The sequence below is a fragment of the Pelobates fuscus genome, chromosome 13 (assembly GCF_036172605.1).
Source record: "Pelobates fuscus isolate aPelFus1 chromosome 13, aPelFus1.pri, whole genome shotgun sequence".
Taxonomy (NCBI): domain Eukaryota; kingdom Metazoa; phylum Chordata; class Amphibia; order Anura; family Pelobatidae; genus Pelobates; species Pelobates fuscus.
In genome coordinates, this window is record NC_086329.1 from 99176563 (window position 1) to 99248651 (window position 72089).

The following is a 72089-nucleotide window of genomic DNA, read 5'->3' on the forward strand; positions in this document are numbered from 1 at the left end:
GGCTTTGTATTCTGACTTCGTTTTCGCTTTATCCTTGTCTGTACTGTTTGCCGGCTTGCTGATTCCTGTGTACCAGACCCCGGCTAGTTCTCGTTTACGCTGTCTCTTTGTGCCCTTGACCTCGGATCGCTCCTGACTCTGTACTTCTCCTTTACGTCGAGTCCGGCCACTCTAAGGTCCGGTAGACGTATCTCTCCTCTGTGCTGTCTTCTGTTTGGCTGGATCCTGCGTGTAGGGGTATATACTCGTTACAGGAGGTTTGCCTTGTCCCCTTATGAGATCCTGTTTGGATCAGCACCTAGACTCCAATGCTATTTCCCTAAAAACTTCAGCTCCATTCTGATGTATTGGATGACTATGTTACTGCTCTCTCTCGTGCGTTGACCAAAATCCATGCCCAAGTGTTCTCTTCCATTCCAGATCCTGAGTCTGATACAAGTACCCATCGATTACTGCCTGGTGATTGGGTTCTGGTCAAGAAATTTGTGAGGAAACACTCTTGAGCCAAAATATGATGGTCCCTTCCATGTCCTCCTAAGTACATCCACTTCTGTTAAATTGGCCGGGAAGAGCACCTGGATACACGCTTCTCACTGCAAGAAGGTTCCGGCTCCAGATGAGGTGAACTGTCCTAAGCCATAATCATCCTGTACATCCTTTTACTACTAGGCCTGACAAAGGCCCAACAAGTAGCCATTACTAAAGATGACAATGCATTTACATTTACAACTCATCCAACACACGTGTGGCTACCTTTGCATTTGACTATTGCGAAATTGTCAGTTGTCCATTCCCACACTCATTGAAGCCGTAAATGTATAAGGAAATACCCTGCATAAAAGACCCCTATATATGTGTTACGGACAAACACTGGGGACAAAACTGTGATTACTGGAAGGCGGTGGGTTGGAATGCAGGGCTAGATTGGGGCTATAAGCCGCAGAGTGCCTCAGATAAAAAAAATACAAACATGGAGTGTCCCTACTAGACAGAATCACTATTTAAACCAAGAGGGGGACACACCCATGAAACTCACCCTAAATATATTAAATCCTTGCCCCGGTGATGCTAGCCTATATATACTGGGAATGTATTGGAGAAGTGGGGGTACCTATAATAAATGGGGAAGTTTTTACCTCCAAGATATGTACAAATCACCCGAGTGGGTAGCTCCCCAACATGTGATCACCAATCCACTTAAACCCCACATCCAGAAAGGACATGATTGCCATAGCAGACCTTACGTTTGAAGATACTATGGCAGTAGAAACAGGAAAAAGGAGTATCCTATTATAACCAAGATCCCCAAACCACCTGAGGGTATCACCATATATCCATGGAACTACACATGCTTCGGCATATACAGTGGAAAAGACAGGTTTCTGGGAAATTTCACCAGCGGGTATTGTGCCACCTATAGCAAAGTTACCGCCACCTTGTTACAATATCAGACGATCACTGGGAGACATATATTGGTTATGTGGGGACATGAAGATTAGGACAAGGTTGGAAGGCCTATGGTGGGGGGGGGATGTGCCTTGGCTAAGGCTATTATGCCCCTACACATAATATTTGACGATCCCCAGAACACACACATATATTCGAACAAGGAAAAACACCCCTGTAAAAGAAAGGACGGACGGACGGACGGACCATTGGGGTGCCAGATGAATTTAAAGCAAGAGACAACATTGCTGCAGGGTTTGAATCCATTTTCCCTATCATCACTGCCAATAAGAACATGAATTAGATTATTTACATATATTATAGCCAGCAACGGTTCGTAAATTATACCAGAGATGCCCTTCAAGGGCTAGCTGAGCAACTACAGGCTACATCCCCGATGACCTTCCAGAATAGGATGGCCCTAGACAGGGGCGGGCTGGGCAGGGAGGCAATTGCCCCCCAGGCCACCCTAAATTCTTTTAAGACCGGTCGCTGCAGGGCCGGCATTTTAAATGCTGCAGCCGCCTGAGTGCTCTGTTAAGAGCCTCAGGCTGCTGCAGGACAGATTCTCCCCTCCTTTCCCCTGTAGCGTGGCCGAGCTCCTCTCTGGTCCGCGGTGCCCGGCCGTAGTGATAGGAAGGTGCACAAGGTGAAACTCCGCGCGGAACACGAGTTTCTGTTTCCTGTAACCGGCCGGACTGACAGGAAGTGCACACTCAGTGTGCACCTTCCTATCACTCCGGCTGGGCACCACGGACCGGAGAGGAGCTCGGCCACACTACAGGGGAGGGGAGAGGTGGGGTAAGAAGAAGGAGGGGAGGGAGGTGGGGTAAGAAGAAGGAGGGGAGGGAGGTGGGGTAAGAAGAAGGAGGGGAGGGAGGTGGGGTAAGAAGAAGGAGGGGAGGGGGGAGTAAGAAGAAGGGGAGGGAGGAGTAAGAATAAGGGGGTAGTAAGAAGAAGGGGGTAGTAAGAAGTAGAAGTAGGGGAGGGGAAGAAGGAGGGGTGGGAAAGAAGGGGTAAGAAGAAGGGGTAAGAAGAAGGGGAAAGAAGAAGGTGGGGGAGCAAGAAGAAGGTGGGGGAGCAAGAAGAAGGTGGGGGAGCAAGAAGAAGGTGGGGAGCAAGAAGAAGGTGGGGAGCAAGAAGAAGGTGGGGAGCAAGAAGTAGGTGGGGGAGTAAGAAGAAGTTGGGGGAGTAAGAAGAAGGTGGGGGAGTAAGAAGAAGGTGGGGGAGTAAGAAGAAATTACCCTTTTATTCTGTATTTCTTCATGTTTCCCTTCAGTAGATGGAGCTACCGAATAAAGACCACCCCTGGCTCATTTAACTTCAAAGCCTGCGTCAATTAAACTCTCTACGTGTGCGGCCAGCGTTCGTACTACCGCCACATGGCTGAGAAAATCGTGGCCATCTTTTTTTATACGAACAAAGGCAGCGGGACTTGGTCATCGAGTGTCTGTAACTAAAATTGGACACTCAACTTCCTGAACACCGGTCTCAAACACACGAACGCTGGATCTGTATGTACCGATTAGCTAGAAGAGCGCTATTCAGTACGGTAGTGCATACGAATGAGGGGAACAATCGCTGCTAAGAGCCAGGGGAATCCATTCTGTACTTTTGTTTGTTTTTCTCCTTTTTCTAAAGTGACCGGCAAAACCACCCAAACTTGTGGAACTATTTTGGGCAGCCCACTGTCACGGGTGGCGGTCCGGTGCCCGGAACCCAGACACAGTGTCCAGGCGGCAGCGCATGGACCGGGACCCATAATGCCTGATTATAAGTGGGAGTCTTCAGCGTGGAAATGGACTATCAGGGCCTGGTGCAGGGTAACCACACACCCTCTGGTGTTGAGCACCAGCGTTTGCACGGCTACATACCAAAACCCTGATGCAGCTACAGCGGATCCCAGGAACTAGGTAATATGGAAATTAAGCAGACCTCCCAGGAGCTTAATAGGGAGGCTCTGCAGCAAGATTGTATCCAGTTCTAGAAACAAGGCAAGACTAGAGATAGACACCAAACATGAAAACAAGACAAAACTAATAGAACCAAGAACCAGAGAAGGATAGTAAGCTAAACCCAGAACATATACACAAGACATGAGGAAAACATGAACATAACATTGGCATGACTGGACAGGGCTGTACATGGACTGGGTATACAAACTAAAACAAGACAGGATAACAAGGCAAAACAAGAGGAGAAATAACTAAGTACTACATATGGAAATCATGGGGATTTAGTCACACTATATGATCATACATTGCATAAGTCTGCCAACAACGCCAACGTACCCCATATCTGGCAGGTCCTACACTGCCTAATGTATGCTAAAATAACCACAGATTCAGAACACATATATAGCATTTACCTGCAAGAAAGGGCAGAAGCTTTGCGCAGCTGCCTGCAGGAACTCTGACACATAATGAATGACTGAAAACAAATGGGTGTTTCACATAAAACAAACATTTAAAGGAAACCTGGAGACTGGGAATCCCAGGGATGGATTACAGGAATGAACCCAGAAATCCCAGCTTAAAGAAAAAGAAAACCAAAAACCAAGAAAAACTAAACAAGAATTGTAACAAGAGTACTGGATACCAGAAGCCAAAGCCAGACATCTCCACAGAACATGGCACGATGTGACATTACTGTACGGGATTGGTTATATGTTGTCCCTCCATGTGTGACGTCCCCTTGCATGGGGACTTGCATAAAAGCCTGTGTGTGTTAATTTAAGGCAGTTCATCTTGTACCCTGCTTCTTGACTTCGGCTGTTATTTGGAATTCGTTTGCTTTACTAAGAGAATTATCTTGTAAAGCTATTGGTATTTCGTATGGATTTCGTCTATTGCAACTACCGAACGGAGAGCTATATATACTAGGCTCTGGCGGTTCGGGAGGAAACTACCGAAGGAGGTTTAAATATACTTGGTTTCCTTACAGGGAGTAAGAAGAACAAGAGGGGGGAGTAAGAAGAACAAGAGGGGGGAGTAAGAAGACAAGGGGGGGAGTAAGAAGACAAGGGGGGGAGTAAGAAGAACAAGGGGGGGAGTAAGAAGAACAAGGGGGGGGGAGTAAGAAGAACACAGGGAGGAGGGGGGGTAAGAAGAACACAGGGAGGGTGAGAAGAACACAGGGAGGGTGGAGGGGGGATGAGAAGAGCACAGGGAGGGTGGTGAGTGTGAGAAGAGACCGCAAGGGGAGGGTGGGGGAGAGGAGAGACCACTAAGGGGCAGGGGAAAGCTCTAAGGGACAGCTCTATAGGACAGGGGGCAAGACAGGGATCTCTTTCACACTACGCGCACACACACACACAATGCATCCCTATACATACACAGAAACACACAATGCATCCCTGCACACACAGAAACTCAACATGCTACCCTTACACACAGAGAAACACACAATGCATCCATTACACACACACAATGCATCCTTTGCACAGATACACAGACACACACAATGCAAACCCTCACACATACATGCAAACACACACTGCTTTTCTTACATACACACAGAAACACAATGAATCTCTTACACTCAATGCACACACATACAGACACCCATCTTGCATCCCTTATGCATACAAACAGATTCACACAATGCATCCCTTACACACAACCAGAAACACACAATACATCCCTTATACACAAATACACACTGCTTCCACTACACACAAACACTGCATCACCTACACAAACTGGTATCCCTATACACTACATACCAAAAGCATATTAGATCCTCTACAATAACACATAACACATCCCGTACACACTCCACTCCCTGTGAGCGACCTCATGGGTGGGTAGAGCATGTAAGTGGACTTATGAGTGGGCCTTATGGGCATACTCACCGTCAGGCCCTGGGGCCCAGACCTTGAGCTGTGTAAGAGGCCCCCAAAAAACTGGAGCTGCTTCCAATTCTCCCAGAACATTGGATTTTGTGACCACAGTTGCAAACAGCTTCCAGATATCCTGTTCTACACCAGACCAGTGGAGCCAAACTGCAGCCCATCATCATCCTCATCTGGTTGCAAGTAGGCAATCTAGTATATTATTAGTGACACTAATCTATAATTTACCTCTATAGCTTAATGAAGTGGTTCTGGTGTCTATAGCCGGTAAACACGCACTGTGTGCAGCACTGGCATTAGTTCATATGGCAGATCATATGGGTGGGGCATTGTGATGTCACATGGGGGGGCGGCAAATTTTTCTTTTGTCTAGGGCGGCAAAAATCCTTGCACTGGCTCTGATCCTGGGTAGGTGCACCAGTCTACTGGTGACCCACAGGAGGGGAGTGCACTGATTGCACAGCACTCTCCTCCTGCCCAGATCCGTCTTTACCGCAGTGCAAGTACCCTCTGCCCCTAATTTACAGTGGCTCACACTCACAGCAAGCAGTGCCTGGAGCCCTTTGCAGAGACGGGAACAAAGGTTCTGCGGCAGCTTGCCGTCCTGCAAGCATTACATTAACCAGCTGTTCCCCATGCAGCCACAGGTGGCGCTGTGCTGGGAGAATGTGATTACTCTTCACTTCCTCCCAGCCTACAGAGCAGCGCATGGGAGAGAGAGAGGAGGAGGCATAATTTAATCTTACAACAAATCCAGTAAGCAAATCTTTATAAAAAAATTTTTTGGGGGGATCAGCTCTGTTTCCACAGTTTATTGGTGTTTACTCTGATGTCTGTATTAATATTGAGTGATGTCTAAGTAGTAACGTCAGTGAGTGTCAGCAGGGCCAGCCGTTGGGGTGTGCACGCTGTGCGGTCACGCAGGGTGCAATCACAACAGAGGCGCCCGGCGGCCAACACAGCTCACAAGTTGGGGACACCAGCATATTCAATTTAAACGATTCGCTGGTGGTCCACTGGTGCGCACCAGCAGTAGGTGCAATCAGATTATATCCTCTCCCTTGTGGTTCCGGCGCTCAGTTAGTGAGTCAGAGCACAGGCTCCGAGATTCTCAGCCTGCGCTCTTACAACATAGAAAGTCAGAGCAGTGAAGGAGCGGGTATGGCAAAGAGCTACTGATTAGCATAACATCAATATCCGTTATAAAACCAGGAAAAGGTGGGCATGGATGGTGAACTGATTTGGTGGTGCAATGGGCCACTTGACCGGTTTTGCCCCCCCCAAGCCTAAGACTGCCAGCCCTCCCTTGGCCCTAGACATGATCCTAGCAGAAAAAGGAGGAGTGTGTAAAATGCTCCCAGACACTGACATGTTGCACCTTCATCCCAGATAACACAGGCCCTAATGGTAAAGTGACCCTGGCAATACAGAAATTAGAGAGTCTCTCAGAAGAGTTGAAAAGGAACCCTGGGATCACTGACCCGTGGGATAGATGGTTTGGATAGATGAGTGATTGGCATGAAGTTCTGGCCCAAATAAGTGTAGCGGTCTTGGTGATTTTGATTATCCTTGCTTTTATTGTCTGTTGTGTTCTCCCCTGCATTAGAAAATGTCTCCAGAAAACAGCGGACCATATGACACCAACTTTCGTTCATCAAGAAAGATGAGGAGGATTATGATAAACCCTACACTCCGTTGTAGTCCCTCCCCGCCTCTTACAAGACTACAATATTTTAGGGACAGTAGGGACAGCATCTGACTTCCCTCTAGGCACAGTCTGTAGTGAGGGGGGTGGTGGACAAGCCACCACTCGTCTTATGCGCAGCACGGAAAGAGTTCCGAGGCCGTTGGGACAGATGAGTTAGGCCATTAGGGACAGATATTAGGGACAGATATAGCTGCTAGAAATAGATGTAAATAGTCATTTTAAGGGGGGACTGTGATGGATAGAAATTAATGTTGGTAAAATGTCTATTTACTATGTGCTCATTCACTACTCAAAATGGCTGCCAGGACACCCCCTCCCATCGACCAAGAAACCTCATGTAACAAGATGTCGTCTCCTTCCGGAGCTGCACCCAGGATGATGATGACCTCACACCCTGTAGGGAGTCCATCAAGATAAAACACTTAAGCAATTACCAATAAAATGTACATTCCATATATTGTACACTCCTGCATTCTTTTGCCTTTCTAAGGGGCTTGCCGCCCCCAAGTAAACAAGCTTTCATTTAACTGAACTTGTTGTCAGTGTGCGATTTCATCAGCGTGCACGCATTATCACTTTAAAATCAGGACAGTGGCAGATACTCAAGCAAACACTTGGTTTGGTCTAAAACAATATTATAAAATAATTAAAGCATATAGTATATTATACATAAATAATGCATATATATGATTTCATTATAAGTGTACTTTAAGATATATACACATATCTCAAAATACACTTATAATGAAATCATATACATGCATTATATAAGTATAATATATTATAAAATGCTTTAATTATAATACATTATACATATATAGGAAATAAAAGTGTGTATGTACAGTAAAATAAATAAAAACGCTAACTTTGACCAGTGTTTGTGACTACTACAAAAGACTGGACACACCCCATTTTGAATACCGTGGGTTGTCTACTTTTACAAATGGTATGCCAAGATGGGGTTAATTTTCATTCCTGGGCTGCTATACGGTCTCAAAGGCAACATAGGCCCAGCAAACCAATCTGGCAAATTTCAATGTGCAAACATGGAAAAGGGGAAAGCCCTACATTTGACCACTGTCAAAAACCCATAAAACCTGCACATTTGACCCCTTGCAAAAACCCATAAAACCTGTACATTGGGAGTACTGTTGTACTCGGGAGATATTGCTGAACACAATTTTACATTGACTGGCTTCAAAAATGACCCAAATAAGGCATGGGTGTGTGATGACCAGCTGTTTAAATGCCAAGTTGGAAAACTGGATTGCGCACCCACCAAATAAGGTCTTTTAGCCCCCAGAGAACCCGACACATATACATGGGGGCTATCACTGTACTCAGGAGATGTTGCTGAACACATATTGGGGAGTCCTATGGCAGTAACTCTTAAAGTTCTCCGTGCATGTATTCTTAAATTGCTATGTGTGTCAAAAAAATTACAATATTACAAATTATTATATATATATATATTTTTTACATTTAGCATAGATTGGTGGTAAAATGATTACATGAAAATAGTCAAAATACCCCACATTTAATACCTTAGGTTGTGTTATTTTTTAAAAAAAAAAAAATATACATGTGAGGTGTTATTCAGGGATTCCTGACATACAGGGAGTGCAGAATTATTAGGCAAGTTGTATTTTTGAGGATTAATTTTATTATTGAACAACAACCATGTTCTCAATGAACCCAAAAACTCATTAATATCAAAGCTGAATATTTTTGGAAGTAGTTTTTAGTTTGTTTTTAGTTATAGCTATTTTAGAGGGATATCTGTGTGTGCAGGTGACTATTACTGTGCATAATTATTAGGCAACTTAACAAAAAACAAATATATACCCATTTCAATTATTTATTTTTACCAGTGAAACCAATATAACATCTCAACATTCACAAATATACATTTCTGACATTCAAAAACAAATCAGTGACCAATATAGCCACCTTTCTTTGCAAGGACACTCAAAAGCCTGCCATCCATGGATTCTGTCAGTGTTTTGATCTGTTCACCATCAACATTGCGTGCAGCAGCAACCACAGCCTCCCAGACACTGTTCAGAGAGGTGTACTGTTTTCCCTCCTTGTAAATCTCACATTTGATGATGGACCACAGGTTCTCAATGGGGTTCAGATCAGGTGAACAAGGAGGCCATGTCATTAGATTTTCTTCTTTTATACCCTTTCTTGCCAGCCACGCTGTGGAGTACTTGGACGCGTGTGATGGAGCATTGTCCTGCATGAAAATCATGTTTTTCTTGAAGGATGCAGACTTCTTCCTGTACCACTGCTTGAAGAAGGTGTCTTCCAGAAACTGGCAGTAGGACTGGGAGTTGAGCTTGACTCCATCCTCAACCCGAAAAGGCCCCACAAGCTCATCTTTGATGATACCAGCCCAAACCAGTACTCCACCTCCACCTTGCTGGCGTCTGAGTCGGACTGGAGCTCTCTGCCCTTTACCAATCCATCCATCTGGCCCATCAAGACTCACTCTCATTTCATCAGTCCATAAAACCTTAGAAAAATCAGTCTTGAGATATTTCTTGGCCCAGTCTTGACGTTTCAGCTTGTGTGTCTTGTTCAGTGGTGGTCGTCTTTAAGCCTTTCTTACCTTGGCCATGTCTCTGAGTATTGCACACCTTGTGCTTTTGGGCACTCCAGTGATGTTGCAGCTCTGAAATATGGCCAAACTGGTGGCAAGTGGCATCTTGGCAGCTGCACGCTTGACTTTTCTCAGTTCATGGGCAGTTATTTTGCGCCTTGGTTTCTCCACACGCTTCTTGCGACCCTGTTGACTATTTTGAATGAAACGCTTGATTGTTCGATGATCACGCTTCAGAAGCTTTGCAATTTTAAGAGTGCTGCATCCCTCTGCAAGATATCTCACTATTTTTGACTTTTCTGAGCCTGTCAAGTCCTTCTTTTGACCCATTTTGCCAAAGGAAAGGAAGTTGCCTAATAATTATGCACACCTGATATAGGGTGTTGATGTCATTAGACCACACCCCTTCTCATTACAGAGATGCACATCACCTAATATGATTAATTGGTAGTAGGCTTTCGAGCCTATACAGCTTGGAGTAAGACAACATGCATAAAGAGGATGATGTGGTCAAAATACTCATTTTCCTAATAATTCTGCACTCCCTGTATATCAGTGTTACAATGTAACTTAACCCCTTAAGGACCAAACTTCTGGAATAAAAGGAAATCATGACATGTCACACACGTCATGTGTCCTTAAGGGGTTAAAAAACTGTAAAAAATGGTTTGGAAATAGCAAAGTGCTACTTGTACTTATAGCCCTATAACTTTCCAAAAAAAGCTAGGAACATTTGGCATTTCTAAACTCAGGACAAAATTTAGAAACTATTAATCACGGGTGTTTTTTGGCAGTTGTAGATGCGTAACAGATTTTAGGGGGTCAAAGGTTGAAAAAGTGGGTTTTTAAAAAAATATATATATATTTTTCAGCATACCGTATATACTCGAGTATAAGCCGAGTTTTTCAGCACATTTTTTGTGCTGAAAAACCCAAACTCGGCTTATACTCGAGTCAATAGTCTGTATTATGGCAATTTGCATTGCCATAATACAGACTGGGGTCTGTGGGGGCTGTCAGAGCTGTAACTTACCTGTCCTGCAGCTCCTGTCAGCTCTCTCCTCCTCCGCGCCGTCCGGTCAGCTCTTCTGTCAGCTCACAGTGTAAGTCTCGCGAGAGCCGCGGCTCTCGCGAGACTTACACTGTGAGCTGACAGAAGAGCTGACCGGACGGCGCGGAGGAGGAGAGAGCTGACAGGAGCTGCAGGACAGGTAAGTTACAGCTCTGACAGCCCCCCTTTCCCCCCCACTGAACTGCCATTGCTGGACTACCAGGGAAGGAGAGCCCCCCTCCCTGCCATGTATCAAGCAGGGAGGGGGGACGAAAAATATAGTAATAATACAAAATAATAATTAAATAAAATAATAAATCATAATAAAAAAATAATAATAATTAAATTAAATAAAATAATAATAATAATAATAAAAAAAATTAAAATAATAAAAAATAAATGAAAAAAATTGCCCACCCCCCACCAGGGCTCTGCAACACACACACACACGCGCTGCACTCATACACACACGCGCTGCACTCATACACACACGCGCTGCACTCATACACACACGCGCTGCACTCATACACACACGCGCTGCACTCATACACACACGCGCTGCACTCATACACACGCGCTGCACTCATACACACGCGCTGCACTCATACACACCCGCTGCACTCATACACACCCGCTGCACTCATACACACACGCTGCACTCATACACACACGCTGCACTCATACACACACGCTGCACTCATACACACACGCTGCACTCATACACACACGCTGCACTCATACACACACGCTGCACTCATACACACACGCTGCACTCATACACACACGCTGCACTCATACACACACGCTGCACTCACACACACACGCTGCACTCATACACGCTGCACTCATACACGCGCTGCACTCATACACGCGCTGCACTCATACACGCGCTGCACTCATACACGCGCTGCACTCATACACACGCGCTGCACTCATACACACACGCTGCACTCATACACACACGCTGCACTCATACACACGCTGCACTCATACACACACGCTGCACTCATACACACGCTGCACTCATACACACACGCTGCACTCATACACACGCTGCACTCATACACACACGCTGCACTCATACACACACGCTGCACTCATACACACACGCTGCACTCATACACACACGCTGCACTCATACACACACGCTGCACTCATACACACACGCTGCACTCATACACACACGCTGCACTCATACACACACGCTGCACTCCTACACACACGCTGCACTCCTACACACACGCTGCACTCCTACACACACGCTGCACTCATACACACACGCTGCACTCATACACACACGCTGCACTCATACACACACGCTGCATTCCTACACACACGCTGCACTCCTACACACACGCTGCACTCATACACACTGCATTCATACACTCACACTGCATTCATTATACACACACTGTAAATAAATATTCCATCAATATATTTTTTTTAGGATCTAATTTTATTTAGAAATTTAACAGTAGCTGCTGCATTTCCCACCCTAGTCTTATACTCGAGTCAATATGTTTTCCCAGTTTTTTGGGGTAAAATTAGGGGCCTCGGCTTATATTCGGGTCGGCTTATACTTGAGTATATACGGTAAGTTATATTTTTTTTTTTATAGTAAATTATATATGATATGATGAAAATAATGGTATCTTTAGAAAGACCATTTATTGGTGAGAAAAAAACGGTATATAATGGGGGCGTGTCCTGACATCCGATGTGAGCGGTCGCAAGTGCTGTGAGCTCCCGGTCGGCGGCAATAATACTGGCATAAACAACTGAAAATATCTAATTAATGGGCAACAAAAGGAAACAGACTCAGCCCTTATACACCCAAGAATCGGGCACGCCAAGAAACTCGAACGGTCTCGATAAGTATTTCCGAGATACAGTGAAAGTACTCGGAGAAGGCCTAACTGACAACATGGCGACGCCATCTTGCCCGCGCAAAATGCCCGATCCCAGCACGACAGGAGAAGAGATCTCCCCAACAACCAGCATTGCAGATGGGCTAGCAAACATAAGAGAAACCCTCGCACATCTACCTTCCAGGGATGAACTGGCTAGCATGATAGCGAAGCTAGAATCCTCCGTGCAAGATCAAGTCTCCGCCATTTCTGCAGTCATCAGGCAAGTAAACACGAGGGTGGGAGACCTGGAAGAGGACAGAGATCAAATTTTAGACAGACTCCTCATCCTAGAACATCAACAAAAAAACAGAGACACCAGAACCCTTTACATTATGAGAAACACTGAAGACCTCGACAATAGAGGCAGAAGGAACAACATTAGGATAAGAGGGATCCCAGAATCACAGGAGAATCCTGAAAACCTACATAATATACTACAGTCTCTGTTTAACAAGATCCTACAGAGGCCAGAAGACACCCCAATTCTATTAGATAGAGCACACAGGGCTTTAAGACCCAAAGGCCTACCACAAGACTCCCCCAGGGACATAATATGCAGAGTTCACTATTATACTGAAAAAGAGGACATTATGAGAAACGCCAGAGACTCTTCAGACATAATGTTTAACAATGCGAAAATACTGATTCTCCCTGACTTGGCATGGCTAACCCTGAGGGGCAGACGAGCGCTGAGACCATTAACGCTAGCCCTGCAACAAGCCAATATAAAATATAGATGGGGATTCCCCTTTGCTCTCACGGCCTCCCACCAAGGAATACAAGCCACCTTAACTTCAGCAGCAGAAGTAGAAGCTTTCACCCAACGCCTAGGCATACCTAACATAGAGATACCGGACTGGTACGACATATCAGAACCTGAAAAGACCAAACCACAAAACATAAGACAGACGGGACAAGCGATGGACACGCGGAAAAGAACGTCATGGAAGACCCCGCCAGCCTCACCATTCCTAAGATCAAGGAAAAACCCAATGACTCCTAAGAAAATAAATTGAAACAAGGCCTAGAAGCAAAAGGGACACAACTTCTAAAGCTAAAAGAGACATATAATTGCCTAAAGTAATATTGAACTTACACACCCGCCTAATCATCGACTAAGGGAAGGGTAATTATACTCAGTTAATGCCGAATAGTAATGTGATAAATAACTGTAAATAATAATTATACCTACCAGTTAATTAAGAATACATTTGTAACTGCATTATGATAAAATAGATAGCTGCTGATCTACATGTATAAGGATTATAGCATATGCAATTGACATGATGTTATTACGTAGAAGACTTGTTGAATACTATCAACCAGAGGGGTCAAAACACCATACTATTCTTAGTAGTTGTCACATTGATACCTGTCTAAGACATCCACCTAAACTACACCTGTTCAAAGCCAGTTAAGGACGACAAGCGTCAAATGGCCGCCTTCCGGAGAGTTAACTCAGTAACGGAGGCAAAGAATTAGAAGCACTGTACACAGTAATATAGTGCTCCAGTTCACTTAGGACATAACCCACGGCCCTGAAGGCCAAGAGCGGTACCAACACCTACTTCACTCCTTTACCACACATCTAAGCATCATCTGGACTTGCCCCTAGTGCTAGACTAACCCAGAGGAGAGTACCGTCTCCTATTTAGAGATTTACCCATAATTATACCTCTCATTTTACCACAACTCATCTAAAGGTAGATCTCTATAACCACACGAAGAGCCCAAAGTTCTTCCAGAACTCCCCTTCATAGTACTCCATACCTGCATCTTCATTGAAAGATACCTGTAAATAGTTAATGTTATATTGTTTAATCGTTTATGTACTTAATTTGTATGCCTGTATACTAGCAGTGTTACATACACACAAGCATCCCCGAACAATTACTCCACTATTCGACTATACCCAACGTATTTACACAGTGCTAGACTCCCATAAAGTCATCCCAATTATCAAATAGACAAAATATCAATACAACACTCAACAATGGGCTCGCTGAAAATATGCTCCATTAATGTAAGAGGGCTGAACACGCCAGAGAAGAGGAAGATGGTCCTAACGGACTTAGCAAAAAACAAAGCAGACATAGTGTTTTTGGAAGAAACACATCTGAAAGGTGCAGAAGCCCCAAAACTCAAGCATCATCAATTCCCCCATGTATATTACAATAACTATAACCAGAGTAAGTCACGAGGCGTAGCAATACTAATTGGGAAACAAGTCCCATTCACGTACTCAACACATGTCACAGACGAATCAGGTAGATTCATTATCCTACAGGGCACAGTGGGGTTGGAACCTATAACCCTAGTGGCAATATACTTACCCAATAAACATCAATGCGGGGCAATGAGGAAGATAATGGCAAAAATAAAGCAAAATACTAAGGGCATTCTCATAATAGGAGGAGATTTTAATATATCACTAGATGCCAATAGAGACAGCACCTCAACACATAGTACCCACCTTAACGCCACCAGAACTCAAATGCAACACATCATCAAAACCCACCAACTATCAGACTGCTGGAGGGTATTCCACCCGACGACAAAAGATTATACCCACTACTCCATCCCAAACAAATCATATTCCAGAATAGACTTTTTCCTCATAGAACACAGAGACTTAGGTCTGATATCAGACACTTCGATAGGCCCAATGACCTGGTCCGACCACTCGCCAATATATCTCACAATATCTATCCCTTCACTCCCACGCCCTAAAGGAACGTGGAAATTAAACCCCTTTTTATTACAGACACCAAAAGTGAAGGACTCAATAGAAAAGTCGATAAAACATTACTTCCACGAAAATAAAACCCCAGACACCTCCGCTTTTACACAATGGGAAGCTCACAAAGCAGTAATTAGAGGGGAACTGATCAAGTGGGGCGCTCAACTCAAAAGGGAAAAAAACAAAAAAATTAATGACCTACATAAAGAAATCTCACAACTAGAGGAAGAGCACAAACTATACATAACAGACAAGGCCTATTGCAAACTTCTAGCCCTTAGAGCCGATCTAAAATCACTCCTCCAAGATAAAGCGAAAAAAGCGATTCTCTGGACAAAACAGCTCCATTACGCTCATGGAGACAGAAGTGGAAAATTTCTAGCACAAGCCTTAAAACAAAAACAAATGCTCACATACATACCTAAAATCAAACGCTCAGATGAGACCTACGCACACACCACAGAAGAAATAGCAGACACCTTTCATACCTATTATACGTCTCTATATAACCTAAAAGACAAGGAAGGCAATACAGAGGGAATTAAATCATACCTAGAAACCAAATTCGACACTATCCTCCCAGCAGCTGCTACAAGGTCCTTGGAAGAACCATTCACTATAGACGAAATTAACATAGCTATAAAACAGACCCCACATAATAAAAGTCCAGGCCCCGATGGGTTCTCAGCCTCATATTATAAATTGTTCCAAACAGAACTAACCCCACACCTATTAGAGGCAATTAACTCTATCCCACAAAAAGAACACATTCCAAGACAGGCCTTAGAGGCAACAATAACCCTCATACCCAAACCAGGGAAAGACATTGAGAAATGCACCAGCTATAGACCAATATCCCTAATCAACGTGGATATAAAAATTTTCACCAAAATGCTAGCAACTAGACTCAAACCATTCCTACAAAACCTCATCCACCCAGACCAAGCAGGCTTCGTCCCAGCCAGAGAAGCAAAAGATAATACATCAAAAATTATAAACTTAATACATAACACGAAGTACACCAAAAATCCAACCCTGCTCCTAGCAATCGATGCTGAAAAAGCATTCGATAGAGTTGATTGGTCCTTCATGTTCAATACTCTAGAAATGCTGGGATTTGGACAAAGATGGATAAAATGGATCAAGGCAATTTATTCCATCCCAACAGCCAGACTTAAGGTGAATGGACAACTTTCTAGACCATTCACGATAAGCAATGGCACACGTCAGGGGTGCCCGTTATCCCCACTACTATTCATCCTGACATTAGAACCTCTTCTACAAGCAGTAAGAAACCACCCCGACATTAAAGGTATCACAGTCCAACAAACAGAATATAAAGTATCTGCGTTTGCAGATGACTTACTCTTCACCATAGAACACCCCATTCTCAGCCTACCCAAATTAATCCAAATTATAGAAGACTACAGTACACACTCAAATTTCAAAATTAACACAGACAAGTGCGAAATCCTCAATATCACCACTCCTCTAGATCAAATAAAGAAATTAAAACAAAGATTCCCCTTCCAATGGGCCAACCACTCCATTAAATACCTAGGGATCAAAGTTACCAATACACATAAAACCCTATATAAAGAAAATTTCCCGGACCTATTAGCAGCAATCCAAAAAGACTTAAATAGATGGGACAAACCACATTTCAGATGGATGGGTAGGATTAACATTATTTCAATGAATGTCCTCCCACGCATTCTATACCTACTGAACACCATCCCTATACACATCCCGGGGATTTTCTTCAGGAATGTACAATCGCTGCTCACCAAATTCATATGGGCCCATAAACGTCCGAGAATTGCCTTCAATTTATTGACCAAACCTAAAGAGGGGGGAGGGCTGGGATGCCCCAATATACAAAGATACCACAAAGCAATTCACCTGGGAAGGATTCTGGAGTGGTCACGAGAGGGGAAATCTAGGAAGGCTTGGGTGCACATTGAACAAGCACAAGTACAAATTCCATTAAGATCACTCCCCTGGTCTCTACCCATAGACAAAGAGAACTCAGCAAAAGACCTACCGACCATCACAACAACCCTTCAAGTATGGAAAACCATATGCACGAACAAAGACTTTGTCCCGACACCTTCACCCTACTTCCCAATATCCCACAATCCCAGATTCCCCCCAGGCAGGAATAATACACTATTAACTAAACTTCAAATTAGACCTGCAAACAGGGAAGTTATGCTACAAGATATAGTCACAACAGAAGGACTCATACCACTGACTGACATTACCGGATTAAATCAGCCTACGCTATCACAATCGTTTCAATATCACCAAATTACTCACTTTCTATCCAAGGAAGGCCTGCTACACTGGCAACCCAGAGAGGCCACTAGATTTGAGAAGCTGTTCACACGCCCGCCAAAAACTAAAACTATTTCCATATGCTACAAAATACTACAAGATAACACAAATGGCTCACTCCCTTGGTACACAATCAGAAACAATTCATGGTTTCCCTCCCCAGTGGAGGAAAAGACTTGGAGGGCGATCTTTATGAAAATGATAAAAGCCCACCCTAGCGTAACAATCCAAGAAATAAATTATAAATTTCTATCTCAATGGTACACCACTCCAATAGACATCAACAAATATGATTCAAATGCACCAACAATCTGCTGGAGATGTATGAAGGCGCTAGGCAACTACCGCCATTTATGGTGGGATTGCAGCAGAATAAAGGGATTCTGGAAAGAAGTACAGAGAATCACAGATCTAATAAGCAAAGTCCCAATACCACTCACCCCAGAAGCACTCCTTTTCTTCCACATCCCAATCTCCTTGAAACCATTCAAAAACTCAATAATACTCTATCTTTTAACCGCGGCCAAACTTGTAATAGCAGGGCTATGGAAAACTGATGTTAGACCCTCAAGGCGGGAGTGGTTTCAAAAAATTGAACACATTCATAAAATGGAGGAATTGAGATTGTCAGCACTAGACAAATACCTCACTTATTACACAATATGGGATCCATGGAACTCCTATCTAAGGAACCCCAGTTAATTTAATTTAATTTAATTTAATTTAAGACAGCAGCAAGTAGTGAAAACAGACATATTGTTGGGTATTACTTGTTCAAGAAAAGCTCAATTTCACTCTCCTTCATGAGCTCACACATATACACATGTCGATAGGAACTACCTTGTTTTGTCTTTAACAGTTCTATTTCTTTGTTTATTCCACAACTGTTGGGAATTGTCTCACAACACCATTATTTTACATTGAAAGACTTTTGTATTATTGTTACATCTAAGCATCTTGTTTGTACACTGCTAAACCTTTATATGCATACCAATACTGAAATGTGAAATAGAATATTGTATATGTAAAACCAAATAAAAAGAAATTACATTAAAAAAAAAACAAAAAAAAAACGGTATATAATATGTGTGGGTACAGTAAATGAGTAAAAGGAAAATAACAGCTAAACACAAACATCGCAGAAATGTAAAAAGAGCCCTGGTCCTTAGCGGAACGAAAATGTAAAAATGATCTGTCACTAAGGGGTTCCACTATTTTTTCTGTCATACTTCCTTGATTGCATAATGATTTATTTAAGTGACAATTTTTGTGTGAAAAGTAATCTATATTCCCTTTAATCTTTAGAAATATAGGCACGTGGTCTGACCATGCTGTTGAGCTGATCTCTGAGGAAGAGACACATCAATCCTAGAACACTAGTAATGAACCTTCGGAAAAAAACACACCCTGGGGTGGTGTACTCTCCATATATGGTATAAGGATTTTTTTGCCAAAAGATCTTGAAATAATTTAGCAGTTTGATACTGTATCAAAGTACGTGAACAATATTAAAAACTATATGTCCAAGGAAGGCAAGGAGGAGGGAGGTAACACAGAGAAAAAAAAAATATATATATATATATATATAATATTAAAGAAAACACACTAAGTCAAAATCAAAATTCAGCCCCCTGGGCTTTGATGTTTGAACTTGCCTTGAAGAAGGTTTGTGTTTTGAGGAAGGTTTGTGTTTTGAGGAAAATCTGTGTGTGTGTGTGTGTGTGTGACTGTCTGCCTGTGTGTGTATGTGTGTCTGTGACTGTCTGCCTGTGTGTATCTGTGTGTATGACTGTCTGCCTCTGTGTGTGTCTGCATGTATGACTGCCTGTGTGTGTGTGTGCGCACGTGACTGTCTGCCTGTGTGTGCATGACTGTCTGCCTGTGTGTGTTTGTGTGGCTGTCTGCCTGTTTGTGTGCATGTCTTCCTGTGTGTGTGGATGGCCGCCTGCCTTTGTGTGTGTGGCTGTCTGCCTGTATGTGTGTGGCTGTCTGTGTGTGTGTGTTTGTGGCTTTCTGCCTGTGTGTGTGTGGCTGTCTGCCTGTGTGTGTGTATGTGTGTGGCTGCCTGTGTGTGTGTCTGTCTGCATGTAAGTATGTGTGTGTAAGACTGTATGTGTGGATGTGTGTGTAAGACTGTATGTGTGGCTGTGTGTGTGTGTGTGTGTAAAACTGTATGTGTGGCTGTGTGTGTGTGGCTGTCTGCCTGTAATTGTGTGTGATTGTGTTTATCTACCTGTAATTGTGTATCTGTGTTACTGCCTGTACCTGTGTGTTTCTGCCTGATCCTGTGTATGTGACTATCTGCCTGTGACTATGTGCATGTCGTGGATTTGACAGTGTATATGTATAACTGTGAGCATCTGACTGTGGGAATGTGTGCACATAACTCTGCAAAAATATACACCTGCATTCACACACAGGTCTAAATGCATGTTTTTATCTGAATTAAATAACCATCACACACAGCCAATAAACCCAGCACAAATATCACATACAATCAATACACGCATATCACACACTGTTAATACACATTACAAATATCACACACAGCCAACACACTGCATACATACCATGCATGTATCCCCTCTCACTTTGGAATCTAATTTTAGGCATCCAAGACAACGTAGAGGACACACAGATCATTTGGATTTGAGAGGATTTCAGGTTGTGATGGATTGTAACAGTTTGTGTCAAACAATCTTTGAGCACGTATAAGCAGGTTTTAGTCTGTTTGTGAACTTAAAGGAGTACTCCAAGCACCATAACAACTACATCCATTGATAGTTTGACAATAACTGCAGCACCTCTCAGCTAAAGATTAGACTCTCTTCTGTGGCTTAGACAAGTTGAACATCTGCATTATGTGTCTGACCTTATGTAGCTAAGGTAGGCTGAGAGTGCTGTATTTGGTTAGCCCATTGCACAGACCCATCTTACAGTCTCAGGTCAAGCGTTGTATAGATATTCCACAGAGCTGAAATTGTAATCATAACATATTTGCTAAACCCCAAAAAACAAGGATTTGGCACTTTAAGTAACACAAAGTTGTATGCCATGATGGGTTCATTTGTATTCCTGATATATGGTCTCAAAGGAAAAATTGGTCTAGCAAAACCAATCTGGCAAATTTCAATGTGAAAAAAATTAAAAGCAGGCTCTTTATTTGACCCTGTAACTTTTCAAAACATCATGAAACCTGTACACAGGGGGCATCGTTGTACCCAAGGGACATCACAGCTTACAAATATGTGTGTTTTATTGCAGTAAAAGCTAACGGTATTATGACATTCGATGTTAAAATACAGACAGAACTTGAAAAATAACCAAATATCTTAATTTCCAAAACATTTTTAGGTTGTATTTATATTAAATTATGTTTCCTACATAAACATATTTGACATGAAATGAAAGTCCTGTTTCTCCAGAACAAGATTATATTTAATCAGTGCGGGGGCACTTATTATGAAAGCAGTAAATTATGGTTGAACAGACATAGCACAAACTCTTGGTTTTGTTTATATTTTGTTTTGATCAGAACATGTACAATTGCCTACGTCCGTAAGGTTTTAATTTGCTAAAATTTAGAGCTTTGTAAATAGTGATAGTATGACTAGCAGAGCAGTACATGATGTATGCCATTATTGTCACTAAGTAGATACACAGACCCAACCTGTCACATCCTTGAGATAACAAGTCAGGTTATTAATTTAACAGCCTGGTGGTGAATGACGCAAGAAGAAAATGTAGGTACTTTCACACACAAAGTATGGAGAGCAGCAACCATAAGCATACACGATCTTTCTCATGTATTAGTTCATGTTAATTCTACCACCTTCTAACACTTTCCAACCGCTTAGTGCTGTGTGTGTGACCATAAAAGACTAACTGGTCCAAACACATGAGACAAAGTCTATAGTCACTAAAAAAATATAAAAAGTTTTCTGACCAAATGGAACCACAAGAAAATGTTTGAACCAATTTATAAGCAGCAGCAATACTTTTTTTCACCTGCAAAATATATTTTTCAGAATGAGAACTAAGGAACTGTAAGATGGTATATACAGAATTATTAGAATAACATCACGTTCTGCAGGGTGCTTTAGGGTTAAAGTCAGGGCCAGATCTAAACCAATTTACACTTAGCAGTGCATAAATTGTGGAAGTCCATTGAGAGTTTCCAGATAAACAGGCTACTCTGTGGTATGCTATGGATGAACCATGATGTCAATCAGAAAATTACAGTCTACCAGTCGTTTGTCCGCTCCACTCTACATATCTGGATAGATTAGCACTCAAATTGGGTCTTTCTTCATTTTCCTGTACCCACTGACTTCCAATCCTGACTTACCTCTGGCACTGATGTGCAGGCGTTCTCCTGAAATGTTGAATTTAAAATGCCAAAGTTGAGACATGCAGTCACTGACAGCACAATAAAATCCCTTCTAACCTTTTTTGACTGGAATAGTGTCCATGTTCATGCAGCGACTTAGATATGGGCAACTGAGTTTTATACCCACCCTGCCCAGCAACCGGAAGTGCATAGGTCCCTCACATTCCTTGAACTTCTATGTGATGACCCTGACCCACTCTCACACTGTGTCTGCCACATGTATTTTACCATCCAACTGAAACAAAATACATTTGCTCCTTTATTTCTGGGCAGATGGAAAACTCCTGCATCACCCTACAGCTCCAACCTCCCGGTATACGAAATCCCTCACCACGTGCATTTTAAGGGTGGCCAAACAAGTGGTTCTGCTGTTATGGAAACAGGAAACATCACCTGCCCTAGATCTTTGGTGCACTAAGGTGGAGCAGAGGAGCTGATGCGTCCATATACTTGAAATTATTCTCTTGGCCCACAGCAGAACACAGGTCTATTCAGGTATATGGGTGCAATGGCTGACTACACCATTCTCACCTGACTTTGCCAGATTCGCACTGTTCAGTAAAGTTCTGGAAGCTTCGACCCAAAGTTCCTATGCTAGGGCAGTAATAGGGGGATGGAGGAGAGACCAGTAGAGGTGGGGATGAGAAGAGACCACTAAGGGAGGAAGGGAGGGTGAAGGAGAGACCACACAGGGAGGGAGTGATGTGGGGAGACCTCTAAGGGCGGGGGTGGAGGAGAGGCCACTAGGGTAAGGTGGGGGGTGAGAAGAGACCACTAGGGAGGGTGGGGGGAGAGGAGAGACCACTGATGGAAAAGGGAGGGAGAGGAGAGACCACTAATGGAAAGGGGGGAGGAGAGACCTAGGGCAGGGTGGGGGATGAGCAGAGACCACTAAGGAGTAGTGGGAGAGGAGGGATCACTAAACAAAAAAGGGGGAGAACAGGAGAGTACACTGAGGGAGGCAGGGGAGGAGAGATCACTAAGGGGCAGGGGAGAGCTCTATGGGACACAAGGGAGAGCCCTAAAGAACAGGGGGTAGGAGAGAGCACTATGGGATGGGGGGAGCACCAAGGGACAGGGCGGGGTAAGAGAGAGCGCTAGGAGAAAGGAAGGGAGAGCTCTAAGAAACAGGAGGGGAGAGAACTAAGAGGCAGGAGGGAAGAGCACTATGGGAAAGGGGGCCGGGAGATCACTAAGGGACAGGGGAGAACACTAAGGGACAGTAGGACAGGGGAGAGCACTAAGGGACAGGAGGGGAGAGCAGAAAGGGACAAAAGGGTATAGAGGCTGAGGAAGGGGGGAAAGAGAAGCACAAAGGGACTGGTAGGACTTACCCCTTATCCTACCCCACAAACTCTGTCTTTCACACTACACACACAATGCTTCCCTATACATGCACAGAAACACACAATGCATCCCTAACACACAGAGAAACATACAATGCATCCATTACACACATACACACACAATGCAACCCTTAGACACAAAGACAATGCATCCGTGGCACACATTCACAGACACACGCAATGCATCCCTTACACACACTGCTTCTCTTACACACACCCAGAAACACAATGCATCTCTTACACACACTCAATTCACCCCTTACACACACACACACACACTCAATGCACCCCTTACACACACACACTGCATCCCTTACATACACAAAAACACACCTTGCATTACTTACACATACAAACACAGATTCACACAATGCATCCCTTAAACACAACCAGAAACACACAATACATCCCTTACACACAAACACACACTGCTTTCTTTCTCTTACACAAAAACACACTGCATCCACTACATAAACTGGTGTACCTGTACACTACATTCCATAAGCACACACTTTAGATCCTCCACAATAACACATAACACATCCCCTACACACTACACTCCCTGTGAGTGAACTCATGGGTGGAACATGTAGGTGGACTTATGGGTGGGCCCTATGGGCACACTCCCCATCAGGCCCTGGCAGCCCAGACCTTGAGCTGTGCAAGGGGCCCAAAAAAATAGAGCTGCTTCCTGTTCTCCCAGAATATTGAATTTTGTGACTACAGTTACAAACAGCCGCCAGAGAGCCTGTTCTACACCAGACCAGTGGAGCCAGACTGCAGCCAGAACCAATCATCATCCTCATCTGATTGTAAGTAGGCAATCTAGTATATTATTAGTGGCACTAATCTCTAATTTACCTCACATTAAAGAAACGCTATAGTCCCCAGAACCGCTGCAGCTTAATGTAGTGGTTCTGGTGTCTATAGCCTGTCTCTGCAGGCGTTTTAATGTAAACACACACTGTGTGCAGCACTGGCGTTCGTTCATATGGCACCGGCACTGCATTTCCTATGCAGGTTTACATGGGCATTCTAAATAATGCCTAGACAAACTTATACAGATATTGTGTACATTATCTAAGCAGGTTTAGCTGGACATTCTATAATGTCAGTACAGTTCAAGTATGTTTACAATAGATGCAGTAAGCAAGCAGTAAGTTACAGTGTCTATGGTGATCACGCCATGCTGGTATCATGTATGATCTTCTCTTGCGCTCTCCATGTGCTGTGATTTAGCTGCTCTTCATGGTATAGATGACGAAACCCAAACTTATAACTAATATGTATGCAGAAAGCACCATCCTCACTATGTTCTCCTGTGTGTAATTGATGGGACCTTGAAAAAGAAAGATTAGAAATGTTAAAATGACTGTGTTGGATCTGGAGAGAATACTATTTAACTGACCATATGAAGTACCTTGTTATATATCTTTAAAGGGTGATAGGATTTTATGTTTGTTTAAAATGCTGGCAACTTTTACTGACCAGCCATTAAAAGCTAAACCTGCCTCTGCCCGTTGAAAATACATAAAAATCTAATTACCATTCCAAAGCTCTCTACCATTGAGAGATACTATCACACTCACGCACAAATCTGATCGGCTCTTTCTATGAATGCATATTATAAGATAAAATCAAATTTAAAAAGTGGGTTTCTATGGGGACCCCAATATTACTGACTAGGGGTCCACTGATTGGTCCTTACTCCATCGTTCACCCCATCTATTGTGAGGTGAAAGGTAATTGAACATAGGAGATGATAGTCCCAGTGAGGAGCACACTCACACAGATATTACAATGTATCTAATATATAGATATTGATGTTAAAGTAGGGGCACTGACAATTAAAGTGCATCACTAGAAATGTGCATCCGAGTTCGTACAAATGGAATTTCGTAATTTGGAAGCTTCGGATTTCAGACTTCGGCGCATCGGAAATTTCAGAAACGAATGTGGCCCGGACGAATGGATACTGTTTAGTAGGAACATATAATAAGCAACTAAACCAGCAAAATTAATAAAAGAGCTGCTTTTGTTCTCTTAATTTTAATCTTTCAGAGGATTAGTAGATAGCACTCTAATTTAGTATCCTTACATGGGATTTCCATAATTAAGGATATCAAATTAGGGAATTATCTACTAAGCAACTAACTAAAATAACTTTTTTTTTTTAAAAAGGGGCTTTTCTTATTGTTGTGCTTCTAGCTGTTTAATAGGTAGCTCCCTAATTTGGTATCCTATCTTAACATGGGATTGCCATGACTAAGGTTCCAAACTAGAGAATTATTTAATTATATATATACTATATGGCACAAGCTCTCCCAGTATATATCTGTATAAGACCCCTTTCATTTAACACTGCATTGGGTATCTATATCTCTTTAAAGTGTTTCTCTCTGTATCTACATATAGAACACTTAGTGCTCTCAATAGTTCCCCTCTTTGTATATTAGCTTCACTGGAAGATACATTACTTCTGTGTTGGATACTCACTTATTATCTGGACATACAATATGCGGCTTCTCTTCTTTACGTTGTAGTTCGAGGTTCTGACCTCACAGGTATAATTTCCAGAGTCCTCCAGCTGAGTTGACTGAACCTGGTACGTATTGGATAAACTGAACCCCTGCACCATCTCTCCATCTCTGTAGAAAGCAAATAGTAGGTCTTTGGGATATCGAGAAATTGTGTCACAGGTCAGGGACATTCCTGACCTAGATACATAAACATTCAATAGAAGTTCGACTGGTTGACCTAAAGGAACTATTACCCAGAAAGAAATAGAACCTGTATAGAAGTGGAACCTTAACAAAAATAGGGAAGGTTCTATCAAAAAATGTGATCAGGATGATAGCAACCTATGACACAAGATGGAATGCTATAAAATAGTTCATACAGCAAGTTTGGCCCATACTGATGAACAATGTTCATCTTAAATGGATCCTTGGTCCATGTGTCAATATGACAGCATGCAAGGGGAAGGAATCTTTTGCACCTTTCATTAGTTTTCTTTGTCTGTGATTTACATATTGAGTGATGCCCACATTACCTGCCCAACCTGTTTGAGATATCTAGTCTTACATCTGAAGCTACTCTGTTTCTTCTAATTTTGATCTAAAGTAAACCAGACATTAGTGTCTGGTGTAAGGTTGCAGAAAACGTTTTCTTCAATGAACACTTTATTATTTTTATTTTTATTATTATTATGTTATTTATATAGCGCCATCAAATTCTGCAGCGCATTACAATGGGTGGACGAACAGACATGTAGTTGTAACCAGACAAGCTGGACACACAGGATCAGAGCTTACATGCTAGAGGGAGTGGGGTAAAATGACACAAAAAGGTAAGGATAGTATTAGACTAATGACAGTTGCAGAAGAGGAATCAGTCGGGAGCTGTTAACAGTTCAATTGATACGCTTTTATGAAGAAGTGGGTTTTTAACGATTTTTTTTGAAGGAGTGGAGACTTGGTGAGCATCTAACGGAGGAGGGAAGCGAGTTCCACAGGAACGGTGCAGCCCTCGAGAAATCGTGAAGGCGAGCATCAGAGGTGGGAGTACGGACAGAAGATAGACAGAAGTCTTCAGCAGATCGTAAGGGCCTAGACGGGACATACTTGAACTCTTTTGAATCCCTTCCAGATATTAATCAGTCCTATAGCAACCTTAATAGACTCTACAAACAACATATTAGAGTATGTAGGGAGGTCTCACGTCTTGAGAATTATATGAGGAATGTCATGATACCTAGAGGCCTTAAGGTCTGAAATAAATGCTGAATTCATAAAAGAATTGGAGTCTGCGGCTGGCTCTTGTTCATAACATTTATGGAGATACTTTGTAAATTTGAGAAAGAAAGATTAACGGACTTCAGCTCTAGACTAGTGGATGAGATTGATACTATGAACCTGTTCCTGTCTGATCCCACCTTCAGTCAAGTTGAGCTGAGACGTAAACAAAATCTTGACAAATATCAACAAACAAGAAAACACCAGAAGTTTAGACGTGATTCACTGGACTATCAGACAGGAAATATCTATAGAAACTTTACACATAGAACCAGATTGAAAATAACATTATGTCAGATTACAAATCAGATACTGATTCCGAAAATGTAAGAACTCCATCACATCACCAGCCTCAGACTCCCGATTACGTTGATTCAAAGTAACCCTAGAAGTATCCTTAAGAAAGGGGTTAATTTTTTAGCATTGGGTCCTCAGGAGGAGAACCAAATGCATGGGACTTGATATCCAACAAGGAATACATGGGGAGGAGGGAAGAAAGGGGATATTAGAGCCAGAAATTTAATCCACATGCACTACCCGGCTTGAGTGATTAATCTGTCAAAATGTAACCTTGATTAAACACCATTTCAGAGTAATCGAATGAGGACTCTCATTTTTGCCAGTCCCCACTTTTAACAAATTCACACGGGTCACGGACCTAAATCTGTTTGTTTGTAAACTGGCAATACACAAATATCATCAGCTTCATATTGTCCAGGTCCAGGTCCCTTGGGCTGTCAGGTAGGGATGACGAGTGCCTTACAACATGCTTGTCCCTTCTGGAAGAAAATGAGAAACAAAAACCACTGAAGGTGTAGTTTTCGAAACATTGTATTATTCTGGTAGGATGTCCAAAATAATATTGAAAACGTTGACGTTAGGGTTCTAAAGTTCCCTCTGAATGGCAATTTGTCCAAGAGAGAGCAACAAGCGTTAATGTCATTTAAAAGTTATGACGACTTAGCTGTTAAACAAGTTGACAAAGAGGGTAATGTAGTTCTTATAAACTCTGATGATTATGTTGGTATGGTTCAGAGAGTCCTGGGTGATGAAGAAACATACAGAATCTTGAAATCAGATTCCACAAATTAATTTCTATCTAGTTACAAAGAAATCCTTGATCTGGGCCACAGTGATGGGTTGCTATTGGGGGATTAATACGAGTTTATCTTAAACTGTGACCCTTTAATAACAACCTTTTACTGTCTGTCCGAAGTTCATAAAAATCTAGATAAACCCCTGGATCGCCCCATTGTATCTGGGGTTGATAATTTAACACAAAATGGAAGTATCTTTATTGATAAAATGCTGATGCCTTTTGTGGAAACATTGCCCTCATTTATTCAGGACATCAAACAGGCTCTGATCCTCCTCTTGGGTGTGAAAGTACCAGACTCAGCCATTCAGCCACAGTTTATGTAGCCTTGACGTTGAGTCCTTGTATTCCTCCATCAGGCATGATAGGGGCATCCAACATGTAAAATATTTCCTGGATAAGAGAGGGCCACCAGTTACATACTACGTTCACGCTGATGCTCCATGAGTTTATTCTGACACACAGCTACTTTTTATTTCATAGTATGTGTTACCACCAGGTGAGGGGGATTGTGATTGGCACAGCTTGGTTAAAGATAAGTAGGACACCTACAAGTGCTTTCTTGCTTCTGGCGTGCCCATACACAGTTTGCCAATGGTATTACAAGCATTATCATTGGGACCACATTATGTTTGGATACAATGTTTCTAATAGGTAGGTATATAAACAATCCCCTTGATGGGAGGGAGTTTGTTGCAGAAAAGGGTGGGCTTGAAATAATTGTGCAACATTGGATACTCTTTCTATGAGCCATGGCTGAAGTAAAAGTTGTGAGGTAAATAATCAGAGTGTTTAACGGGGTAAAAACTGAAGGATGCTGTGTGCCTGATAACGTAGAAGCCCATTGGTGCCAGAGATTCAAGGTAATCACTGGAACTTGAATATATGCCCCATTATTTGATTCAAGAACAACTCTTCCCTGGTCTTCAATCCTTTAAAAGGTCACCTAAAATACATCTGTTCAGAACAGTCAATGGCGTCCCCGGGTAACTGCCATTCCTCAAACTTCTCTTACTCTCTTAATTTAATTAGACAGCCTACACTCTACTTTCCCACTCTGTGACATGGTTGCCCCTCTTATTGTGTTTATATGCATCTCCTCTGGAGACTTGATGAAGGGTACAACGGAAATGTTTTATTATGGCTAGTTGGCCCACTTTTATACACAGACCCCCAGCATGGCGTCTCCAGCAAAAGTATGGGAAAAACAAGCCCATGCGTCTCTGTGCCTGGGAGATAATTGAGTGCACTTTACTTTAACTAATTATTTCCCAGGTGCTAGAGGTACAATGAATAAAGCATTATACACCAAAACATACATAATATTAATAGAGACCCCCACAAGTCATATCCCTGGATAGCCTGGATCTGAGCTCCCAAGGTGTTCAAATAGCGCTCAGATCCCACAAATACAGCCGAATCGCCACCGGGGTAAAGTTTTGAATGACTGCACACATGATGTCTGCCCAATATAGTTCCAGAAGGTAGCGTCCGATCACTTTCAGGAGTCGCAAAATGAATGAAATACCAAAAGGTTCCCCTGGCTCATAGGTATCGATTGTTCATCTAGTTCATGCATACCTTTCCTCCTGGCTTGTTGGGAATAGAAGCAGAAGGCGGTACAAAGTAACCGGTGTTCTCGAGTTACAATGTCCGGTTTGGAGTTCCAGACACTCAACGACCAAGTACCGCTGCCTGCTTTTGGGAGACAAGATGGCCGACATTTTCCAGCCCTTTCGGTTATATGAGCGGCAGGCGCCCAGAGAAATCACTTAACTTTGTGGTTACTTTGAAGATAATGAGCCAGGGGGTGGTCTGCATTCGGTACCTTAAACCACCGAATAAAGGGAAAAATAACTAGAGAGAGGGGAATCACAGGGTTTTTAGGATAGTTTGTCACAAATATATAAAGGAATTTTATAATTTGTAACCTTTCATCACTTACTGTTAGAGTCTCACTTTTCCAGTTTAACACAAACACTGCTGGTTTTACAAAGGTTTTGTCATCTCTCTGTGATTGGATGAGACTACATGCAATCTCCAAAGCCGGATAACCAGTTAATAAAATCAGCATTTTTTACATTTAGACATTAAATATCCAGAGCATGCTCTATGCAGTCTATAATAATGCAACTGATCAATAAACGGACCCTAGATGAGCCTTAACTCCATCAAACATAATATTCATGCTTGGCGTCTTATATACCCACTATCAGCAGGTTTTCATGGATGAACTCACCTTGTATCTGGATATGAAACACACGGCTTCTCTTCTTTACATTGTAGTTTGAGGTACTGACCTCGCAGGTATAATTTCCCGAATCCTCCAGCTGAGTTGACTGAACCTGGTACTTATTGGATAAATTGAACCCCTGCACCATCTCTCCATCTCTGTAGAAACCAGTTAGCAGGTTTGTTAGATATTGAGAAATTGTGTCACAAGTCAGGGTCATCTCTGCACCCTCTGTCACTTCCTGTGAGTTCACTTTAATTTGAGGGAATGAGAGCTCTAGAAGAGAATAGAATGCATATTAAAGGGCCAGTGGACATAAGTAAGGCATAAGAATGCATCTGCACAGGGACAGGAGCAAAATATTCCCATCAATAAAAAGGCTGGTGAGAACCATAAAGAATGGTTACGAAAATAATAAATTTTTATTATAGCAACAAGTAACATTTAAATGACACACAAAAGAAAATGTATTAGTTTCAACAGCACATTCACACTGACTCACAAGAAAAATGTGAGGTGTATAATAAGAGCAAACAGTGATACTAAAAAAAACACTGTCCCCTATGCCTCACTAGGCCCTCAAGGTACACAATAAAACAATAGTTAGACTACAAGTCAGTAAGTCAAATAATGTGGAGAAGTCCAATTAAGGGTACTGTTCCTTTTCATTTAAACAAATCCCATAAAAACGGGTATATGTAAACAAAGGTATATTATGAGAACTCACAACCAGGACTGAGAATCATAGGATAATAGGATAAGAAGAGGCTATAGAGATATTTGCTAGCCATCGTAAATGAAGTGAAAAGAGAGGGAACCAAGCCTGACACGCATTTCGGTGTATGAATACACCTTCGCCAAGGGTCACATCAGTTACGGTAAGATTCTCACTATTACCGTTTGGCACAAACACTGCAAGCTTTACAAAGGTTGTGTTATTTCTCAATGATTGAATGAGGCTACAGGTAATCTCCAAAGCTAGATAACAACTGGAAAAAAAAATCTGATATTTTTACATCTAGCCATTGGAAATCCATAGCATGCTCAATGCAGGCTGTAATAATGTAACTGATCAATAAATGTACTTAATTAACTCACCTTCTGTCTGGATAGAAGTGCTATATATTCAGATAGAAGGCGAGTTTGTTAATTAAAACCTGCTGGTAGATGCCAAGCAAGAATGTTATACTTTTGCTGGAGATAAAGTTCATCTAGGGTACATTTATTGGTCAGTTGCATTATTAGAGTAGTGTGACTACCTATACCCAAAGAGATAGTCATAGTATCCTAGGATGCAATATAATGACAACTCAAACATCCATTTCATCTCCCCTTTATGAAGTTGTTTCAAGTGGTCACCCCTCCAATGATACTGGACTTACTCTAAGCCATTTTAGTTTTTGTCATATTTTAGTCATCTGTTCTGTTTTAGTTTTACTCTACTTTTAATTGACTAAATCTCAAAAATGTTAGTCAACTAAAATTTGACTAAAATTTTTAGTCGACAAAATTAACACTGATAAATTGTAAATTTGTTTTAGGTCACCTGCATGGAAATTTACAATATTTTGGGACAGGTAATTATTTAGATTTCTTCTCTTGATAATATTAATATGTCCTCCAACCCTGATTTTTAATTTCTGGGGGTTTTCCCACCTAACCTAACCCACATGGGCAGGTCAGTAGGTACACTACATTTCTGGAGTTACATGATATGATGAAACTAATTTTATAACTTATTTTTTTGTTCTTTAATATACCAAAAGATTCAACCTTTTTCCTGCAAAATATGTATCTCTGCATCCCACATATCTCCCTCAATTGAAAAATCCACTATTATTATTGACATTTAAAAAAAAAAAAAATCTTAAATTCTTCCTATTTTTCTCCTTTTCATTATAATATGTTTTTTGTTGTTTTTTTTTTTTTAAAACTCTTTGCCGCCCCTCTAAAAATAACTCTTGTTTTTTCACTAATTTAAGGAAGGTATTCATTTTCATGTTTTAAAATATGCCAATTTTGTGTTTATAATATTTTTTAAAATGTTTATCTTGAGGGTTAAAATTGCAAATTAAACATACTCGCTAATTCTTTACCTTATTTGTAATTTTCTCTTTATATTTTAAAATATCCTTCCTCTCTGTTTTTTTAACTGCTTGAAACCGAGATTTTACCTGTTCTTTTTTGTAACCTTTGTAATGAAACTTTTCTTGTAAGACTTCAGTTTGTGTGTTAAATAAAAAAAATTAGAGTGAGAGGACATAATATTAATGAAGAAATACGAAGCATTACTTGTCCTAACATTTCACCAATTTCCAAGCAGGTATAAGGCTACATCTGTTGTCCCTACCTCCCCAAGAAGGCACCGCATCAGTTTTATACCCTCAGACACCTTTGCTAGCGTTTCCGATTTCAGACGCTGTAGCACATCCCCTTTATGTCATTAAGCCATGCCTAATTAGTCATGTCATCACATCATTGCCAACACCCAATCACATTTTGGGAGCCTGGTTATCAAGGCTATAAATACCTAAGATTTCCATCTGTTTAGTGCCCATTGCAGATTTCATTCTGGTTATCCATTTCTGATTCCTGGATTATTTATATTGCCTTTGTGACTATTCTCAATTCTGTATCCCTGACCTTGGTTAGTCAATCAATTCTATAACCTCTATAGTCCATTATCTCGATTTGTTTTTTGACATTCCTATTCCTTGTATTTTGCATGTTAAACCTGGAAACTTTAAGGTCTGGTGATACATATCTCTCATCTACTGTTCTTTTTGCCCTGTGTGGTTTTATTCTGCTTGTTGGGTTATACCTATCATGAGAGCTGGTGACCTTAAACAATTTACTTCTGTATGTATAGAGCACATCCAGTACAATTGGGGAAACTGACCACACAGAACAATTTAGTAAAAGGGAGATAGGGTGTCCAACTCGAACATCCATTCTATCTCAATTGGGACTAAATGTAGACTTTGATTTTAATGGATTCCTATAATTAATTATTTTAAATTGTATCCACTTTATCTTTACATGTACACGGTATGTTTATACATGAGTATATAATGATTTGTTAATCTGTTTTATCTTTGAGCAACATAGAAGTTTAAATATGTTTTTTTGTCAACATCCTGAATTTTTAAAGATGGATAATGAAGAAAAGCCAAAGATGTATTTTTTTTTTTTGTGTCAAGACTTGCCCTTAGTTAGTTGTGATTCTCTGAAATGGCCCCGACTGGATATCAAAAAGATGTGTGCACAACACCTGAAAGTAAAGGGATGTTTTGGTGGTGAGGGGATTACGCTCAGAAAATAAAGCCTACTTGGATTGGATGAGTGTTACTGGATGGATCGTGATTGGATGAAAGCTAAAATAGGAAAAGGGACTTTATGCATATTTACGCTGGTAGGAAGGTATATAAGAGGCAATGTATTACTTGCCATTCTGTATGCACTTGGAAGAAGACTAATGTCAAAACACGTTATGCTTGTGTTCCTGGTTTTATATTTACATGTAACATTTAACTTTATTTGAAATAAAAGTGTTTGTTCTATAACTGTCTGTTATCTGTGTTCCACTAGATGGTTGAGTCAGGGAATTAAAGAAGATGTGGAAGGAATACACAGATGGGAAAACTTATATAACTATAAGACAGCTATATAATAGAGCTGATATCACTGGCTCCAAAAAGAGTGAGTATAACCACTAAATGTGACTCTATGTAAAGACTTTAATGTGAGAGGTATTTTATACCATTGACAGGAGGTTATGTATTGATGAGAGAATTTAACTTCTTCATATTAAAGCAGCACTGTCATGCCGAACTTACCTTTCCTCAATCTCTTCCTCTTCTCCCCCTCTCCCAGGATCTGTTATTCTTTTCTTCCTGTCTTCTTTAGTTTTCTTTAAAATCATAAGACAAAGTAGGGACTCTGTCTTATGGAGGATTCCTCCGCTTGACCAGCTCTGACCAGCAGAGGAGCAAAGTGTGCTTCATTTCCGCTGGTCAGACCAATTTTCCCATGATCCCTAGCTTTCCTCCCAGTTCCGACAATGCTTCCTGTCAGTATTGCCGAACGTCCTGTCACTTAGACAGAACGCCGGCAAAACTGCCGAATTGCATCCTAACAGAATGAGCACTGTTTCTCCATTGGTGTTAGGATGCAATTCGGTACTTTGTTCGGATCGGAATTTCATTCAAATGAATGAAACTCCGATCCTATTCATTGCTGTGGCTGCATCTTGCAGCCGCTTAGTAGATAACTCCCTAATTCCCACGGTATCAGGGAGCTATCTACTAAAAGGCTGAAAGACCTAAATTGGTCTTTCAGCCAAATTTACTAACACTAAGTAAAAATGACTTGGTATTAGTAAATAATATGCCCCTACTCGCTATACCGCGAGTAGGGGCATGTCTAGTAAGCAGTGAGCAGCCTGTGGCTGCTCACTGTAAAAAAAAAAAAAAAAATATTGCCCCCCACCCCTAAACGACGGGTGGGGGCTGTAAAGTAAAATAAGGGAGGGAGACCTATTGTCCCCCCCCCCCGGCCCCCACCCCTGAGCGGTGGGTGGGGGCCATAAAGATAATGAGGGGGGGGACCTACTGTCCTCCCCCCGGCCCCCACCCCTGGCCGGCGGGTGGGGGCCATAATGGTAATAAGAGGGGGGGGGACCTACTGTCCTCCCCCCCCCGGCCCCCACCCCTGGGCGGCGGGTGGGGGCCATAATAGTAGTAGGGGGGGGACCTACTGTCCTCCCCCCCGGCCCCCACCCCTGGCCGGTGGGTGGGGGCCATAATGGTAATAAGAGGGGGGGGACCTACTGTCCTCCCCCCCGGCCCCCACCCCTGGGGGGCGGGTGGGGGCCATAATAGTAGTAGGGGGGGGGACCTACTGTCCTCCCCCCGGCCCCCACCCCTGGCCGGCGGGTGGGGGGCCTACTGTCCTCCCCCCCCCGGCCCCCACCCCTGGGGGGCGGGTGGGGGCCATAATAGTAGTAGGGGGGGGACCTACTGTCCTCCCCCCCCGGCCCCCACCCCTGGCCGGCGGGTGGGGGACCTACTGTCCTCCCCCCCCCCGGCCCCCACCCCTGGGGGGCGGGTGGGGGCCATAATAGTAGTAGGGGGGGGGACCTACTGTCCTCCCCCCCCCCGGCCCCCACCCCTGGGGGGCGGGTGGGGGCCATAATAGTAGTAGGGGGGGGACCTACTGTCCTCCCCCCCCGGCCCCCACCCCTGGCCGGCGGGTGGGGGACCTACTGTCCTCCCCCCCCCGGCCCCCACCCCTGGGGGGCGGGTGGGGGCCATAATAGTAGTAGGGGGGGACCTACTGTCCTCCCCCCCCCGGCCCCCACCCCTGGGCGGCGGGTGGGGGCCATAATAGTAGTAGGGTGGGGGGGGACCTACTGTCCTCCCCCCCCGGCCCCCACCCCTGGGCGGCGGGTGGGGGCCATAATAGTAGTAGGGTGGGGGGGGACCTACTGTCCTCCACCCCGGCCCCCACCCCTGGCCGACGGGTGGGGACCATAATGGTAATAAGGGGGGGGGACCTACTGTCCTCCCCCCCGGCCCCCACCCCTGGCCGACGGGTGGGGACCATAATGGTAATAAGGGGGGGGGACCTACTGCCCCCCCCCGGCCCCCACCCCTGGGCGGCGGGTGGGGGCACTAAGTAAATTCCCCCCCCCCATCAAGGTGACTAGGGGTGCCCAAGCCCCTAGTCACCCACCCCCCACCCAAATAAAAAATGCCCCTACCTACCCCCCTCACCCTAAAAAATAGTGAGGGGGGAATAAAATTGCTAACCTGTAAAGTAAAATTAAACTTACCATTCGACGTCTTCTTTTTTCTAAAATCTTCATTTTTCAGCCCCAAAAAAGGCCAAATAAAAAACCATCATAGCCGTCGAACTAAAAATAAAATAAAAAACCCGAGCGCCAAAAAAAAAAAACCTGACGAAAAAGAAAAAACCCGAGCGCACATAAAAATAATCCATCTTCACCCTTGGAGGGCTCCGCGCAGACTGAGCTCCGCAGGGCGGGGCAAGGCTTATAAAGCCTTGCCCCGCCCTGCAATTAGCCTAAGAACACTCTGATTGGTGGGTTTAAACCAATCAGAGTGCTCTTTGTCATTTTACAAGCGTGGGAAAGTTCTTTGGAATTTTCCCACGCTTGTAAAATGACACAGAGCACTGTGATTGGATGGCTTGAAATCCATCCAATCACAGTGCTCTGTGTCATTTTACAAGCGTGGGAAAGTTCTTTGGAATTTTCCCACGCTTGTAAAATGACACAGAGCACTGTGATTGGATGGATTTCAAGCCATCCAATCACAGTGCTCTGTGTCATTTTACAAGCGTGGGAAAATTCCAAAGAACTTTCCCACGCTTGTAAAATGACACAGAGCACTGTGATTGGATGGATTTCAAGCCATCCAATCACAGTGCTCTGTGTCATTTTACAAGCGTGGGAAAATTCCAAAGAACTTTCCCACGCTTGTAAAATGACACAGAGCACTGTGATTGGATGGATTTCAAGCCATCCAATCACAGTGCTCTGTGTCATTTTACAAGCGTGGGAAAATTCCAAAGAACTTTCCCACGCTTGTAAAATGACAAAGAGCACTCTGATTGGCTTAAACCCACCAATCAGAGTGTTCAAAGGCTAATTGCAGGGCGGGGCAAGGCTTTATAAGCCTTGCCCCGCCCTGCGGAGCTCAGTCTGCGCGGAGCCCTCCATGGGTGAAGATGGATTATTTTTTTGTGCGCTCGGGTTTTTTCTTTTTCGTCAGGTTTTTTTTTGCGCTCGGGTTTTTTATTTTATTTTTAGTTCGACGGCTATGATGGTTTTTTATTTGCCCTTTTTTGGGGCTGAAAATGAAGATTTTAGAAAAAAGAAGACGTCGAATGGTAAGCTTAATTTTACTTTACAGGTTAGCAATTTTATTCCCCCCTCACTATTTTTTAGGGTGAGGGGGGTAGGTAGGGGCATTTTTTTTTTGGGTGGGGGGTGGGTGACTAGGGGCTTGGGCACCCCTAGTCACCTTGATGGGGGGGGGGATTTACTTAGTGCCCCCACCCGCCGCCCAGGGGTGGGGGCGGGGGGAGGACAGTAGGTCCCTCCCCATTATCGTTATGGCCCCCACCCGCCGCCCAGGGGTGGGGGCCGGGGGGGAGGACAGTAGGCCCCCCCCTTTTACCATTAGGGCCCCCACCCGCCGCCCAGGGGTGGGGGCCGGGGGCTGGAGGACAGTAGGTCCCCCCCCCCTTATTACTATTATGTCCCCCACCCACCGCCCAGGGGTGGGGGACGGAGGGGGGACAGTAGGTCCCCCCCTATTACTATTATGGCCCCCACCCGCCGCCCAGGGGTGGGGGCCGGGGGGTGGAGGACAGTAGGTCCCCCCCCCTTATTACTATTATGGCCCCCACCCGCCGCCCAGGGGTGGGGGCCTGAGGGGAGGACAGTAGGTCCCCCCTCATTCCCATTATGGCCCCCACCCGCCGTCCAGGGGTGGGGGCCGGCGGGGGAGGACAGTAGGTCCCCCGTCCCCCCCTTATTACCCCTTTTTTTTTTTTTTTTTTACAGTGAGCAGCCACAGGCTGCTCACTGTTTAGTGGACATGCCCCTACTCGCGGTATAGCGAGTAGGGGCATTGGGGAGATTTTAATCTCCCTTGTGCTATTATGGGGGTCATATTGACCCCCATAGAGTGAGGAGGGAACCTAGGGGGCTTATGAAGTGGTGCGGAGCTCTGCTCCCTGCCGCTTCTGTCTTTACATATTGCAAGGAGGGAGCTGCACGCCGGTAGCTCCCTCCTTGTAATAAACCGAACAAACAAACGAACACTGATACACAGTGTTAGTTTGTTCGTCTGATTTTTTCTATTCATTCATTCGTCTGTCTGATGAATGAATGAATAGGTGAAATTCCCGTTCGCATGTCCAGATGTTTCACTGGGCATGTGCGGGAATCTCAGGGCTATCTAGTGTGGGTAGATGACGTGTCCCACAGGGACTTCACCTACCCACACAAAGATGGCGGCGCCCTGAATATAGATCGGGGCAGAAAATAAAGAATAAAAAATAGGTAATGTGGGGGGCTTAGGGGCATTTGGGGGTGACTAGGGGGTCGATTGGATGTAGTTGAGGCGGGAGGGGGGTTAAAAAAAAAACGGAATTCGGCATGACAGTGCCGCTTTAAGGAGTGTAACTTTTTTGTATTTGGTGTGCAGTTTCACTTTGTTGGTTTAGTATTAATTTTGTGTATTAATTCTTCTTAGTGATTGGTTCATTGGTGATATAGCAGCACTATTTGTTTTTCATTATCTTTACGCCTTATCAACTATTCAGTAGTTTATCTCTCAATTCGTGTTCTCCATCCAGCCAGGGGACAGCAGAATAATTCTAATAACTTCATTGTTTGTCTGTTCCTGCATTTATTGAATTGTCTGGCTACCTTTTTATATGTTGACTTAGCTGTTAAAAACTGTCTGATTTTCTATGGGTGTTTTTTATATGCTTACAAACTGGAGGAGTGGAATATACCTTGTATCTGGATACGTCTTCTTATGCTTTTTTTCCTCACACTGTCGGTTGCAGTTTTTACTTCACAGTTAAAATATCCAGTGTCCTCCAGCTGAATTGTCCAAAGTTGGTATTGATTGGATAAACCAAATTCCTGCACATTATGCCAATTTCTGTAGAAAGCAAACTGTAATTCCATGTCCGCTCTGTGTGGGCTGAGAGTCGTGTCACATGTCAGGGTCACGTTATCACTTTTTGTCACTGGATTTGGCTGGTAGGATATTTCAGGGTAAGAGAACAGCTCTAAGAGGAAAATCAGCCAAACATTATATATTCTAGATAACTGTAATATATTTAAAATAAATAAAATATTTACTAAACCTTAATAACTTACATACATTTTATTAGTAAGATATACAAGAAATATAAGTGGAAACAACTCCCAGTGATAAAAAATATGGATATAAAACATAAATTATACAACCATATCAATTGTAGACACTGAGATATTAAAAGATAACTAAAACAAAATAATAAAACAACATAGTGTGAACTGTTTAAAAACCAGAGAAACTTAGATCCTATTGTAGGACTACCGCTAACATGGCCCAGAGCCGTACCAGGCTCTGTATCTCACGCTCAAGGGTGTAAATACCGGCTACAGGATCCACTTGGCCGTAGTAGAAGATGGGACATCAGATGTTTGCCAAAAAAAAATATATCTTTACTGCAGGAAACACACAAATACATACAAAAATTCAGGGTACTTTTGCTAGAATGGCTGTGAAACCTACTATAGTCCATTGATAAAAATCAAAGTTCCACTTAGCACCAAAAATAGTCGTAAAAGGTTTTGATGGTAAGTGGAACTTTGATTTTTATCAATTGACTATAGTAGGTTCCACAGCCATTCTAGCAAAAGTACCTTGAATTTTGTATGTATTTGTGTGTTTCCTGCAATAAAGATATATTTTTTTGCCAAACATCTGATGTTCCATCTTCTACTACGGTCAAGTGGATCCTGTAGCCAGCATTGGCACCTTTGATCCTGAGATACAGAGCCCGGAACGGCTCTGGGCCATGTGAGTGGTAGTCCTGCCAAATCATGTATTCTGCTCATGAATAGATATATTGCTTTATATCCTTTGAGTCGGTCATGATGGATTTTTAGACCCCAGTGTAATGCAACCCGGGGCAGTATTTATAAAATATTTTCTGTATTGATTCATAGACTAAAGATAGGCTATGTTAGAAGGGTTACTCCAATCACCATGACGTATTCTGCTTTCAGAAGTAGTCGTGGTGGTAGGAGTATGTTTGTGCAATGTGTCTGAAACTTGTGTAACTAACCCCTCCACGTAGAGGTGCAGATGTTTGTTTCTGATTGCCTAATATCAATTCTGTGCAAAAAGTGCATCAGTCATGAGCGCGCACTGGCGCGAGATGTATCAAGCTTCTCCCTTTCAAGTAGCACACCTGGAAGGAGAAATGTCAGGGCGCCTTTACCCCCTGCTTGTGTTGTCTGCCCTCTCTCTGCTCCTCCCTGCATTTATCTTTTTTTTCTTTGCTGAACATGTTGGCATTATATAAATAAAAATAATAATAATATGTTCTGTTGGTCTGTCATGTTATCACAGTATTGCCAATCATTCTAATGCCAGCAATATAAATATCAACAATCTAAATGGTCCTCGTTGGCTGCTCTAACATGAGTTTCATAAACTCTACACATTGATCACTTGATTTAGAATTCTCCAGACTGACCTTTTACAGAAAGAGTTCCCTTGGCTCTGTTTTCGCGGTAATACAGATATGAGTATATTTCTTTTTTACAGCTGTACTGTCCAGCCACGTTAATATTTATGTTTTTTAATGAAAGAGTTTCCTCTCCTGTGGTTTGTATGACTTCATTGTCCTTGTAAAATATTGTTCCTCTAGCGCTGTATCCAGGATAACTGTGACATCGCAGAGACACGCTGTCCCCTTCATAGACAGAATGAGGAACCTGCAGGATGAGATAATCTGAAATAACAGAACATTTTATAAATGAGACGCAGAAAACACCCAGAAACAAGACAGCAATTCTCTTTTTCCTATACTCTATCTGTAGTATGAAAACGCTCATGGTATCACAGTATGTACGGTTATGTAAATGTATTAATACAAATGATTCATGTATTTACTCAGCCAGCTGAATTACAGGCTGTGGTGCAGATGGCAGAGCTGCGAGCTACATAGCATTAATCACAGACAGACTGTAGTCCCCTGCAGCACGTGCAGTTTATTGGAAAGAGGCCTTGACAGGGCTAGGAGGCAGGCCTAGGTAGATCTTAGTCTAGGATAGGTTAGTTTGTAAGGGGGAGGGGGTTTATATATATATATCTATATATATGTGTTTTTTTTATCCTGTTTTTTTCACCCATTGGTGGACGGAAACGTTGATCCTATTTTAATATTTAACTAATAAAGCATTTTTATGAAGACCGTGAGCGCAGCCTTATCTTTGAAACTGTATTTACGTCAGCCCAGGCTTTGGCACCCGGCATTATAACAACAATAAAGCTTGAGTGCAAGGATTTTCCAATATATATATATTTTCCAATATATATATATATATATATATATATATATATATATATATATATATATATATATATATATATATATATATATATATATATATACATATACAAGATGATGAAGAGAGCACTCCAGAGGAATTGTTTTAACAAATTTTATATGTGGTTCAAAATGATCAACGTTTCGACCCAAGAGGTCTTTGCAAAGATCTTGACAAAGACCTCTTGGGTCGAAACGTTGATCATTTTGAACCACATATAAAATTTGTTAAAACAAATCCTCTGGAGTGCTCTCTTCATCATCTTGTATTTATCCAGGCTGTGCAACACCGTGGTTCATCACAGCAAATCCTTAAAGGTTGAGTGCCTGACTTCCTTATATTTTCTATTTTCTATATATATATATATATATATATATATATATATATATATATATATATATATATACACACATATCAGCCATTTAGTGATCAGATTAGTTTAATCACTTAACAGGCCGGGTTTGTCCCACAAGACCCATGGTAACAATAGATCTCGTACATGGATCATCACTTAGTTGGTTGTACAACTTGATACATTCAGTTAGGTACTCATATTGGGTCCAGACAGATTAAAAAGATAACTACATGCTGTACAATAGGGTTATTACTTGAAATAAATTTGAAAACTAATATTGCTTGTGTACCTTATATAAAGACACATTCAAGTGGCTGCGTTAATAAGTTTGACTCGTATAGGTAATGGTTTAGTAATCTACCTGGTGTGAAGCCCTAATTTTTATTTATTTATTTTTTTATATATTTTTAAATTAGATATTCAAGGATTACATCGGAAGTGAAAAATCATGAAGTTACAGTTAAAATGGACTTACAAAACAAGAATACAATACATTAGCTAAAAGTTCCATATGATAATGATCTATTTGACCCATATTGAGAGAGAGAAAGGAACTCCCTTCCCTCCTCAATCAGACTTTCACCCAGCCTCCACTCCTTCAAAAAATCTTTGAAAACTCACTTCTTCATTAAAGCGTATCAATTAAACTGTCAGCAGGTTTCTCATCCCCCACCCCAAGACACCTTTCTTGCAACTGTCAAAAATGACCTACCAAGCACTCAATAAACCCTTCTCTAACAAACTATTTAATTCCCCTACTTTAACCCTTTGTGTCACTATACCCCACTCCCTCTAGCATGTAAGCTCATTGAGCAGGGCCCTCAACCCCCTATGTTCCTGTACGTCCAGTGGTCTGATCTCAATTATGTGTCTGTTAGTCCACCCATTGTACAGCACTACGGAATTTGTTGGCGCTATACAAATAATACAATAATAATAATAATTAGAAGAAAATATATTTGTATTTCCACAGTTTATATATCTTCTTAATGTTAGGGAGATGATTTTAGCCATAGATTCCATAAAGAATTATATTTGTTTTCCATCATACATTGGTATTTCACTTGAGTCACAACTTTCCATTTCCTTGCAATAATTACTTTTATAGCTAATAATGATAATTCAAAGCTACTAAATTTAAGTCTAGACGCAAAAGTGCTTTAATAGGAGATAGAATTAAAGTTATTTGATTTAGAAACTACCTACACATCTGGTGGTTTTGTAAAGAGATCTCTGATCTTATTCCACCACAATGTCATGTAATTCTTCATGAAATTTTGCTGACCTTAAAGGTATCAAATACCATCTATATATGACTTTAAATTGAGCTCTTCTTGGAAATGTAAACAATGGGTAACGTTCTTTTAAATATATGAGACTATTTATTCATTCATCTCTTTATAGATTTGTTTGCAATTCATTCTGCCATGTTACCACTGCTCTAGGCATTGGAGTTTGTTTCAGAGAAATTAATAATTTATGAATCAGTCCAATGATTCCAACTTGATACTTGTTATTGAAAATATAATTTAATTAAACATAGATATTTGTTTTTTTATCAACTTCTCGTATTAAATGTAATTTAATGTGATTATTAATTGTCATCATTGAATAATATTGAGTATTTGGGAGATTATGTTTTTTCATCAAAGTTTTAATTGGCTTCATTCGCTCTCCCTTCAACAAATCTGCAACTATGATTTTATTTTTATCAAGTGTATGTTTCAAAGTTGTATCTTAAATATCACACTCAATGCTCGTTAGAGAAGTAGTTTTGAGATTACCTTTTATTAAAGTATTTTTCTTAAAAATAGTCCAAGACCTAATAATGTTATAATGTAATAATTCAATGTAATAATTCAAAGTAACTTTCATTTTAATTTTCTTGATTTCACTATGGTGGAGCCATAATGCGTTCTCTAGATTCTCAATACCTAATAACTCTGATTCTGTAAAATACCAGTCTTCTTGTTTGCACGACTCAATTTTACATTTCTGAACTTGGGTAATCATTGCTGCATTAGCATAATTTATTATCTTTGGAATACCCAAACCACCTTGATGAATGCATCCATATAAAATGTTTCTAGAGACTTTTGATTTCTGCCCACCCCATATAAATCGTTCCATCATTCTTCGAAGATTATCACTATAACTATCAGGAATAGAGATGTCGCGAACATAACATTTTCCGTTCGCGAACGGCGAACGCGAACTTCCGCAAATGTTCGCGAATGGGCGAACTGGGCGAACGGCCATAGACTTCAATAGGCAGGCGAATTTTAAAACCCACAGGGACTGTTTCTGGCCACAATAGTGATGGAAAAGTTGTTTCAAGGGGACTAACACCTGGACTGTGGCATGCTGGAGGGGGATCCATGGCAAAACTCCCATGGAAAATTACATAGTTGATGCAGAGTCTGGTTTTAATCCATAAAGGGCAGAAATCACCTAACATTCCTAAATTGTTTGGAATAACGTGCTTTAAAACATCAGGTATGATGTTGTATCGATCAGGTAGTGTAAGGGTTACGCCCGCTTCACAGTGACAGAACAAACTCCCCGTTTAACGCACCGCAAACAACCGCAAACAGTCCATTTGCACAACCGCCACCTCCCCATTTGCACAAGGTTGGATACCAAGCTAGCCATGTTCCGTTCCTTGTCCTCACTGATGTCATTGAAGGTCTCTTCCTCCACCCAGCCACGTACAACACCAAGGGTCCCCGAAAGGTGACAACAAGCCCCCTGTATTTTTTTTTAAAATGTACACTACTGTTACACCAGATATGAGTTGCACTGGTGTGACACTGTGCCCTGGCCGGTCCTGAAACGTACATGTGTGAAGGAAACTGACTGCTATTATATTACAGTCAAAAAAGTTTTTTTGTTTTTTTAAATGCAAGCTATTGTGACACCAGATATGAGTGGTGGCACTGGGCAAGTGGGCACAGTATACGCTGTGAGCCTGACACACAGGCTGGCAGGCAGGCAACTGCAATTAGATTACACAGTAAAAAAAAAAAAAGCAGACTGATGTTCTAGCCCTCAAAAGGGCTTTTTGGGGTGCTGTCCTTACAGCAGAGATCAGATGAGTCCTTCAGGACTGTAGTGGACACTGAATACACTAGCCTAGCTATCGATTTCTCTATTAAATCAGCAGCAGCTACACTGTCCCTCCTCTCACTAAGAATGCAGCTTCCGGGGGGCGGGGCCTAGCTGTCATGGAGGAAAGACGCACTTCGTGTGAGCTCCCTCAATATCTCACTTTAAGCAGCTATCAACAAGCAAATTTTACCCCAGAAGGGGATGACCCAGCAATGTTGCTCCTACCTGACCAACCCAACATGCTTAATAGCGGTCAGCAACTCGACAGAGTCTTACTTACCTCCACGTGGCAAGTGTGGCCTGGTGCTCACCGGGCGGGAGAGGCGGACGATCTCCCAATCCTGGAATGCCCAGGAGCAGCTACTTCCTGGCAGGAGCTCCGTTACCCCCCCCCCCCCTCGGACCCATGGGGGTTATCCCGGTCCACCCATGAGAGGCTGTCTGGAGCTAATGGACGGACAGAGCACAGCCTCCCAGGCTGACATACTCATCTGCGACTCTCCCAATATGGCGGCAGCCGCGTGTCCTCCTGGTACCAGCAAAGCATGGCAGGATATTGAGTCTAAGCTGGACAGACTTTTTAATCAATTCTGGAAGCAAAAAACAAGCAGGAAGCCCCAACAAACTCCACCACAGCCCCAACAAGCTCCACCACAGCTAAGCGAAGCAGTGCCCATTAAAATCCACCAACGCAAAAGGCGTCGAAGACTGGACCGGAGGCACAAACAGAAATGCAGAGCCTGCCCCACGTCAAGCACTCGCCTCCACCTTCCCGCACCGGACGTGAAGCACCACCGGGACAGATCCGACCACCCGACAAAACAAGCTTCCACCACCTCAAGCCGCGAACCCGGCACTGCCCCACGTCAAGCACTCGCCTCCACCTTGCAGCCACAGCACAAAGCAACCCCAGGGCAGGTGAGCCGCAAATATATTAATTGTGGGCCACATGCGGCCCCCGAGCCACAAGTTTGACATGCTTGCTGTAAACGCACACTCATTTTAACTTTAAAGTGTATTTATAATTAGTAAATGTTATATATGAGAAAGAAAAAAAAGAAAAAAATTTGCCTTTTCCCTGTCTCCTTCTCCCCCCTCCCCCCACCCTTTTCAAGTATAGTTTTATCTAACCAGGCAGTTTGTTCAGCCATTCCTTGACTTTTTCTCTATTATTGTGTGATTGTTTTGCTTTGTCTACTCCCATTTCTAGAAAAAGCTCTTGCAGAAAACTGTTAAGTTGAGCCGCCTCAATTTTTTCTGTAACACCTTTTATATCCGTTTCGGTTAGCTTCTTTTTCAATTCTGTAATTTGAGAATTAGCTTGTTTTATTTTGAAAATCAATCCTTCTGTTTTGTAATTATTTAATTGGATATTCGTGTACAATTCCTGAATCTCTTCTTGAAATCTCCAAAGATTTTTAGCTCTTTTTTATCTGCTCTAACTGAAGGTCCAGACATTGCTGTAGCTGGTATTGATTAGCATATTGTGTTTTTAGTGTTAAGGAATTTATTCTCCTTTTCTCAATAGAACCTCCTACTGAGATTACTGAATCTTCATGGTTATTTTTATTTGATCGTTTTTTAGTCTCTTTTTGAATTCATTTTAGAATCCTTGGTATCCTTTTTAGAAGCAATGTTTTCTCATCATCTCTCCCTATCTTTCCCATTCTTTCTCTGTTTGAAAAGTAATAATTATAATTTTTCCTTTATTTTTTGGAGCTTATTGCAATATATCCATCCAGATAGCATTACTGCCAGGACTACTCATCCGGCACACAGGCTTTCCCCCGCACAAGCGCGTGGAGGGGGGGAGAAATTAAGAACAGGCTACTCCAGCTTCACACAACACCAGGCTCTGCCCACTCATCGTCCTATGCCATGACCATGTGCTAATTATCAAACCAAAAATATGGGGACATTCCTATTGTAACCTGAACAAGATCCAGCACACTCACTTATTCACCAAACAGCAACTTCAAAGCTCACATAATTCAACAGTCCCTTTTAAAAGCACTTAACCAGTTAGTGCCAAACTGCTGATCCAGCATGCTGCCTGATTGAAGGTGAGATTGAACTTGACGCCCTAATTTTTTAGGCAACTATCACGGTAACTAAAAACACAGAGAAACACAAGTTCTGAGCTCAACATTCTCATACAATACACAGAGTCATCTCAGAGTTACGCTGGTGTGTACGCAAGTGACATTCTAGGGATCTTGGCAGCAAAATGTCCTAATCTTTGAGTTTCTTCATGCATTCTTCTAGGGAGTTTACGGGGAAGATAGACCTTTGGTGTTGGATCAAGAGCTTGGATGGATATCCCCACCTGTACTAGAGGTCTTGATCTCAGAGGACTGTAATAAGTGGTGGCAAGGGTTTCCAAAACTGCAGGGTAGTAGCTGATAAATCTGCAAATATTTTAATATTCATATAGGGCTCAGGAAGCTCACTGCTCCTGCAGGCTTTCGCTATAAATAATTTTCACATAAAAGAAGTGAATGCGGGTGATAACATCCCGCTCTGCAGAGTTTGGTAGGTGCTTTGGTCTTCGGGGGCAATGCACTCTATCTACCAGAAGTTGGTCCGGGTGAGCTTGAGGTGTCAGCTGGCTGGCTCTGCCAGGTGAAGGCATTTCCCGCAAGTCCTGGTACCACATGGTGAACATGACAACACTCTGAAACACCGGGATTCGGCAGCAGACTAAATGAGAAGGCTAAGAGCTGCACAGCTCTGCAAAGACCCGGGTGGGGAGGGAGATCTTTGATCTCCATCACCGGGTCTGTGTGTATGTATGGGGCCCAAGCTCGCTGGGCCCATTACAAGTAAAATCATTTGGCGGGAAATATTTTCTTTTATTCCATTAAAAAAACAAAAAATTACAAAATGTGTTTGGTTTCTTTTGTAGCGGAGCTCCCTATCTCCATATCCCCCGGCTGGGTACCTCCACCAAAGGGGTTGCTTCCTAGCCGGGCCAGTAGAAACAGGTGGGGGAACTAGCTCTTTTAGTCCTTACAAGGACTTTCCCCATTGCATTCCCTGCAAAATGGAACAGCAGACACACAGGTTAAATCTTCCTTCTCTCCAGTAACCAGACAAAACACAGTTCTGGAGGTTAAAACACTGAAAAGCTTTATTTGGAACACACACATTTTATGCACAGACCCCCACAGGGGGGTGTCCATTCAGTAAAACGCAATCTCAGGCAAGAGGGGTTGGGTTACAGATAGCCATCTTGCGCTCTGGGAGATACCAACAGCACACAGGAACACACGTTAAAACACATTACATACAGAGGACGTAAAATTTGTGGCTCGGCGCCCCAGAAAGGGAAGGGGTTACAGGGTTGAAACATACATCACTAGGTAGCCCCAGGTCCCATCTGGGATCCCTGCAAATAGCGGGGCTATCAGATGTACAGAGCCCAAGATATCAGCGTCTAAAGTCTGGGGCTTGAGGCTCTGTACATCCCTGAAATTAGTTCCATGGCTTTGCTTGGTTTAGTCTGGTGAATTCAAACTTCGTGCCTAAACCAAGCAACAACCAATCAGCTGAAAGGGCGCAAACCAAATCATGCCAATCAGCGCTCAGGGAGAAGAGGAGTTTCGCCGCCCAATCCAAAGAAAGGGCGCGAAACTCGGTTGCACCAATCGTCACTCGGGGAGGAGAGGGGCTTCGCCGCCCAATCAGGAGAAAGGGCGCAAATCCCCATTTGGATGGGTGCTCCTAATCTGATTGGTCGCCTGAGCCCCGCAGTGACCAATCGGTGTTCACTGGTGCTGACCAACCAGTAGAATGGTGCCAACCCAGTTTGAATGGTGCTCCTTCTCCCATTGGTTGACACAGACTTTCATGCGGTCAGCGGGACTCTGCGGCCGTGAGACCGACTCACAGCTTCAGAGATTCCCTGCTGGCGCGCGTCCCTCTTTCTGGTGGATATCCCCTTGCAGGTATCCACTGGAGAGAGTGCTTTCCTGGGCAGCTACGAGCCTAGCCTCGTAGCTCCCAGGTAGGGGGGGAATCAGTGACTATAGCTCCGTTGGGAGCAAGTACGATGATCCCCGACACGGGGACCGGAGACAGTGTGCATATGCTGGTTCGGGATCGGAATGCTGCCCCTGGTTGGCATTCGGTTATACGAACCGGTGGCCATACTGGGGAAGCTTGTGCCACTTGTTTCCCTTGCGGTCTGCGGTTTTCACACCTCGTTACGAGGTGTGAACATTGTAAACAAACATTGTAAAGAGGTGTCGGGGTGGTCCCCTTTCGGGAGCCGAACAGAACCTGTTCGTATGAGCTCTCCTGAACGGGGAGCAGGCAAAACACACAAATACATCACAATTACATACAGATACATGGGGAAACACCTAATACAAGGCAAAAACTATACGAACACTCATTGGGCATAAAAACTGATGAGTCAAAGTTTCTATATGCCAGGGCACATGTCCCTGTTGTGTACCCTTGGAGTTCACGATCTCTGGCTGTATGACATTCCAGCATCAATTACTTGCGCCCTGCATATCATCATTTCAGTGACATTATTAATACACATTTTGACACAGTGAAATGACAATTGGCCTTTTGTGAGTCCACTGTAACTATATAAGCTCCCTTCACTATAGTTGTGTTTTTGTGACAGAGAGTGCATTTCTTATTGCTTATTCATTTTTGGTATTATTTTCTGCCCTTTTTTGACTACTCTGCACTCTGTACTCTTGATATCGGCTCTAATTTAAATCTTCTCGTTCTCTGATTTCCTGACTTTAGCTTGTGTTCACTCTAAGTTACCAGCTTGGAGGTATTCCTGATTTACTATTTGACTATACTTTGTTAAGTCAGTAACGGAGGACACAGTAAAGGAGGAGACTAAATTTAAAAGAAGAAAAACTACCACAACAAGAACACATAGTCTTAAATTAGAGGTGAAAAGGTTCAAAAATACATTCAGGAAGTATTACTTTACTGAGAGGGTAGTGGACGCATGGAATATCCTTCCAGCTGATAAAGTGGTAGAGGTTAACACAGTGAGGGAGTTAAAGCATGTGTGGGATAGGCATAAAGCTCTCCTAGACTTAAGATAAGGCCAGGGACTAATGAAAGCAATTTTTTGGCAGACTAAATGGGCCAAACGATTATCTGCCATCACATTCTATGTTTTTATGTTTATATGTTTCTTAAGCCCTGTCAGTGGTTTAATTTTTGGGGTTGATCAGTGAATAGTAATAATTAAATGGTAAAACCCAATAATACCATTCTCTTAAAAAAAAAATATTAACTAAATTTTTAATATCCTCATCATCTTCACTGATTAAAGGAACACACCAAGCACCATCATCACTACAGTTTACATCACCGTCACTGTCTCGGAATTTCTGTATAAACATTGACTGCTAGTTACTGACTGATTTTCAAACTTGTCACTATATTTTACCAGCTGCCAATCTGTCTCCTAACGTAAAACCTTCCTGAGATAGTTGGAAACAAAAAAACAAACATCAACAATTGCAAACTCTCCATGCATCCTATGGTATTGTGTGTATAGTGTGTTAGAGCTAAGATGATGCACTCACCAGTTTTGACATCCAGTCTTACAGGGTCACTTATAGTATTCATGGTCTGACACCAGTAATTACAGCTGTGCCCAGCATTTGCAGACATAATTGAATATTGATTTACTCCTACTCCGCTTCTAAGAAACATTCCATCTCTGTACCAGACATATTCCTGAGTGATGGAAGCCCCGTTACACGTCATAGTGATTGATTCTCCCTGGAATATCGAGGACCAGTTTGGTGTGAGGGAAATGTCAAGCTGACCGTGAGCTCCTGCAAAAGAGCACATTTTACAGATAAATCAATCAGTTATAAGTTATCTAAACATATAATGAATGTTATGGGTATAAATAGAAAGGTGGCTTGTAGCCCATTTTACTTGCCGTCTATGGCCTGCCAGCAGAGTCTTTACGGGTTTGCTAGACTTACTTGATTTACCTCCTTTGTATAAATTTGTTAAGCAGTGACCATGACTGGGTCAATATCAGGGCCAGACTGGGAAAAACATTTTTGGCCCAGGCATTTGAAGGAAGAGGAGCTTAGTAGGAGGGGGAAGTAACAGAGAGGGGCGTGTCACACCATCAACAATGATACGCAAGACACCTCAAAATAACTTGTCAGTTTGCTGCCCCTCCAGGGCATCTCATGCATAGAGCCCTGCTGAAGATATCTCGCATGAATACAATGCCCTGAGTTTTTCACTCTACAAGTAAATTTAATTACACACTTGCACTGTATTTGTTGGTGACTACACATGTGTGTAGAGGTGATTGCTTGTAGTATTGTGTGTGTGTTTCCAGTGACTGTAAAGTGTGTTCATCTAGCGGCTGTAGAGAAAAAAAGCACATGTGTGCATTTATCTATAGGGTGTAGTGTTGTTACAGGGTGCACTGTGTATACAGGGGCTGTTGTGTGCATGTACGTGTACAGGGGAAGTAGTTTGTGTGTTAGGCTGTAGTGTGTGTGTGTGTGTGTGTGTATGTATGTATATATATATATATGCTGCAGTTTGTGTGTATATGGTAGTGTGTGTGTTTGTATAAGGGCGCTTGTGTGTGCGTGTGTGTATAGGTGTTGTAGGGTGTGTATGTACAAGGGCAGTTGACACTGTCTAGTAGATATAAAGATGCCTGGGTGTAAAGGGGGTATAGTACATGTATTTGTCTATGGGGTATAATGTGTTTCTAGAGGGTGAGTGTGCATCTAAGTGCTGTACTGAGCTTTTATGTGTATAGGGGTTGTAGTGTGTGTATATATGCATCTATGGGCTTTCAAGTACATATATATGGGCTGTAGTGTATGTGTGTGTACAGGGGCTACAATGTGTTTGGATAGGGGCTGTTTTGTGTGTATAGGGGACTTTAATGTGTATGTACATGGCGGTTGTATGTGTAGAGGTTGTAACATGCAGGGTGATCATGGCATCAGGGTACAGGGATGGAAAATATTCATTATATTATCAAACTTCAATAAGAATACATATTTTGTTTCCTTTGTTCAATGGGGGGAGACATCCTCGTGGTCCAGCGAGCTATGTGCACTCTCCATGTTTCACTTGCCATGGAAACTTGCAACAATTTACTCAGCTACTGGAGCTTGCAGGAGCCAGGAGCTTGCTGCCCGAGTTGGAGGGGAGACCAGATGCTTCCAGGGACACTCTGCCTGTATGTTTAATGGGGCGGTGAGTGAGATCTTGAATCTACCCACCGACCCATGAAGGGACCGAATTCCTTGTTTGAGCCAAGCTCATGAATCGGTTGGGGATATCATTTGATTTCCTTGGTTGACCTAAGCCCTTGTTCCACCGAGTATTTGCCCAGTTTGCCCAATGGCCAGTTCAGGTCTCTTATAACCTTTACTACTTGTGCATTTTGTAAACATTAAGCATTAAACTGCTGGGTGTCCTGGTAACACATATTCTGCTAGCCTGGGCTTCATTCTCCTTTTCAATAACATCAGTTGTATGGTTGTCTATAAATCTCTGTCAAGTGTTAGTTTGTCTATATAGTGAAAATATTGGGAGATTTTAGTAAAGAGCTGTGAAAACATCTCCACAATGACTTTCATCACTGGTTAGGAGAACTTATCATTAAACCTCTTAAAATATCTGATTCTTGTAACTTATTAATGCGGTCAGGTGCTAATAAGTATGATCTAGATTTGTAGTTAGCTCTGGAAATATTTAGCCACTGACACAATTTTAATAATTTTGTCTATGTATGCCACCACAAGGGGTTTGAAATGAAACAACTGAAATGCAATTGAAGTGCAGAGTTACATCTTTATTTCAAGTGGCTGAACAAAATTGTATGAAACGTTCATGAAGTTTAGGAACTGCAACCATTTTCATACACAGTCGCCTTATTTTAAGAGCTGAAATGTAATTGGACAAATGAACACAATCATTAACAATTTTGTTATTTTTAATTCTTTTCAAGAATCCTTTGTAAGCAATGACTGCTTCAAAGCCTCAAACTTATGGACATCACCAAATGCTCCTTTGTGATGCAATGCCAGGCCTTTACTGCAGCAGTCCTCAGTTGTTTGTCCATGGGTCTTTCTGCCTAAAGTTTTGTCTTCAGCTTCCCCGATCAGGTTGAGATCAGGTATTGACATGGCCATTGCAGAATATTCCACTTCTTTTCCTTAGAAAACTCCTGCGTTGTTTTTGCAGTATGTTTTGGGTCAATGTCCATTTGCAAAGTAAGGCGCTGAATTTGAGCAGACAATATATCCCTATACACTTCAGAATTCATCCGGCTGCTTCTGTCTGTCACATCATCAATAAACACTAATGACCCAGTGCCTTTGGAAGCCATACATGCCCATGGCATCTCACTGCCTACACTGTATTTTACAGATGAGATGGTATGCTTTGGATAATAAGACAGTCCAAGTTTTCTCCATACTCTTTTCTTCCCATCATTCTGGTACAAGTTGATTTCATCTGTCCAAAGAATGATGTGCCAGAACTGGGCTGGCATCTTTTAGATGATTTTTAGCAAAGTCTAATCTAGCCTTTCTACTCTTGAGGCTTATGAATGGTTTGCACCTTGAGTAAACATCTCGTTATGGTTCACTTGGATAAAGGTATGCCTATATCATGGAGAGTGTTCTTCACATAGCTGGACATTGTGAAGTGGTCCTACATCATCCACCACTATGGACATTTTGCATTGCAGAGCTCACCAGTGCATTCTTTTTTTTTTCTCAGAATGTATCAAACTATTGATTTGACCACTGCTAATGTTCCTGCGATCTCTCTGATGGAATTTGCTGTTGTTTTTTTTTTGCAGCCTAAGGATGGCCTGTTTCACATGCATTGAGAGCTCCTTTGACAGCATCTTGTGGGTTCAGAGCAACAGCTTCCAAATGTGCATGCCACACCTGGAATCAACTCCAGACCATTTACCTGCTTAATCAAATAGCAAAGGACCTGTCCACAAAGGACCTCTCAACACATGTCCATGAAACAGCTTTTAAATCAATTGTCCATATATGTTTTGTCCCTTGAAAAAGATTGACTACTTATGAAAGGGCTGCAATTCTTAAACCCTTACTTCAATCTGGATGTGAATACGCTCAAATTTAAGATGAGAGACTACACTTTAAGCCCATATTCATTATTTAAATGTGAATTGAATTGATTTCGGAAAACAGCCAAGATAACAAAACTTGTCAGTGTCCAAATAATTCTGGACCTGACTGTATTTATATCTAGAGAAAATGGTGGAAATAAAAGTTTAACAAACGGACTCTTCCCCATTTATATCTGTATCTTCCTTCAGATGACATGAATCACTAGTGTGGCGATATATTTACCGCTTAAAAAAAGTACATTGCATGTAAAAACAAAAGAAAAAAATCATAGTTCAGTATTTATTAAACACAAAACATCCTAAAATGATAAATACAAAACACTTACAAAAAATATTGGCACAATAAGACATGTATCTATATTTATCAAACTTGTGTTTTAGCCTCAAATAGGCTCAGTCCACAATATGATGGACAGCTGCCAATGGTTCCTCCAAACGCCAAGTTCCAATTTCAAAGAAAGATGGAAGGTCTTAAGAGCTGGTTGGAGTCCAATGTAAAAGACTTGTACTAGAGAACTGAGGGTAATTATTGTTAGAATCATGAAAAGCTTATTTTCTTCTTGATTTAAACAGTCCTAGGGGGATATTTATTTTCTGGGTCGAAATATATTTACTTTCTAACTCTTTAGTTTACTTTGATGGATGATCATTATAGGGAAAATAATAGAGATGTAACCGCACATATATACTAGATATAATTAGTAAGAGTTCCTCTATTTAAAATATATAAATAATTAAGAATACAATAAAAATAGGAAGCAATAATGTGTCTTTATCAATTATTAGAATTGGTTTCATTGAGAGCCGGACGTGATGTAAGACGCGGACGGAAGAGCTCAGGGTGATGGTAAACCCACGAACGCTGCCGTTACCATGCTGATGGTGAGCCTGCTCCAAGACCCCAGCCTTGCTGCATAGACTAACATGCAGACTCACGGACAAAGGTATAGGATAACTCAACGGTTCCTACCGTGGCGCTAGGAAAAGTAACGTCAAGGTGAAACCGACTATCCTAGGCGCCTATATGAGACTCCAGGGGTCTCTCAGGGCTTAATCCTATGATAAACTATACAAGAGAAAGAAAAATAAATTATACAGAGATTCTCATTAAAAAAAAACTGAGTGAGAGTCACTGTATTGCCTGTATATAACTGTAGTCATAAGGCTAGTAGTAGTCAGAATGCAGCAATAAAGGATAAGATCAAAAATCCTGGTTACGTGAAATACACCAACAAAAAAGCTAATAAATGACAACCTAATAAAATGAACTCCTTTGCCTGAAAATATGTGTCAGCTCAAAGAAAGATAGAGTAAAGTCAAATAGATAAAATGAGCTTTATTACATTGGGTCACAGAAAATAGACTCTGCTGGATCCCCAATTAACTAGAGTCAGTTACATAAAAAACACAAAATCATCCCAGAGAAAGATATAGGCTATGTGGTAGGTGGTGTAATCTCTGTTTTACCAGAGGGAACAGGATAAATATTATGGTCCCTAAATATAGGCAGCATAATCAAACTATACGAAGAGTTAAAAAAAACTCCTAGACACTATTGGATCTGCAGCACGAGGACCTCCTGCATTACAAATATCTCAGCAAAGGGGAGACTACCTGCATCCCCTCTCAGGTTGTGTGTTGGCTGAGGAATACCCTGAGTCAAGCCAAAGGAGAAACCATAGCTGTCCCTAGAAACCCTAGTCTAGAAACCGTGAGTTTATGTTCGAAAATACTTAGCAGGGTATAGCCCTAGCTATAGAGACTTTGGCTGTATCAAAAAGGTGGCACCATAATTATTGGTCTTTTAACCCCAAAAATCTGGAAATTCCTACAAAATCAATCTTGGGGAGAAGGGGATAAGACACCTGGTTTTCTGAGACATATGTCTAATAACCTCTGAGATGAAATATTAATTTAAAGGCTGTATATACTTCTATCAAGCTCGTAAGTGCTAAAAGCTTGGAGGCAGGTTCTCATCATTTGTTTTTTCTTTGTGAATTGAATCACTATCTAATTACACAGATATACAGTACTTACATTGCTGTTAACATACAGACCTCAGTTTAAACAGAAGAGGAAAACTCCAATTATAAAGGCTAAGAAGATAAAGAAAGAAAAGGAAGGAAAGAAAAGAAAAGAAAGAAAAAAAAAAGAAAGGGAGATAAAGGTTTTAAAAAGGGGAGGGGTAAGGAACAATTATCTAAAATTTCTGTCTATAATTCCTGTCCGAATATACTCCTGATTAGAAAAAAATTGCGTAGTTTGAAGAAGATTGCTTAAAGGAAAAATGTCCTTAAAAAAAAGGAGAAGAAAGGAAGGGGAAAGAAAAAAACCTCACCATACCTTATATGCCCATTCCATAAAGAACAGCACCCAATAGAATAGATATCTTATAAACATCTCATATTGAGACAAACTTATTTTCAAATTACTACAAAAAGAGGAGAAAATAGAAGCGATAATACAACTAAAAAAATTGGAAAAACTGGAAAAAACTAAAGACAAAGACAAACAATTGGCTTCCATATTTTCAACAATGACCATCAAATGAATATTACTGGACTCTTCTCATGCTTTAGCTGATACATCAATGGTTATTGGAGAGACAGACCTTGGGAAATCATACTTAGATGTGTCAAGACATTCAGACTCACAAACCACTACCATGGATGCATTAAAAAGTATTTTGATCAACAATTAACTTTAAAAAGATATGGAAAAGAATACAAAAGAAATAACATCAGATATTAGATGCCTATAACAAAAAAAATGAAAACAATGAATTACAACTAGATGAATTTCAAAATAAATACAGGAGAAGAAACAATTGCAAATCTAAACTCTAAAATTAATCTACTAGAAACACAGATGCAAAACCTTGAAGATAGACAAAGAAGAATAAATCTCAGGATAAGAGGTCTTTCAGAAGATATCCTACAACTAGAGATGAGCGAACCCGAACTGTAAAGTTCGGGTTTGTACCGAACATTACGATTTTTTACCCCGAACCCGGACTTTTCAGTAACAGTTCGGGTTTGAGTTCAGTGTTCGGCGATTTAATGGTGCATTTTTTAAAGCTGCAGGGCAGCCAATCAGCAAGCGTTTGACTCGTGTGCCCGTAGAAGCCATCACAGCCATGCCTACTAACGGCAGGGCTGTGATTGGCCAGTGCAGCATGTGACCCAGCCTCTATATAAGCTGGAGTCACATGAGCTCTTATTAGTGTAGGGAGAGGATGCTGCAGCCGTGAGGGACAGATTAGGAAAGAATTCTGGTGTTGAATCTGCAAACTACAGCGACTATTTTTGTGGGTGCTATACTACATTTTTGTACCCTCCCCTGAGCCCAGTGCCACAGAGAAATAAGCAATCAGTCTGTTTGTTAGGTGGGCACTTGCAACTGCATGTGTGCCAGGCACATTACTTTCATCCTGTTCTGGTAGCTCCGTGGGCAACATCTAGGCATTTTTATATACTGCTGTGACATTGGAGTTTGACAAATTCAAATTTTTTTGGTGCTAAAAAGTAAATTTGGGGCGTGCACTTCATATCTGAGAGTTAAATAGAACCGTCAAATACTGTGGTTACATCAGACTTTTAAAAATTCAAATTTTTTGGTGCTAAAAAGTAAATTTGGGGCGTGCACTTCATATCTGAGAGTCAAATAGAGCGGTCAAATACTGTTTAAAAAAAATCACACTTTTTTGTGCTAAATAGAACATTTGCAGCCTACGGTGCATTTCTTGCAGTCTAATAAAACCCTTAACCCCTTAAGGACACATGACATGTCTGACACGTCATAATTCCCTTTTATTCCAGAAGTTTGGTCCTTAAGGGGTTAAATACTACTGTTACATTGTTGGTTTAAAAAAAAAAATCACACTTTTGGGGGGGTGGGGCCCGATCGCCATGCTGACTGGTCGTGGGCTGGAGAGGCTCCTGCAAGAATCTGCCTAATTTGGGAGAAAATGCCAAGCTTAAAGCCTGACTCAGAGCCAAGAGGCCACCTCTCATGTCCGGGTGGTTGCCAGTGCCACTGCAGTCCCCGAGATCAGGAGCTTTGCAGCCCCAGGGGGAGATGCGAGGCTTCGGGGTCTGCGGCCTATGCGGGTGGAGAGCGGGGCGGACGGCCGCCGTCCTCCTTTGGAACCTGGCTGCCGTGCAACAGTCCAGTGATGTGTCTCACGGGCCCCTGCTTCCCCCCCCATGGACCGGGGGGGTTATCCCGGTCCTCACTGGAGGGAACCACCGCCTAATTCTGACCCTCCGACAAAACGCACCGCACGCCTGGGCGCCAAAATGGCGGAGACGCGACTAAAGCCAGGAATTGCATCTGCAGCTACCTGCAAGCAGCTCTGCCCACAGGACCACAAGCAGCATACACCATGAGCTTACAGACAAGCGTCGGACCCAGGCCCGGACTGGCCATCGGGCACACCGGGCAAATGCCCGGTGGGCCGCGGTGGCCATGGGCCGAGGCCGGCAGGGGAAGGTCCCAGGATCTCCCCTGCCGGTCTATGCAGGGCCGGCACTATCCGAGCGCCGGCCCCGCTGTTTTCAATGAAGGGCCGGTGAGGAGATCATAGATCTCCCTCACCAGCCCCCTTGGAGAGACCTGCGGCTGGGGAGGGAGGTAGAGGACCCGGCGGAGCTCTATCTTGCAGCTCCGCCGGGTTCCTCTCGCGAGATCCGGCGCGTTGCCATGGCAACGACCGGATCTCGCGAGAGTGAACTCTAGCCCTCAGGCTAGAGTTCACTCACCACTGGACCACCAGGGATGGTGTCGGAGTGCCGGTCCCCCCCACCCACTCACCAGCATGCCGGTCCCCCCCTCCCAGGCTAAAGGTAAGAAGGGAGGGGGGGACATAATGCATACTTTTTTATTTATTTTACCCCCCCAACACTCAATCCCTTCTAACATTCACACACAGCACACACATCACTATCACACACAGCACTCTCACTCCCATCACACACAGCACACACATCACTATCACACACAGCACTCTCACTCCCATCACACACAGCACTCTCACTCCCATCACACACAGCACTCTCACTCCCATCACAGCACTTTCACACACAGCACTCTCACTCCCATCACACACAGCACTCTCACTCCCATCACACACAGCACTCTCACTCCCATCACACACAGCACTCTCACTCCCATCACACACAGCACTCTCACTCCCATCACACACAGCACTCTCACTCCCATCACACACAGCACTCTCTCTCCCATCACAGCACTTTCACACACAGCACTCTCACACCCATCACTCTCACACCCATCACACACAGCAGTCTCACACCCATCACAGCACTTTCACACACAACACTCTCACACCCATCACAGCACTTTCACACACAGCACTCTCACACCCATCACACACAGAACTCTCACACACATCACACTCAGCACTCACACACATCATCCACAGCACTATCACACTCATCACATTTAGGACTCACACACACATCACACTCAGCACTATCACAAAACACATCATACACAGCACTCTCACACACATCACACTCAGCACTCACGCACATCATCCACAGCACTATCACACTCGGCACTCTCACACACAGCACTCTCACACACATCACCCTCAGCACTCACACACATCATCCACAGCACTATCACACTCAGCACTCTCACACACATCACACTCAGGACTCACACACATCACACTCAGCACTATCACAAAACACATCACACACAGCACCCTCATACACAGCACCCTCACACACATCACACACAGCATCCATCATACACACATACTGCACCCCTCACATACACACCGAACCTCCCCAACACACACATACACAATACTTCCAAATATATATATATATATATATTATATATATATATACACACACGCACACACACACTACATTCCTGACATACACACTCTGGATACCCTATACACACACTAGATTCCTTGTAAGCAAACACATACTACACCCCTAAACACACACTCTCTACAAACACTACATCACATATACACACACACACACTATAGCCTGTATGCACACACTTGCTACATCCCCTATACACACATTCTTTACAGACCCTAGCCACATATGCATTACATTACACCACAAACACAACACGACTAAAACCGACCTTATTACACAATACCACACCACAATCAGCTCACTCTATACACACACACACACAATCCCACAAGCAGGCTCCAAACACAGCACAATACTCTTTCCTGGCATTTTTGTCTCCTGGTATCCATTTATAGAGACACCAGAGACAAGTTGCAAGGAAACACAGTGCAAGCATGTTATTAAATTTGCTTGCACTGTGCAGAACAAATACAGGGCTTTTTTCTCATGCTAGAGCTCTTTAGCAGAGCTCTGCGCACGGTCTGCCCTGGCCTGCACTTTGAGAAGGGGGCGTGTTTGTCGTTAGTGACGACAAAACACGCCCTCTCTGCACCGCCCCTTCTTAGTGGGCCGCTGTGATAAAAAAATGCCCGGGCCGAATTTTTATCCCAGTCCGGCCCTGGTCGGACCCTCTGAAAAGCCCCTGCTTACCACCCACAGATCAAGCCCGGCTCCACGACTGCCTTCCCGGGCGGGATGCCCCCGGAGTTGAAACCTTGCCGGTGGTGTGATAATTGTTATACCACCCGAACAGAAGCAGACACCAAACACCAGGAGGATGAAGGAGCAGACCACAACCAGCAAACGCCGCAGATCTACCAATAAATAAATGGGCGACACACAGCTGCATCGACTAACACGTGGGGCACACACTCACACTCTGACTTGGACTTATTACCAGGCATAGTAACCACTGTCACTCCTCCAATGCCCCAAACGAACTCTCATGAACCTCAACCACTGTTAATCTGCCTAACATGCTCTATAATCAGTGAACTAGATAAGTCTGCTCATAGATATGAACGTTAAACTCCTAGCATGTAGTATAACATAGGGACAATGCAGGCTCCTTCCCCGGGCGGTGCACCTCTGAGGGCATACCAGTCTATTTAACTGACACCCTCCCTGCTGCTGCAGATGTATCCCAGCTGAGATGGGCATCACAGTGCAAACATTAGTTTATACCCTGTTAGCCTCTTATGCGCCCAAACCGAACATAAGGCCCAGCGGCTACCCTGCCGAACTAGTAATCACAGTTTAGTGTGTCACTTTATTTTGTATCATTTCTGTACACTTAGCACAGTAGGTTTAATCGCTAACCACACTTAGTGGAATCGCCTCCATAACTTATCAGGCAAAAATATACCTGATTGGATTCATAATAGTTATAAGTTGTTTTAATTGCACCCACGTACTGTGTATTACTAAATTGTAGCATTGCTGGTTACACTATCTCATCATGTTAAGCTTCGTTAAACCTCTTGAGAGTCAAGAAGTATTTTCAGTTTCCTTATAAGCAACTACCTAGCAAGATACACTCACCTTTAAAAAAAAATGTATGCATGTCATATTAACGCCATATTACTGTTATAAACTGTTTGAAAATGCTCTGCTATTGTGGCAAGGCAAGCCAGTTATATGTATTATCTGCGCATCAAAATTAAAGAATAAAAAAATAAAAAAAAATCACACTTTTTTGTGCTAAATAGAACATTTGCGTTCTGCAGTGCATTTCTTGCAGTCCAATAAAACCCTTAAATACTACTGTTACATTGTTGGTTTAAAAAAAAAAATCACACTTTTTTGAGACAGTGAAGTAACTGTATTAATTACGCCTGTCACACTGTTGTGTGACCTCTAGAATTTTTTTCTCTTTAGGACACTGGCACTGCCTTACTATCAGTGAACTTAATTGTTGACTATTGGCTGTTACATTGTCGCCTGACATAAACCATCTGTTGGTTTGGTGGGTGAACGCAAAGAATGAGTAGAGCGTCAAATAAGGGACGTAGCCCTGGTCATGGTGCTGCTGGTGTTGGGGGAGCTCCTGTTGCAGGGAGATGACGTGGTCGATCTGTGCCAGCTACACGCACAAGTGAAACACCTTCCTCAGGTGCAAGTAGGTAACAGAACCTTCAGTGTTATTTGGTAGGCCCGAATGCCGCTCTATGAATGGCACCGCCAGCACCTTTAGAAGGCAGGGTTAGCATGGCCGAAATGTGGAAAAGCTATGTCAGCACGCCACAACAACCAGCACCACCAGCTGATATTAAACGCCTTAGCAGGAGGCAGTTTTTAAGCAACATGGTGGAACAGTACGTGTGCACACATCTACACGTACTGACTGATGGGTCTGCCCCATCCATCTTCTGGGTCTCCAAATTGGGCACATGGCCTGAGCTTGCTCTTTATGCCTTGGAGGTGCTGGCCTGCCCTGCAGCCAGTGTATTGTCTGAACGTGTGTTTAGCACGGCACGGGGCGTTATCACAGACAAGCGCAGCCGCCTGTCCATAGCCAACGTGGACAAGATCATGTTTATTAAAATGAACCAGGCATGGATCCCACCAGACTTGTCTGTACCTTGTGCAGAATAGACATTTATACCGGCCTCACCCAGCCATTGTTATACTCAAGTGCACTTATTCTTTGTTTTCTTTTGTTATATGTCCCAATATTTTGGGGGCTACCCCAATTGTTTGCAGGGGTAGAGCCATTTTAGTGCCCAAATGTTCGGGTCCCCTTGACTTCAATGGGGTTCGGGGTCAAGTTCGGGTCAAGTTCGAGGCCGAACTCGAACTTTTTGCCGATGTTCGGCCGAACCTGGCGAACCCGAACATCCTGTTGTCCGCTCAACTCTACCTGCAACAAAGATTTCTTTACTGAGCTATGAAGTGCACTAAGCATTGGAGATCACAATAAATACATTTTATTTGAACGAATACATAGGATACAGAAGTAAATGGGAATTCCAGAGACTATGCCTAGAGACACAATAATTAGATTCGACTCATACAAGACCAGAGAAAAATTAATTCAAGCATTCAGAGACAAAAAAATGTAAACATCTGAAATGCTTCCTCGATTTATTTAGAAGCACTAGAACTCTAAAAAGATCATATCAAGACGTTACACAAATACTGAGGACAAAAAATATAAAATACAGATGTGAAACTAATGGTTCAATATAAGAATTCCACCTTAGTCTTTGAATTAGTAAATAAGGAGTTGGGTATCTATATATGTGATTGATTCAAACTTACTGTACTACAATTGGAGGGTGAAATACTTTTTCTTTCTTTTTTTAGCTAAATGAATAGTCCTTCTTAATAGACTTCATGCCCAAGCATGAAACTTTAAATTGCTTTTTTGTATTTTATTTATTTGTTTATTTATTTTTTATGGTGGAATAGACTACACACTTAAATTAATGTCACTGTAACTTTACACAATTTTCTAGATTGGAATAGGCACATACGGAATACTATAGAAACAATTCAATTTAATAATTACAGATGGTAATAATTATTTCAATTTGGCAAAACCGCTGATTTAAGAAAAAATAGATCACTTCGCTATTAAGCGAATAGAGATAAATAGGGGAAATTGTTTAAAGAGATATGAAAAAATGAAGGGAGGGGAGAGGGAAGGAAGAAGTGAAAAGGGAATTACAAGATATGGAGAGAACACTTATGAAACACTTTGGGCTCTCTAACAAACCCAATGGAGGGACTTCTGGCTGGCCTAAATTTATTGTACTACAAAATTTTTCGATACACTTATAGAACCAACAATTTTAATTAGCTGGCTAGTCCTAGTCAATAGTCAATATCTGGAGTTGTACAAGTTAAATAAGATAAATAAAATATATCCTACAAAAACTACAGCATTAAATATAAAGGATATGGAAGATCGAATTAATACAATATTAAGGTCTAAAACAAATTATGCCCTGTTAAAACTGAACCAGAAGTGGTACTATAAGGGTAATCGAGCCGATAGAATGCTCACAAATAGATTAAAAATGCCTAAAGCAAGGACAAGAATTGAAAAAATTATTGTTGATAAACAAACTTGTACCAACCCAAAGACGATTGGAGACGCTTTTAATAAGTTTTATGCACAACTTTATGATATCTCGCTTAGCCCTTCAGAGGATGATATAGTTAGATATTTAGATAAGATTAACCTGCCAAAATTGACAGATGAACAATTAAGAGATTTGAATGTACCCTTTTCTGTAAATGAAATTATAGATGTAATCAATAATCTAAAATTGAACAAGGCCCCAGGACCAGATGTTCTATAAGAAATTTAAGAATGATTTGGCTAAACATTTAGTTAACACCTTCAATGCAATTAATGATTCAGGTCTCCCACCAAAAGAACCCCTACAGGCTACAATTACACTAATATTAAAGTCAGGGAAAGATCCAACAAACCTTGCTAACTACAGACCGATAGCATTGATAAACTCTGATATAAAAATGTATTCCGCAGTAATTGCAAAAAGGATAAAATCTTTAATTTCATCTTAAGTGCACCAGGACCAGATTGGATTTGTTCAAGGTCGCTCAGCAAGTAACAATTTACATAGGCTGATTGGCCTGATCAAAAAGACTGTTAAGAAAAAGATTCCCCAGCTGGTCCTGTCTTTAAATGCCGAAAAGGCCTTCGACAGGGTCAGCTGGAAATTTATGAGTGCAACTTTAGAAAAATATGGTTTCATAGGACCAATAAAAACAGCAGCCCTTTATCAGAATATAATGGTTAAAATAGTGGGTCCTGGCATTCCCGCAGATTGGTTCACCATTAAAAATGAAACAAGACCTGTCTGCCCTCTCTCTACCCTCCTCTATGTTTTAACCTTGGAGCCTTTTGCTGCAAGTATGAGAGCCAACGCTAAAAATAAAGGAGTTCTTTTGGATCAAACAGAATTTAAGATAAATCTGTATGAAGACGATATCATACTTACTTTGACAGAACCCGCACTATCTATAGGAGACGTAGTGTCTGAAATTATTAAATACAACAAAGTCTTTAATTATAAATTGAATATTGGGAAATCCCAAATCCTGCCGCAACCGTCTCGGCATATATGTTGGTTAGTTCCACCACCTATGGGTACTTAGTGGCATAGTTGACTACGGTAAAGATATATTACTTGCTGGAGGGACTAGGCTATGAGATCAACCGCGACTCTGCCAAACGGCTCCACAATAATGGGGAGAGGGTAAAGTTTTGCCTTGCGGCGATATTCCCTCTTTCCTACTCTCTGACATGTGTTGTAGGTCTGACAATATTGGTGGATATCTTTAGAGATCCCTGGCCAGAAAAAGTTTAAAATCAGTCGGTACTTAGTCCAGCTGACTCAAAGGTGTCCGGATAGCGGTATATCGTGAACTATCCGGAGCAGCTCCTGCCTGTACTTCTGTGGTACTACCAACTGCTTAGTGGGGATGGGTATAAACCCAGCCACTATCCTTTCTGAATTCCTATATAGTAACCCCTTATGCCAGGAGTATCTCTCTCCCTCGACCCTGCCTGACTGGAGGCTACTCAGTCCCTAAACACCTGTGTGGGTTCTAGGGTTACTTCCTTCTCAAACTCAGCAGGAGCATCCCAGGGAAAGTTTTCTATGGGAGTAACTCTTATCTGAGCCTCAGAGTGTGAGGGTTGGTCCATGGTGCGAGTCTGCTGCCGTGTGGTCAGAGAGTATGCTACCTTTTAAGATCAGGGGTACAAAGCCGGATGTTAAGGTGCCCAAATAATTCCTCAGTGGTACGTATGCAGATAACTCTTGTATTTACCCGATCTCCACAATCCCCACCCCCACACCCAATTCAAGTATACTCTGGTGGTCAGTAAGTGGTGTACTGCTCCCCCTGTGACCTGCACTGCTACTGATCCTCCCATGCGTGCTGCATCTGGAACCAGGTGATGTTTGATTAGAGTTAGAGTACTACATGTGTCCTGAAGTCCCTGAACGTTTTTCTCCTCTAGGCAGACTGTCTGCCTGTGACGTTGTCTATTATCTGAGGTGACTTGGATTGGGTCAGCCTCATGCAAGATACTCCTGTGTTCCTCAGTGGGGTCAGGGTCTGGCTTACGGGGGGCTGCCTCAGTATGATAGCAGTAGGCAGCTGCTCAGTTCGTTGGTGGTGGACCTGGGCGAATCCATTGTGTGCGATTCTGGTTACGGTTCTGGTTGCATTCTCTCTTGACATGCCTGAATTGCTGGCACTGGGGACACTGGATGCTGCTGTGAGGATGAAAGCCAGAAGGTGCTGGATGGATTGTACCTCCGTTGCACGGTGGTGGTGGTCCTGGCATGGGTAGAGCTGGTCTGGGAAACAGCCAGGGTGGTGGTTTGTGGTGATGCCGGGCATCATGGTGCCTGTCTGCCAGCTGGGCTGCATCTGTGAGGGCAAGGGGGTTGCGGTTCGTTACCCATTCTTGCACTTCTGGGGCCAGTCCAATGAAGAACTGCTCCAGTAGTATAAGTTGGAGTAGTTCCTCCATTGTTGTAGCCAGGTGCGCTTGTACCCATTCAACTGCGGCTCGTTGTAGTATCATGCCCACTCTGCATGAGAATCCTTCTTTAATTTCTTTAGCTCCCGGAATCGCCGTCAGTATGCCTCTGGTGTTCTAGCATATCGGGCTAGGATGTCTTGCTTGACCCGGGTGTTATTCTTAATATCCTTGTGACGGACCGCCTGGCACCCCATCTGGGTGCCTCCGCCAATCACTGCTTCCTAGTAGCCTTGAGTACTATATGAACCGCACTGGACACCATATGCACCATGGCCCCTTAGCCGCCACAGCTTGGCTGGGGTCTCGCTGTTCTCCACCCACCCTGGACCTAAGACAAGTAACCAGCTTACAGTGGATGGACCTCTCCTCCTCCAGAGAGTATAGCAGGTATAGCTGTGTAGCTCTTACAAGAGCTAGTTATTATAGCCAGTATAGTAATCCAAAGCAGGTATAGCTGTTCCCTAAAATCACAAGAAGAGGCTCTGTGTTGATTCTTCTATGGATTGCCGGTCTGCCAAGCATAGCTGGTTTGCCTGTTGCTCTCAGGATAACATATATGCCTGAGCCTTCGCCATCACTCTGGTCACTGTTTCATCCAAGGGGGTTCTGCTGTAAAATGCCAGCCTTATCCGTAATTCCCTCTGGAACTCTGTTTCTTCCATAGCTGGTAGAGGTGTAGCACTGCTGGATCGGTCTCCCTCTATTAATTTGGCATTAAGAGTAGCTTTTGCTTTGTTGCTGGCTACCTTGCCCCTTGCTTCCAAAATGTTTTAGTGTTGTTCGTTTGAGAAAAGAGTAATTCATCTCCATTCATCTTCCATTCGTGCTGGTTCTATCCACTGAACTGCAGCTTCCTTCCGCTGTAAGATCTGAATCCCGTCGCTGCCAACTAATTGTAGTGGAGCTGCAATCCTAAGATACAATTTCTCCACTGGAATCCTCTGGAGCTGGAAGAAAGAGCTGGTCAGTGATTATAGCCCATTCCCCCAGTAACTGGACGACGCAGAGTTCTGGGAGTCAACTGAACTTTATTCGGCCACACACAGCGTTTTATGCATATGAATACTCCCCTCCAGTCATTAGTTCCTATCTCCTGAACTTGGTTCGTGTAGCTGGTCAGGAACGCTTACAGGCAGCAGTGCCATCTCAGCCGAGGTTCGCGAGAATGTGTAGCCGAAAGGAGTTCCACGCACTCGGCAACCAAGTACCACTGCCTGTGTACGTAAAATAAAATGGCCACCACTCTTTTGCTGACCACGTGAATTTGGTTATATGAATAGCGGTCACACAGGGAAAGCACTCGAGTTAATCCTTTTATTGCGGTTAACAGCCAGGGGTGGTCGGTGTTATGAGTCAATAAAGAGGGGCAACACAAAACTTCTGTTCGGTTCCCATACAGGGGGATACGGGTCTGTGCAGCAGAACTAAATATAGGATATTCAAAATGGGGTATGTCCAGTCTTTTTTAGTAGCCACTTAGACACAAACCCTGGCCAAAATTAGTGTTCATATATGTTTTTTGCTTTTTTTCACACATAAACTGCACTTTTACTGATATCATAGTTGTGATTTGTTTTACAGTTTTGAAACACTCATATTTGAATTCAACAAAATCTCCCAGTTCCAGTCCCCATGTACAGATTGTATGGTGTTTTGGAAAGTTATAGGGTTAAATATAAGGTTTGCAAATTCAATTATTTCTGCCTGTGTTGTCAGGCTGGTCCCTCAAATTGTAATTATTAAAATTACATAGTTACATAGTTAAATAGGCTGAAAAGAGACATGTGTCCATCAAGTTCAACCTTCCTTACATCTGTTTTTTGCTGTTTTACTGTTAATTAGAGATGTCGCCATAGACTTCAATAGGCAGGCGAATTTTAAAACCCACAGGGACTCTTTCTGGCCACAATAGTGATGGAAAAGTTGTTTCAAGGGGACTAACACCTGGACTGTGGCATGCCGGAGGGTGATCCATGGCAAAACTCCCATGGAAAATTACACAGTTGATGCAGAGTCTGGTTTTAATCCATAAAGGGCATAAATCACCTAACATTCCTAAATTGTTTGGAATAACGTGCTTTAAAACATTAGGTATGATGTTGTATCGATCAGGTAGTGTAAGGGTTACGCCCGCTTCACAGTGACAGACCAAACTCCCCGTTTAACGCACCGGAAACAACCGCAAACAGTCCATTTGCACAACCGCAAACTCCCCATTTGCACAAGGTTGAAAACCAAGCTAGCCATGTCCCGTTCCTTGTCCTCACTGATGTCATTGAAGGTCTCTTCCTCCACCCAGCCACGTACAACACCAAGGGTCCCTGAAAGGTGACAACAAGCCCCCTGTAATTTTTTTTTTTAAATGTACACTACTGTTACACCAGATATGAGTTGCACTTGTGTGACACTGTGCCCTGGCAGGCCCTAAAACGCACACGTGTGAAGGAAACTGACTGCTATTATTTCACAATCAAATTTCTAGTTTTTTTTTTTTTTTATGTACACTACTGTTACACCAGATATGAGTTGCACTGGTGTGACACTGTGCCCTGGCAGGCCCTGAAACACACACGTGTTACACGTGTAAGGAAACTGACTGCTATTATATTACAGTCAAAAAAGTTTTTTTTTTTTTTTTTTAAATGCAAGCTATTGTGACACCAGATATGAGTGGTGGCACTGGGCAAGTGGGCACAGTATACACTGTGAGCCTGACATACACGCTGGCAGGCAGGCAGGCAACTGCAAATAGATTACACAGGAAAATAAAAAGCAGACTGATGTTCTAACCTTAAAAAGGGCTTTTTGGGGTGCTGTCCTTACAGCAGAGATCAGATGAGTTCTTCAGGACTGTAGTGGACACTGAATACACTAGTCTAGCTATCGATTTCCCTATTAAATCAGCAGCAGCTACACTGTCCCTCCTCTCACTAAGAATGCAGCGTCCGGGGGGCGGGGCCTAGCTATCATGGAGGAAAGACGCACTTCGTGTGAGCTCCCTCAATATCTCACTTTAAGCAGCTATCAACAAGCGAATTTCACCTCAGAAAGGGATGACCCAGCAATGTTGCTCCTACCTGACCGACCCGACATGCTTAATAGCGGTCAGCAACTCGACAGAGTCTTACTTACCTCCGCGTGGCACCGGGCGGGAGGGAGAGGCCGATCTCCCGATCCTGGGATACCTAAGAGCAGCTACTTCCCGGCAGGAGCTCCGTTACCCCCCTTCGGACTGGTGGGGTTATCCCGGTCCACCCCTAAGAGGCTGTCTGGAGCTAATGGACGCACAGAGCACAGCCGCCCAGGCTGACATACTCAGCTGCGACTCTCCCAATATGGCGGCAGCCGCGTGTCATCCTTGTACCAGCAAAGCATGGCAGGATATTGAGTCTAAGCTGGACAGACTCTTAAATCAATTTTGGAAGCAAATATCAAGCAGGAAGCCCCAACAAGCTCCACCAGAGCCCCAACAAGCTCCACCACAGCTAAGCGAAGCAGTCCCCATTAAAATCCACCAACGCAAAAGGCGTCGAAGACGGGACCGGAGGCACAAACAGAAATGCAGAGCCTGCCCCACGTCAAGCACTCGCCTCCACCTTAAGCCACCACAATCCCGCACCGGACGTGAAGCACCACCGAGACAGATCCGACCACCCGACAAAACAAGCTTCCACCACCTCAAGCCGCGAACCCGGCATTTAGCAAGAGACTTGCCTTTGTTGTTCCAGGTATCAGGGACTCCCAGGGTCTGCACCTGGAGCCCAGAAGGGATCGGATGAGCACAAGCAGTAAACAGCAGCCTGCCAAGCATGTCCCACTATAGCCGATCCTCCACACCATGCCTTTGATCACATGAACTGCTCTCTGCACATTAACTAATCGTAAAGTAGCAAGCATTTAAACATGTCATTATTTCACCTCCTAAAGAGTTAATTGTCGTAGTTCCTTACATGCCTTTACCTTAACCGTTCATGTATTATGTTATTCACTAGTCTCATCTCATGGGGCGACTCACACTTGATTTATAACTAGTGGTGGAGCTGCTGATATAAATACACAGTTGATAACGTGCAAGCTACACCCTAAACATGACAGCCATCTTTCACAACAATGTACTTCTATATACTCATACCCTCAGTGCAACTAGCCATGATATACGCACGTTCAGCCTAGCATGCTCAAATATAACACACTTCTGTCTAAAAATAAATAAATAATAATAATAAAAAAAAAGAATGCAGCTTCCGAATGAATCTAAAGTGGATGCTGTCCAGGAGGTGGGAGGGTCTGGGAGGGAGGGTCTGCTGCTGATTGGCTGGAATGTGTCTGCTGACTGTGAGGTACAGGGTCAAAGTTTACTCAATAATGACAAATAGGGGGCGGACCGAACATCGCATATGTTCGCCATCCGTGGCAAACGCGAACAAGCTATGTTCGCCAGGAACTATTCGCCAGCGAACCGTTCGGGACATCTCTACTGTCGATTCATAAGAAGGCAAAACAAACAGTTTAAAAGCCAATTTTGCAACAAACGAGGAAAGAATCCTTCCTGACAGCAGAATGGCAGTCAGATTTATGCTTAGATCAAGAAGCTATTACCCCATAACTGAAAAATGATATCCTTGAATATTATGTTTTTGCAAGTATGCATCTAGTTTAAACATCTGTACACTCTCGGATAAAACCACTTCTTCAGGCAGAGAATTCCACATCCTTAATGCTCTTATGGTAAAAAACAAAAAAAACTTTCCTTTGGCTTAGATTAAATCTCCTTTCTTACAGTCTAAACACATGACCTTGTGTCCTATGCATAGTCCTGTTTGTAAATAGATTTCCAGACAGTGGTTTGTATTGGCCCCAGATATATTTGTATTATGTGCCATTTTTCTAAACTAAATAGTTTTAAATTTGTTAACCTTTCTTCATAGCTAAAATGTTCCATTCCTTTTATTAATTTTGTAGCCTGTCTGTTTTCTAGTGCCATAATATCCTTCTTTAGAAAAGGTGCCCAAAATTGCACAGCATATTCAAGATGTGGTCTAACAACATCTCAGGTGACTTAAAAGAGGCAAAATTATATTCTCATCCTGCAAATTAATGTCCCTCTTTATACATGACAATACCTTACTGGTCTTTGCCATTGCAGCTTAGTTTGTTGTAATCCTTAATTTACTACCATTTAGTGAATGCTTGTGCATTCTTTACCCTGAAGTGTATAACTTTGCATTAATCTACATTCAATGTCATTTGCCATTTGAGTGCTTATGGAAGCGCCGGCCCTGGCTCCATATAGCGTTTGATCTCAATCAGAGTCCCTTTTAGGAGGAGATGGTCATGTGAATTAGATAAATAGGAGTGTATATGAGAAAGAGATGGATGAGA

The 72089-nt window shown here is 42.7% G+C and overlaps 1 protein-coding gene across 1 annotated transcript; it reads right to left on the reverse strand.

Annotated features, from left to right (window-relative positions):
- Positions 1-24565: 24565 nt before the first annotated feature.
- LOC134582664 (Fc receptor-like protein 5) lies at positions 24566-53295 on the reverse strand. Its single transcript, XM_063439317.1, has 7 exons — positions 53163-53295; positions 50692-50946; positions 40803-41060; positions 39060-39341; positions 30516-30785; positions 25900-26176; positions 24566-24725 (listed from the first exon to the last, which is right to left on the reverse strand). The coding sequence occupies exons 1-7, from the start codon at positions 53293-53295 to the stop codon at positions 24566-24568; spliced, it is 1635 nt and encodes a 544-aa protein (XP_063295387.1).
- Positions 53296-72089: the final 18794 nt, after the last annotated feature.

Bases quoted from the DNA above. Each gene is read 5' to 3' on its own strand.
- LOC134582664 (XM_063439317.1), bottom strand. From the start codon at position 53,295: ATGGCCATGTCAATACCTGATCTCAACCTGATCGGGGAAGCTGAAGAC. The intron at 50,947-53,162 runs GTGATGTCCATA...GCTCTTTTGCAG, and splicing joins GCATCACAAAGGAGCATTTG to GAGCTCACGGTCAGCTTGAC. The intron at 30,786-39,059 runs GTATATTCCACT...ATTCTCTTCTAG, and splicing joins AAGACGTATCCAGATACAAG to AGCTCTCATTCCCTCAAATT.